Source organism: Hevea brasiliensis, chromosome 4, assembly GCF_030052815.1.
Source record: "Hevea brasiliensis isolate MT/VB/25A 57/8 chromosome 4, ASM3005281v1, whole genome shotgun sequence".
Taxonomy (NCBI): Eukaryota; Viridiplantae; Streptophyta; class Magnoliopsida; order Malpighiales; family Euphorbiaceae; genus Hevea; species Hevea brasiliensis.
In genome coordinates, this window is record NC_079496.1 from 28,132,366 (window position 1) to 28,204,454 (window position 72,089).

The window sequence follows — 72,089 nt, forward strand, 5'->3', positions numbered from 1 at the left end:
TAAATTAACATCATAAAAAATGTAATGAAAATGGGAAAAGAAAAAAAAAAGAAAAATAAATAATATTTATTACCTAAGCATGATGTCATAATGACATCATTAAATATTTTAACCAATTAAATTAGAACAACTATGTATAAAGGGATAAGAAAGAAATTGAAAGGAGACAAAATTTGACCAAGACTCATCTTCTTCCTCTCATTCCTCCCATGGCCGAAACACCCTCAAGTTTTTCTTCCTCCATTTTTGTTTAATTGCGCTTGATATCTCCCCAAATCTCATCATAAAACCCTAGACTCCCTTCATTAAAAATCATCCCCACATTATAAGAAAGGTTTTGGCTGCCAAGAAGTAAAGAAATTTCAAAGTTTACACAAGTCCAAGCAGTGTCCACAAGAGGTTAGTGCACTAAATTACACTTCTTCCTTTCCTAAGCATGAAAAGCATGCTAAATCAGGTTGAATTGACATGAAACCAAAAGGAAAATTGAACCTAGTGGAAACCAAAATTTCGACAGCCTTGGGATTAGGGGGAATTTGATGATTTTGACTATTTTAAAATTGTTAATAATGGTATGTGATGAGGATACTTAAGTTAGATGGTCAATCACATGTGTATTACATGAATTAGAATATGTTGAGTTAGGGTTTGACCTAACAATTAGGGCTTTTGTGAAATTGCTTGAAATTGACCAAATTGAGATTGATTGTTGCTATTTAGAAGTGTCATGTATGCCAAATTGTAGTTTGGGAGTGTGGAGGAAATGAAATTGGGAGTGCCTTTCTTTTGCAGGTTGTGGGACTCATTGAGTCTAGTATGGTTTTTACCCTATAACTGAATTTGTGTGGCTCCAATTAGTATGAGGCCAATTGAAGGTGAAACTAGACCCAAAATACTCCATTTTTCATAAAGAAACTATGCCCAAATTCTGCCTACAAATTGACCAAATTATTGTTTCAATTGGGCTGGCCATACACTAAACCCAGAAAAATGACCAAATGAATATTACACATTCATTTGGTCATAACTCTCTCTAGACAGGTCCAAATGATATGAAATTTATACCATTGGAAAGCTTAGACATAGGACCACAAATTTCATGAAGAACATAGAGAATAGAAATACCTCTAACCCAACCAAATTGCTAGCCCAATTTAGGTCACAAAACTGTCTAGAATCAATCTGCCCAGAATTTGTTGGACATAGGCTTACCCGACCAGTTTTGGCAAAAAGGCCATAACTTGGTCTACAAAATTCCAAATGCAATGAAACCAGTGGCAACATTTTCAGACATAAATCTACAATATTGGTATTTTGACCAAAACTCAGAAACCAAGGGAACTAGGTCAATTGGCTAGGTTAAGTTAGTATGTAAATTTTGGAAATTGCCTAAGTGACCACTTGACCCCAGAACAGTTTTTATAGCATATCTCCCACTAGAAAACTCTAATTGGGATGAACCAAATTGTTCTGGAAACCTGAGAAACAGGGCTCCAATTTTGATTCAGAAACTTGCCTCAAATTTTGAGTGCAAGAACCCTAAAATGGGAGTCAAAGTCACTGACCTAAACCTAGAACCCTAAAGACACAGGGCACATGAGTCCAGACAAATTATTGGACTATAAATCATCCTATATAACTTTAAAAAAATTGTAATTATTAAATCTGAGTAATCCTAAGACATAGGGTAACAATTTCTATGGAGAACATTAGGCTTAAAAGTGGCTATAATATATCTAATTAATTAGATAAAGATGGACTCCAGAATCTGCCTGAATCTGGACTCAGAAGGAGACCATGAACCAGTTATGCTTATTTGACCATAACTTAAGTTATAAAACTCCAAATGACATGATTCAAAAAGAAAAATAAAGACAAGACATATTAAAACAACTTCCTTGAAGGAAGTGTAGCCAAACAGTAGCCCCATCTTAACCAATTTGCTAGATGAATTTAGGACACCAAATCTGGACCTTGAGAAAGGTTTATAAAATGACTTGGCATATGACATGGAATGAACTAAAATAATTTGTTAAACATAAGAATAACATGAATAGGCATGTAGTGGCATGAAAATGCTATGGAAACACAATTAGTACATACTATGAAATTATAAATACTTAATAATTCTATTTTGCCCAAAGTACACCTAGACTTATTTATATAGCATGGATTGATTGGTATACTAATTAGGGACTACAGATTATACTACTGCCCACATGAATGATTATTGACAGACAACATATATCTGAGATGGTTATTCTACTAGCTTTATGCCTGCCCATTGGCCACAGTGCCTATTATCATTACTAGCTTTATGCCTGCCTGCTGGCCTAGTGCTTGACATGATCGTGGTATACTTGATAGACATACAGACGTCTAACTAGTATACTCCCATGTATCTAGTCTTTATAGTCTGTCATAGGTTACTTGGGCACAGATATGTGTAATACACTTTAAATTTAAATAAGTACATGAAGAGAGGACGAATATGGGTATAATAAGATTGAATATGTAATTTATGAATAAAAAGATCCCGATAAATTGTTTGCTCCCAAAGTTTTATAAATATGTAATTACTTCAAAATTTAGTAAAATTTTATATGGAATAATTATTTCAATTATTATTTTTTTTTAATTATTGCACCACTAAGCAGAAATACTTAGCGCGATGGATTATTTTTTCGCGTGGGTACAGGAGACCACCACCAGCAGCAGTAGTAGCAGTAGAGCACAGATAGAGAGTGATCAGATCTGCTAGAGTGTCAGTCACCTCATTAGTCATTTTGGTAGGGCTCATGTATATATATATGTTAGATGTTGTATTTTGATTATTGTATATAAGTAAATGTTGTAAATTATTTTTGGAACATGTAATTAAATTTTTTGATTGTATTTAATTTGTACATTATTGTATGTAAATATTATATCAATGAAGTGAAATTTATTTCTTGAAAATTGATGTAAGCAATGAGAAATGATGTGATGAATGGATATATGAAATGGATATAAATTGTTTTTATTAAGTAAATAAGGAAACCCGCCATGCACTAATAAAATAGAGGATACTTTGTTTGGGTCTCTATAAAAATGAAATGAAAAAAAAAATTCTATACGTAAGATAATATAATTAAATAGATATTAAATTAATATTGTACACGACAAGACATGATAGGGTGCTCCGACACTTAATGTAGCACACCTTGCTCGACTACACTGTAGACAGGTGAGGGGTATTACAGATGCAATTATTGATCATGAGACGAGCCACGTCTATAAATAGCAGACATCTTTCAAAACATGCAAAAACTCTTCCAACACAACAACTCGTCTTTTATTTTTTAGTCATGTAACTATTATAGCTTTAATTCTGCCTTGCTAGCCTTTGGGCTCCTACAGCGATCATAGATAGTGCGTGCGTGTGATTTATATATATTAACATATCTTGGTAAATTTATCATGGTTTTATTAAGAGATATGTCTTTGTCCCTGAACCATGTGTGTGTGTCTACTTTTAAAAAAAAAAAAATCTTAAAGTCAAAAGGGATGAACCGGTATGTGTGAGTGTGACCCAACTCACATAAATTTCCTAGTGAGGCTGAGCCTTCGGGCTCCCACATTGATTGGAGATAGTGTGTGTGTATGGTTTATATGAGTTAATATGTCTTGCCATGGTTTTACCAAAAGGCATGTCCTATCCCTGAACCACGTATGTATCTACCTTTGAAAAAAAAAAAATTCAGCCTTGCACTTTAAGATTCAGCTTTCAATTTCTAATTTTATATCTATTGCAACTTTCAATTCCAACATGACGATCTTTGAATTTCAAATTTTAATTTACAATTTCCTACACTTTAAGATCTAGCAATCAATTCAAATTCAATTTCAATTTCAATTTATTACTCATGTAATTATTTCAATTTCAGCAATTACGTTCTTTCAATTTTAAAGTTCAATTTACAATTTCCTGCACTTTAACATTTGATAATCAGTTTTCAATTTTAGTTCAGCACCTTGCAAATATTTCAATTCCAATTTAAGATTTAGCACTGCCTTTCCATTTTCAAAGATCAATTTCAAGCCCTTAGTTCATAATGCCAGCAATCTTTTCAATTTACAGTTCAAATTAACATTATTTTTCATACTTAGGTTTCGTTTGTTTCATAAAAAATAATTTGTATATAGAAAATATTTTTTATATAAGAAAAATTTTTCGTTGCTTGGTTGTAATATTAAATTAATAATATATATTTATTTCATGTATATATAAGTGTGTTCACATTTTAATAAAATTATCAAGTTTAGAAAATGAAAAATAACTTGATTTTCCCTTTGATTATGAAAATATTCTCCATTAATCAATTTTTTTCCCTTTGACTACTAAAAATAACTTGATTTTCCCTTTGACTATGAAAATATCACAGAATCTTAATCTTCAATTATTGCTTCCTTTTACAATTTCATTGCAAATATTTCCATTTACATTTTAGTTTAGCACTATTTTTCAACTTTCAATCAAGCTTTTAGTAAATATTTTCCAGCAATCCTTAACAATTTAAATTTCATTTACTTTTCCTGCTCAAACGTCTTCCTAGTTTTCAACTTTCCAAGTTCCTAAACTGATATTATAGAGTTCTTGATGAAGCACAATTTAGTGAAGTCAAAAGACCCAAAAGAAATTCAGTTCTTTATTTCTCGCTATAGAGTTATCTTAAATGAGAGAACACATGCGTATAGAGTTTTTCAGTAATAGAAATAGATCATTATCAAAACCATAATAATTTTAATATGATCTTTATTTTCATATAAATTTTATAAATGCACACTTCACAGACGATGTGGGATCTTAAAGCGTCAATTCACAGAACCCATGCAGAGGCAACACACATATTGTATCCACTCAGACTGTTTATATCTTTTTATCTCAAATGAGAGAACACACACAAAAAAATTCATCAACTTTTGACTCTCTCAAAAATCAATTTAGTGTGGGGATAGTAAATAATAATAATAATAATAATAACGTATTAAAAACGTGACAAACGATTAGCCTCTGCGTAAAAGCTATCAAAAATGACGCCAATCAATTTCATGATTGTCGCACTTAATTTTAATTTGGAATCTAATAATTATGCCTTTATGCTTTCTTACCTCAGCATATCCCAAAAAAAAAAAAGGCATCCTTTCATTTCTTTATGAAATTCCAAAAGTAAAAAAATTAAAAAAAATTTAATTACATTTTAATATTTAATTATTATATAACAAAAACTCCTTAAGCACTCAAAATCTTGTATTTCTCATTTATGATAACATAAATAAGTGTTATCAATTTTGCAACAGTTGAAAGGTTTCTTTGATATTAACTTCAAGTCAAAAGTGCTTTTTAGAAAAATTATTAAACTTTAAGATAATGTTGAAAAAAACAAAGTTTAAAAATTATTTTAATTTTGATATTATTATAATTAAATTATGTTAAATTTAATTTTAAATTTAATTTTAATAATTTTTAACTAATATGCTTAAAAAAACAAATTTCTCAATATTAATTTTAATGGTAATATCAAATAAATCTTATATTTTATAATGAATTTCAAATGTTATATTAGATTTTACTTGATAAAATCAACTTATATATAATGATTTTATTATAAATATTGAGTGAATTGTACGTGATTTTTACTATAATTAATATGATTTCACGATATAATTTTTCTTTTTTATTGAAAGCTCCCCTAAAGCTAAAGGTATACTCATACCAATTACCAAATATAAGAAATAATAAATAATAAAATATAGCTGACTAAGCCCTGTTACATGATACTCTTCAAAAAGATAATAACTTATTAATTCCTATAAATCTTTTCATTTCATAAGTTCTATTTTTTTTTATTATTTGATCATTATTTTTATTATTATTTCCTTTTAAACACTTTTAATCAACTTTTTATTAATCTATTTTCTCCACGTTATTTTAAATCTCAATTTTTTCCTTTTATTTATTTAACACTAATTTAGTATATTTTCATATAGCCAAAGTGTTTGATTCCCTACATTGGATATTATCAAATTGTTAATCGACATTTTCTCATTTTATCTTCAATATTTGTTGTATGCAATCTTTGAAAGATGTAGTCATTCCTAATTTTATTTGTTATCTTAATATTCATCTTAACGTCTGCATCTCTATCATACTTATCTTGTGGATATATTGTATCTTTGATGCTCAACATTCACTTCCATACAACATAGTTGGCCTAACCACACTACACAATATAGTCAGCCTAACCATAGTTCTATAGAACTTATCTTACACATAGTCAAGGATCTTACAATCACATAATACACTCGTTGCACTTCATTTTTCATGCATATCTATTACTCCATTCTTTTAGAAGATAGAATCTAAATACTTCAATTGGATGCTTTTTAGCACCAAAACTCCATCCAAGCAAACCATTTCTCCTTTCATTCTTTGAGAGTTAAACTCGTAACGCATATATTCCACCTCACTTCTACTTAGCCGAAAATCCTTACTCTCAAGAGTCTTTCTCCACAACTTTAACTTTTGATTAACTCATTCTTTAGTTTTATTGCACTAAGATAACATCATCTACAAATAGCATATATCATTAAGGGTATGCGGTTCTAGTTAATTTCGGAGTCTGCCTAGGAACCGAAACAGAACTGAAATTTTAGTACAGTTCTAATTCGATTATTCATTGTTTTAGGTATGGTTCAATAGGGTTCTTAGTTCTTCAGTTATGGTTCAGTTCGGTATGGTTTCGATTCTTGAAACAATTTTACGTAATTATTTTCTTAAAAAAAATAATAATTGAATTAGCATTTGAGTTTTGAATTGAGTTATTAATACATAATATATCATATAATATATATTTTTAGCTATTTCTAAATATATAATCTTTAACTATAAAGTGCATATAATATTTAGGATTAAGTATATTATATAATATAATAGTATAAGTATATCATATAATATACATTTCAACTATTTATTAATTATGTAGTATTTAACTATAAGATACCAATATAATTATTAATTAATATGTATAATATAATAATACATTTATAATTAAGAATTATAAGATAATTTAATGTATTTATAACTAAAATTATTAAGAAAATATAGAGAAATGAAATATAATATTAAGTTGTATTTAATTCATAATTAAATATACATATATAAATATCTATAATTATATTAAAAGTATATAATATATCTAAAAAAATAGAAAAACACATGTATAAATTTGGTTCTCGGTTCGATTCTAATTCAGTTTTGGTATAGTTCTAGTTTGGTTCTTAGTAAAGAATCAGAATTAAACCAAAGTATCAAAATAACTTTTGTTCAGTACGGTTCTTATCGGTTAGGTACAGTTTTTTTTATTCGGTTTGGGATTTCCAAGAATCGTGTACAACCCTATATACCATGAGACATCATCTTAGATATGATCGGTTAACTCATCTATAACTAAGTTAAACAGTTAAAGACTCAAAGCCAATACCTCATGTAAGCCCACCGGTATGGAAAACTCATCCATATCCCTTCCCATTGTTCATACGCTTATAACCCCCTCATACATGTTCTTAATGACATTTATATATTGGAGATTGACTCCTTTCTTCTCTAGTACCCACCCAAAAACTTCTCTTGGTACTCTATCATATGTCTCTTCATAGTCAATGAATACCATGTGGAGATTCTTCTTCCTTTCCCTATAAATTTCCATTAATCTTCCCAATAGAAAGATAGGCTCTATTGTAAATGTACTAGGCATAAAACCAAACTAGTTCTCTCATACCTTAGTAGTATTCCCAAGTTTGTATTCAATCACTCTTTCTTATAGCTTCTATTACAGATTTACTAAGTTTGTGTTCAACCACTCATTAGTTTAATACTCAGTAGTTTGTACAAATTTGGATGTCTCCTTTATTCTTAAAGATAGGAAACAATGTGTCCTTCCTTCACACATTTGGCATCTTTCTAAACTTTATTATGCCATTGAATAGCTTTGTTAGCCAAACTACTTTAACATACCCAAGGCACTTCCATACTTCTATACGAATACCATCTGGGCCATAAGCTCTGCCTATCTTTATATTCTTCAAGGCCACTTTAACTTCAACGAGCCTGATTATACAAGTGTAGTTAAGGTTCTTTTCTATCAAAAAAACATCAAAGTTTGTACAATTGTCCTTATGACTTGCATTGAATAGCTGATCAAAGTAGCATTTCCATCTTTCTTTGATCCCATTTATCTGCCAACAAAACATATTGATTATCATCTTTAATGTACTTGACCTTATTTAGATCTCTACTCCTATTTTCCTTCAATCATGCTAGCTTGTACATCTATTTCTCTCCCTCTTGTGTCCTTAACTTTTAGTACAAATTGGCTAGCAATTTACCACAAGCATCGCTAATCGCTTTCTTAGTTTCTCTCCTTGCCAACTTGTATTTCTCGAAGGCATCCCTATGATTTGTCATGGGTAACTTTCTATACCATTCTATTTTCATCTTAATAACCTTTTGAACCTCCTCACTCCACCACCATTAATAGTCTTATGGATGCGATCCTCTAGATATGCCCAATATGTTCATTACTTCTTTCTTAATACATCTCATCATTGACCTGTTAGGAAGCATTAATAGCACAACAAATTTGAGCAGAAAAAATTAATCCCAAAATCAACTTTAATTAACTTATGGAATAGTGATATTTAAAATTTTTTTATCTAGCAAATTACCTCAAATTTGCTTAAGGAATTTGCTAACCATCAAGCCGGGTTGTAGCAAACCATTAGCCTCCAGATGTCCAGCCTTTGATGGTATCTGCATAGACTGATTATGAGAAAATTCTCCAAAACCCTCTCAGAGAAGAAATGATTCTATATGCTAGCTCAAAAGTGAAAATGAAGCTTCCTTTTATAGCAGCAACTTTTAATAATTAAAAATTTAACTACTTAAATTTATTAATTATAAATTGAACCCTATAGGAATTAAAAATCACATTATTAATTCCTAAAATTCTTGAAATTTTAAATTAAGTCCATACTTAATTATTAGGATATTAAGCAATATAAATAAAATTTATACTTTAGTCCATAAGCCTCTAGAATTATTATAGTTTATTTTAATCAAGTCCAACTTGATAACACAATTTAATTCCTTACTTACAGTCTTTATGAGTGTGACCCATTAGGTTCTTAATATATTAGCAACAAATAAAATTAACAAATAAAATTAAATAAAATTAACACTTTAATTTTATCATCAATTCATAATTGATTAATTATATTTGTAGATCTTCATTGACATCTAGCAATGTGTAATTACCACTTAAGTATTAGAACTTGTCAAAGTGGTTTGACTAACCTTTTTATAATCAGTCTGTTAGTGTAATTAATATCCTTTCATCATAATATTGTGATTCATACATTGATGCATGGAATATTTCTACTATGTATAAATCATTTCTATCATTCTAGTGTGATTGATTAATTAAATAAGATCTCAATCTTATTTTACCTTGTGCAAGGAATTAACAATCCCCACTAGCTGAGAACAATTGAAATATTTTTCCTAATTACCTAGGGTGATGAATTCTTTCTAGGCATATAAATATCTTCATATAGTTCATATTATATCCAACAGCTGCTACATTTGTTATCCTTATTGTCATGACCCAAATTATGGGCCGGACCGGCACTAGGACTTGGGTCGGCACTAGCCCCTAAAGCCTGTAGTAAGCCTAACTATTCATTAGCCCATCCTTGAAACCCATATACAAGCCCACTTTCAAGAAATTAACTAGACAAAGTCCGGCCATAAATTGGACCATCCAACGGGGAGTTTTTAGCTCACCCGACCTATGATCACAATATACATATATATGGGGAGCTCAGCTCTCCCTCACAATCATCAACAACTTAATATAAGATCAAATGGGAGTCTAACTCCCTCATCCAACATGGTCATCCATCCACTCATTCCACATACATAGATTAATAAGTTTACAATTCCTAAATAATTAATCTTACAATCCCAATCTAAGTAAAATAATTATACATATGCGGAGATCTAGAATTCAAATTTAATAATACAAAATACAGAAATAACAGCTAGTAAACCTGCGCGGTAGGAAGCATGTAACACCCTCACTTTAGCTAGTCTGTGCATTCAACTGTTCCAGTGATTATTATCGGTCCGGACAGTTGGAATGTCTAGAACTATATGTGAACTAGAGTGAAGAGTCATAAATAACCCAAATAATGATAAAGAAAAATTAAGGAAAAATTTTAGAAATAAAATACAATGAAGTTAAATGAGTCGGTGCCCCGGTGATGGGTGACCCTAATGGAAAGTTGCGGTGAAAACAGCTAGTAACCCTAAACCAGAGGGGAATCCCATAAAATAATTTCTGGGACGTCAGAGAAGAGTTACGAAGCCCTAGGTAGCATTAGAATGCTGAGAAAAGGTTAGGAGAATTTTTAAGATCGGTACAGACAGTTTTGGCTCCTTAAGTCAAATCGAGGGCATTTTGGTCATTTCATCTTCAGAGACAATTTTTGAACAACTTATCCAACTAAGTAAATATATTATATAACATAAAATGCGAATAAATATTGAAGAAAAATTTATTAAAAATATGTAAAAGAGAAAAGAAAGAAAGACAAAATAAAATGAAATTAAAAACTCAATTATTACATCATGATGATGCAATAAAAAGTGGTTAGCCAATTAGAACTCAACAAGCACACATTAAAACATTTAAAAGAGGATAAAATTGAATAAAAATATGTTGTCTTCCTCCCTCATTTTCAGCCAGCTGATACCATCTCTTAAAATCCTCCATTAAAATACTTCTTCCAAGCTTGATTTCCACCCAAAAACCACCATAAAACCCCTTCCTATCTTTACTAAAATTAATCCTTACCACTAGAGCAAGCTTAAGGCAGAAATTTGAAGAAGAAATTGAGAAGAAATACAAGCTCAAGTTAGCTCATCAAAAGGTTAGTGCTATATCTCCCCATTTTTCTCTTTAAATTTGAAGTTAGGTGTATGGATTTAGTTAGAAATTTATAAAATTAAAAGAACATATCCATGTATGGACCTACTAAAATTTTTGGCAGCCTTAGTGATGGAAGTGTTAATGAGTTTTGAATGAATTTAAGTTGTATATGGGTGGTCTTGAACATGAGTATAAGACTTAAACATCATTAAGTATGAAGAATTGATGTATGTGCATGAATGGATATTTGAGAATTTAGGTTTGAGGCATGAAGTTAGGGTTTTGTTCATGTGTTGTGGAATTGGAGTCCTAATAGTCAATTAGTGACCATTTGGCTATATTTGATGAGGAATTGAAGTGATTTATTCCAATGGAATTGAGGTTAGGTATGCTACCTTAGGTGACCTGCAGGGTTGGATGTGAGTCCAGCAAGTTTGGGCAGCTGTAACTTGAGTGGTGTAAGTTCAATTGGTGCAAAGCCAATTGAACATGAAAATAGACACATAATGGCACAACTTTGATGAAGAAACCTTGCCTAGAAAACAAACTTAGAATACCCTAAAAATTGACCAAATCCGGGTAACCAACTTGCTGGTCCTAGAAATTGACCAAATGAACAGTATTTGTTCAAATGGTCATAACTCAGTGTAGAAATGTCCAATTGACCTGAATTTTATATAAATAGAAAGCTTAGACATTTAGAACAACTTTTATAAAAAAATATAACTCCAAATTTTGACCAGAACTTAATGGAATTGTCCACCAAAGTCAAGACACCAAATGTGGCAGAACCAATTCTGCCCAGAAATTCTGGGTACAGGTTAATTCGGCCAGTTATGGTAAAATGGCCAGAACTTGAGCTACAAAACTCCAAATGGAGTGATTCAAAAAGGAAATTAAAGAAGACACATAAAGGAACAATTTTGATGAAGAAAATTTTGTCAAATTTCCACTGTAACAATGACCAATGGAACAGTAAACTTAAGGTATGAAATCTGAAAATTTTGAATAACATAAAATAAGCTTTGAAATGGTATTGGCAATCAATGCCAACAAAAATAAAATGCAAAATGTGGTATCTTGGTGAACTTAGGCTTAACAAATCTATTATGAATTAAAAAGTCAACTTTTGTATAGGAATGACCAAGTAAATGGTAACAACCAAAATTAATGGAGTGAAAGGTACCTCACTTAAATGATTTAATGAATGTTTAAATTATGTAAATGTGAAGATGAGGTTTGTATTCTCATCACAAATAAAACTTAAGAGACATTGTTAACATTTTTTGAAATGTGATTTGAAAATTAATATAAATGAAAATGTTAACCTAGGGACATGTAAAATGATGTAATAGATTAGATAAGGAATTAGAAATGAAAAATAGATGATATAATTGATAAATTGTGAATTATATAAATGATATTCATGAATATGTGCATTAGATGAAAATGAGTCTAGATATTGTACTTTCACTAGGAATTAAAGTTTAGAATGTTACAATAAATATATATAATGAAATATATAATGAAATAATTGTTATAAATTGTAATCATATGAATGACATAATGAATGAATAAATGAATCATGTTAATGTATGAATGAGACATTAGTTCTCATTATTGTAGAAAGGAAAAGTACTCTGAGTACAATGGTATATGAGAACCATTGTTGTGAATTGTGATTGACACAAATGATATAATGAATAAATATATGAATTATGATGAAGGTAAAATTTATGTAGAAATGTATTTTAAAAATTTATACTTCTATTAGGAATAGAATTAAAATGTTATAAATTATAATTGAAATTTGTCATGAAATAATAAAGTCATAAAACATAATATATTAACATTTAATGGTACTAATGAGCCCATGTATTGCCTAGACACGTGTGTCAGATTAAATAGATTGGCATGCCAATAGGGTATTGTTTTAGCAGTACTGCGTAAGGCTTTATGCCTGTATTCATGGCTTTATGCCCGCACTCATGGCTTTTATACCCGATTACTTGTTATCATGGCTTTTAGCCATACTGATATGTTATCATGACTTTTTAGCCATACTGACTGCATACGTGGTTGACGTACTGAGCTTACACGTCCCATGGTATGACGGCTCGAGACACTGCAGTGTCCAGTGTCAATGACCCATTATCCAGTTTAGTCAGTTTGTCATAGGTTACTTGGGCAGTGAAATTTATTGAAATAAGTTAAAAATATTAGAAATTAAATAAATAAGTAAGAAGACTTAAAATAAATTAGATTAGTTATTTAGCTGAAAGAATTGAAATGAACTGGACTGATGTTAAAAATTTACCTATTATGAAATGACTCTGAGAGCCTTAGTTATTATGAAATAATCAAAGATAACCTAGAAAGTATTGAATTAAACGATGCAAAAGATTAGTAATAGAATTATAATTTAAATAAATGTTACAATGAACTATGTTTTATTTTCATCTATATTTTGTATATTATTTTCTTTGTTATATTATTGCACCACTAAGTAGAAATACTTAGCGCGATAGATTATTTTCTTCGCGCATGTATTGAAGTTAAAATCCAGTGGACAATTGACTGGAATTTTTGGAGTTCTGATCTACAGAGTGTTCAAGGTTGTCACCTCCTCAGCAATGCATATAGATAGGGCTCACATTAGTCATTTTATGTATTTTGTATGTAAAAATATTTCGTAAGTTGTAATGTAAACTAAGAATTTATAAGTAATATTTATGTGATGTAAATTAATAAATTGATTAATTCATATGTAATTAATTTATATATCATGTAAATTATGAAATTATGTAAATTAATGAAATTTGAAAATTTTACTTATGTGATTTGAGCATGAATGAGATTGTATGGATTTGAAGACAGATTTGAAATATATAGATGATGCATGAAATGATGAGATTATTATTGTAAATATATTATTGAAAATTTTAAGCACGTAAATAGTAAAATACGTCAACTGGTAATAAAACAGGAGAAACTCTGCTGGTATCTCCTTAGAAAAATAATTGATATTAAAATATAATGAGAACAAATTATTAAAAGAATAAAGTAAGATAAGATAGGGTGCTCCGGTACCGAGTGTGACATACCTTGCTTGGCTACACTGTAGTCGAGTGAGGGGTGCTGCAAAGAAGATTAAATATAAGAATAAGCTCTCCTGTAACCTGGAAAAATGGGTGAATAGGAGTAAGCGTTCGACTCATAGAGTAAGATATTGATTACTTATAATTTCTATAACTATCTATGTCTAATGCATCATAAGAGTGAAATGCATTATCTTTACATATTTCAAGCAAATCAAGTCACAATCATATCAAAGGAAATCTGGAGCACTCACACACCAATGTATTACATCCATACTCACACATATATATATATGGGAGCTAATCCCCTATACATCTCTCTTAGTTTCCAACTTCTACCAGTGAGATCAACTCAAAGCCGAACTTTCTCTTAATAGCCAAATGCGAGGGCCAGCGAGATCAACTCAAAGCCTTGCCTACCCTGACTTATTTATAATAAGGATCGGGTCTCAAGCTCTAGCCACGTCTACCCATCCTATCTGTATCCACATGCACACCACATACACACCTACTCACACACACAGCTCCAGATCACCATAAAATAACAATCACAGTAATATCATCAAGAACAAATGCAATATAAAGCATGCTTAATATTTATTACATACATATATGTATAAGTGATGCATGAACATGCTTTGAATATAATAATATTAAAATTATAAATAAAATCAATATATATTCACTAATTAACCATTGATCACTAAGGTGGCTGGGCGGAGGAGGAAGGCTGGCCAGACTCACCTAAACATTGTATCAAAAATTTTATCAATATTTATTCAAACAAAACTTCAAAAAGTCAAAAGACAAATCCTAAGTTTTGTCAAAATTCCAGCAAAATTTTCCTTATACGTAGGACCTACTCAGCTTGCAAAATGATTTAAATAACACTTCTAATACATAAATCCCACATCCACATCTTATCATCATCATATGGTCCCTTCTGGGCCCTCCAAAACAGTCAATACTCATAATTTTAAAAAATTATATTTTAGTCCCTATAACTATCATTTTTTTATAAATCATTCAAATGAGATATAAAATTTCTAAAATTCTGCCTTGCGATCCTTAACAATATTATGAAGCTAATACAAAAGGATTTATAATTTTCTAGCTATCCACGAATATTTTATAGATTTTTATTCTAAATTCGGCACTAGGTAATTGAAGAAACTTAGGGTTCGGGGTTATCTATGTCAATTTTGACGCTTGAAACATGTCCGGGGTGTCTGAAAATGGTGGGGTAGACTATAACTTTGACTTGAATTGAAAGTTGTTCTGACAGCCTATCTGTCCAGCTTGAAAATACAAACTAGAGCAACGATCTAATTTTAATAAAACGAAAATACCTACATGAAGCTCATAACACCAGGAGTTATAATAAAATTGTTAGAAAACTAAATAAGCTCATTTGGAGCTTGGAAAAATACTGCAAAGTTTGAGAGTCCCACCGAAATTTTAGTATCGAAAAATTTTGAGATTTATATGGTTGTGAAGCTCCCATCCAGTAGAGCATGCTGGTATTGTCAGAATTTTTGTAGGGTTCCCCGTTTGGGAGAAATTTAGCTCAAAATTTGAAATGGGCTAAAAATTTTTGGGCAAAAGTTGAACAATCTGCTCGATGAAAATTTATGTTTTTGATGCCTATGAAAAGCTCTTGACGTGTAGATAAGTTTTGAGACAATACCAAATCTAATTGGTGGCCGGATCAATTGGATTTTGGAAAGGAAGATGAAGCGACGCGCCGCGCAAAAAGGGAGTTTTGGGCACATTTTTCGGTGTTCTAGGGCGGCAACCGGTGAGGGGGAGGCGTGGGGGTGGTGCGCCGGCCACTAGGGATAGGAGGAGAGGTGGTCAGCCAGCCGGAGGAGGTGGGAGGAGAGAGAATCGAAGGGGAGAAGGAGAGGTGTTGCGCGAGGAAAGGGAGGGGGAAAGAAAAAGGAAAGGGACTAGTTCGATTTGGCTCATCTGATCCGGTCCTGTTCAATTTGGATAGTCTGATTTGAGATACTCGAATTTGAATTTTTACTCTATCCTATAACAAAAAACGAGGCCCAAAAAAATCAAAAAAATTTCAGAAAACTCGAAAAAATTTTTGGAATCCAAATATATTTTTATTTTTGCCACGTGGTCTTTAAATTAATCTTTATAAATCAATGAAATTTATTAGTTTAAGAAAATCGAACCCAAATTTTAAAAACCAGGAAATCTCAAATAAATTTTCAAAATTTTAATACAATAAAATATTAATATTTTCATATAAAAATAATTATTTAAAAATTAGGGGTGTTACACTTATATAGAATGATATGTGAGCAGTATCAAAATATAGTAATTCCTATATAAGATAACTTAGTGTCTCAAGTCTAAGGATCACTTGCACGACTGTCACGCGAGTCTTTCCATAAACACAGGTAAAAATCCATATGGAATCCTTGTGTGAGTGAGTTCAGTGAACTTGTCACCACAAGTACCTACACGTTGGTTCTAGATATCTCATATATCTCAGCTTAATGAGAACTATCACTTCCTTTCATAAAGGAAATAATGCAACTTGTACTGGTCACAATAGTTATATCAATGTTTAGTCTCGATATAACATTGATTATGAATATTTTTAGAACAATGCTATAATTCAGTCAAAATCTCATAATTATATCCACATTATAATTTCTATTACTATGCATATGTCCTATGGACTTTATCTTTATTAGTTAATATTAATTAAAATTAACATGAACATTAAAGATAAAGTAGCATTTATTAATAGCAAAATATATATATATATATATATACACACAGACATATAATTAAGTGATCACACTTGTAATTAATACATTGGCTACAGTGCACATACATTAACACGACCTCCATGCAGTATCAATGTTATCATCTAAATTTCATACACCTTTTTATCAAAAGTTTCTCATTATAAATTTGATTTGGGTCTTTTAAGTTTCACCATCAAATTCTAGGTTGCATAAATCTCTTTTTCATGTTCACTTCGCTCTTTAACTTCACATCTAAAACAACTGCCTGTCCTAAGTAGTTAGAGCATTACGAGGGATAGTTTGCAAATTCTTACATAGAGTTTTAGCTTCACTAGGAATAACTTTGCAATTCTTACATAGAGTTTTGTCCCTCTTCTAATGAGGAAGAAGTGTATTTGGGACTCTTGAAGGTAATTAAGTGTGATTCCCTTTTTTTTTTCTTTTGAAAAGGGTGTTTGCCAAAACTAGATCATAAGCCAAAGAAAAATTTAGAATGATTTTCCTTTCCTCATTCCTACTCCTATATCCAAACCCTCCATTTATGTATCTATTCAAAACCATTGTTGCTATTATCAACAAGTGGAAGTGATGGAAAAAAAAGAATATCTTTTATGTATCCACCCGGTTTGTCAATTTTTTTAGAAATGATACAAATAAAGATATTTTTATTTACAACAAAAAAACTCTCCTCTAATGAATTGTGTAATCATTAGAATCATAAGAATGAACGAAAAAAGAACCATTGAAACCTCTCTCAACAAAAAACTTGTAATCATTATGATTTTTTTTTTTTTAAACAAAGCATCCATATCTTTTCAAAACTTGATTTTAGCTTCCTCATCTAGACTTAATTTAAAAACTAAAATAAAAACAAAATTAAACTGTAAAATCTAGTGTTAATTTATTTTTTTTAATTTAAATCAAATAATGCTCAACAAATCCGTTTAATTAAGAATAATCTCATATAATAAAAATATTTTAAGGGAATTAACAAATTGATTATGGTTATATACATAGTTAGAATTAATAAAAAAAAGATAGCATATATAACCACTATTTGCGATTATGAGAAATGCATATGGGATATAAGCTTCGCTTGGATAAATCATATATAATAAAAAAAGTGAATTAAATTTTCACAAAATTAAACTATTTTTTTGAGGAAATTTTATTTCATTTAAAATATATTCTTTTTTAAATTAAAAAAACTGAATTATTTCTAAAAATGAAAATTAATAATAAATAAATAAATTAAATTAAATTCTTATAAATTTGTAGTTTCCAAAGGCTGTAAATTTACAGATTCAACTACGATTTCTACAAATCTACTCTCCACATATGGCTTATGCATAGGATTAGGATGATCAAAACAAAAAAGGCTGGGGGGCCAAACAATAAGCATTATTAAACTAATCTGATGCTTAAATTGACTAGTTTTGTAAAAAAAAAAAACTAAAGAATTTTATTTTTCAAAAGTAAATGCAGTACTATAGAAATCAATTTTCTCAAATGATATTATATTTTAAAATTTTTAAATTACAGTTGTATTATTTTAGTGTAGAAATTGGGTATATAAAATTTAAGTAAATTATAAGGTAAATTGCAAAATCCTTCTAATATTGGGAAAAAAAAAAATCTCCACTTATAAATCAAGGCCTGATTTGGTTTACCAAAATTGACCTAGAAATGGGAATGATTCTCTCTGTGGGTATTTGGAAATTCCTTTTTTTTTTTTTATTCTCATTTCCATAAACTAAGGAATCTGATTTTCATAACTGAGGGAATAATTATTCTCCTTTTTCAACTTGGGAATAAAAAATATAGAAATATAAATGATTATCTTATTAAAGGTTAAATGCTCAATTTTATCCATGTATTTATTAGGATGTTTTAGTTTTTATATTTTCATATTATTAATTAAAATAAAAATATAGAAATAATATTTTTATATTTCAAATAATTAATTAAAAATAAAAATAAAAATAAAAATAAAAATTATAATTACAAATATAATAATTAAAATAATTAGAGTAATGAAAATATTTTTATATTTCAAATAAATAATTATAATTATAATAATTAAAATAATCTTAATAATTAAAAAATTAATTATAATAAAGATAAAGATAAAAATAAAATAATTATAATAATAATTAAATATAAAACTATTATTTTTATATTTTCATATAATCGATTAAAATGAAAGTTTTGAATATAATTAACTTTAATTGTTCAAAGTAAAAAGATAAAATATATTATTTTTATTTTTACTTATAATTAAAAAAAATTAAAAATTATAATTATAATTAATTCAAATTAAAAAAACATTATTTTTATATTATTTATAATAATTAAAATTAAAAACTAAAAATATAAAAATATAAAAAAAAATTAAGTTAATTTTCATTAAGTACAAAATAAGTTTGACTCTAATTGTATAGTTTATATATGTAAATCAAACACCTTAAAAAAAATTTAATTCTAATTCCACAATAAACCAAATATAAATAAAAATTTATCATTTCATTTATCATTCTATTTTCGATTTCTTTTAATTTTGATTTCAATATTAATTATAATTTTAATGTGGAACCAAAGGAGAATGATTCTTGACTTTTATATTCTAATCTGTTTTAAATTAAAATATAGATGAAAACTTATTTTTATGCATAAATTTATAATCTCAAATTTGTATCATTAGTATAAAATATAATTACATTAAAATAATGAATCATATTCATTAATTCACGGTCTAAATATATTTGATACTACAGAAATAAATCTTTAATACTAAAAAAAAAAAGCTAAATTGAGAGAGAATAGTAATGGGAGAATGGATCATGCAATCACCACAAGTACAAACACTTCCACCATGTAGGTCTGGTTGTGGTCCAGGCCGAATTGTGAATTGGATCAAAATTGCTCAAGTCATCTGGGATCAGATCGAGTTAACGGTTCATTGAATTGATCCGGACCAGGACCGGCTACTAGGGAGACCAATTCCAAACCCTTCTTTCAACTTGAATTGCTGGCCTACCAAAAAAAAAAAAACATGGCAAGCAGAGGAAGGATGGCATGGCGTTATCTAGGGTGGCAAACGAACCAAATTGTTCGTGAGGTACTCAAGGCTCGACTCGATAAAAATTTAGCTCAGTTCTACTCATTTAGAAAATGAGCTAAATCTAAGCTTAATTTTTAGACTGATTGAATAAATAAGTTGTGTTTGAGCTTAATAATATTCGACTTGTTAATGCTCATAAATTAGCTTATTTATAAACTAAAAACAAGTTTATTATTAAAAATATTTATGTTAATTATTATATTTTATTTTATTATAAATATTTATTATTTTATTTAGAAATATTTCGAAAGTAATATACAGCGTAAGTGTAAAATTATGATATAATTCATAAAATATATTTATTAAATATAATTATTTATAATTTAAATTTAATTTTTTTTATGAAAATTAAGTTTTTTTTTATATAAAAACTAATCAAAATTATATAGTTTGAACTTTATAATCTTAAATATAAAACTCACTTTATAAATGAGTCAAATTATTTAAGACCTAATTTAATAAAAAATTCGATTTGACTGGACTCTTTTAAGACTATTTTTTTAAGTAAATCAAATTTAAATTTATAAATATTCAATTTAAATTCTAAAAAAAATTAAGTTCAAATTAAAAAAACATTCTAACGAATCAAATCTGAACTTTTTAAAGCTCGGTTGAACTTAATTTATTTGCACCCAGCGTTAGCTCCCACGACGAGGCAAACCTGTCTGGCAAGGCCAATGGTCCAAAATTGGATCGCTGGCCTCGCTGCAACCGCCATATGTATATATTTGTAAAATGATCATTTTGCACTTTCCAACAATAAAAAATGGCTAGATTTTTAAGGCATTTTGAAAAAAATGGGAGAACATTCATCGAATGTTACTTTAAAAATTTTAAATTATAATAATATTAAAAATATATAATTTTATTTAATACCATTATTAAAATTATTATTAAAAAATATTTTTAATATATTAATTAAGTTAATATTAAAATTAATTTAAAATTAAATTTTATATACATTTGATGAAAAATATTTTTCTAAAAAAATATCTTTTTATGTCTCTCTATTATTTAGAATAAAAAGCAAAAATTTTAGGAAAATAATTTTTCCAATTAAGGGAGATCATTTTTTCTATTACAAGAAAATGCTCTTTAAATTTAGAAAAATAATTTCTTATTAATCCTCACTTAACTATCATTTGTCAATTATTTTTTGTTGTAAGCCCACTTAGATTTTTATCATCAAAACTAGTGTTTTTTTTTTTCTTTTTCCCTTGATTTTTATAATAAATTTAACTAATTTTCAATGTCATATCAAACAATAGAAAATAATCTATTAATTAAACTTAATTTTAAAAAAATAAAATTACCTTTTTAATTTTTCAACCTCAATCACAATTTTGGGAGTGAGGCCATGCCCCCCAACCCTCTTGAAGATTTTTAAAGTGTATATATATTATTTTTAAATAATTTTTTTAATTTTAATTATTAATCTTCTCTAAATAATTTTTATTGTTTAATTATGATATAGAAATTGTGAAATATTTAAATTTTTTATTTTTATTATATATACAATAAATTTTTATAACATTAACACAATCAATTTTTTTTAGTTTAATTATACTTTATTATAATATTTGTTTAATACATAATATTTAAAATATATAAATGATGAGTCTAATTAGTTTTTTAAATTAATTTTATATTAACATTAACCTAGCGATAGAGTTAAAAATTTTATTTAGTTGAGTCACTTATTTAATTAGTCAATTTAAGTGTGTATATATATATATATATATATATATATATATATATATATATATTAAAATGATTATTCAAATGAACAGCATATTTTTTTTTCTTATCTATGCTATTTAAATATCTCAAACTTTTATATATAATTTAAAATATCAAAATCAAAATTTTATAAATAAATTATATATGTTTTTTAAAAAATAAATTACATAATTACTTTATTTTTTATATGTATTAATTTAAAATATAAATTAACCATTTTTTATTAATTTCAATAAAAAATTATTAAAATTTTTTATATATATTATAAATTTTTTTACAAAATTAGTGTATCAAATTATCGCATTTAAGAGTATATAGCTCCACCATTATGTCAACTCTTTCAAGAAAAATTTTCTGACTTCATACGTATATAACTCTAAAGCCTGTCATTTATATATATATATATATATATATATATATATATATATATATATATATTAATTAAGTTAATATTAAAAATTAATTTAAAATTAAATTTTATGTACACTCAATTTATTAGATGGAAAATATTTTTATAAAAGACATCTTTTATGTCTCTCTATTGTTTAGAGTAAAAAGTAAAAAAATTTTGGGAATATCAATTTTCCTGTAAAAAAAAATCATTTTTTCAGTTATAGAAAAATACTATTCAAATTTAAGAAAATAATTTCCTATTTTAAGATTTTAAAATTATATATTTTTTTCCATCTTCACTTGACTATAATTTGTCAATTTTTTTTTTCGTAAGCTCACTTAGATTTTAATCATCAAAACTAGTGTTTTTTTTTTTTTAATTTCTTTGTCACTTAATTTTTATAATAAAATTTAACTAATTTTTAATATCATGTCAAACAATAGAAAACAATCTATTAGTTGAGCTTAATCTAAATATATATATATTAAATAATTTTTTAATTTTAATTACTAGTTTTCTCTAAATAATTTTTATTGTTTTATTATGATATAAATATTATGAAATATTTAACTTTTTTATTTTTATTATATATTCAATAAATTTTTATAATATTAAGACAATCAATTTTTTTTTGTTTACATGTGTATATATGTAATTAAAATGATGATTCACATTAAGAGCATATTTCTTCTTATTTATGTTATCTAATAAAATTTAAACATAAAATATTTTTTTAATATCTCAAACTTTTATATACAATTTAAAATATTAAAATCAAAATTTTATAAATAAATTATATAATTACTTGAATTTTTTATATATATATATTAATTTAAAATACAAAATTGACCCTTTTTATATTAATTCTAATAAAAATTTATTAAAATTATTAATAATATTTTATAAAATTAATATATCATATTATCATATTTAAGAGTATGTAGCTCCATCATTATATCGACTCTAAAGCCTGTCGAGGTACAGAAAAAAAGAGAGGAGAGCCTCGAATCTGACCTGATCAGGTTTCGGAAAGCGGCTTTTGCCGCTAAGCTTTTGTGATCAATGGAGTTGAGTGGGGCATCTAAAAGAAACAAAACGCGAAAGCTTACTTTAAAAATTAAAACCATCATTAACAGTGTGTAGTTTTTTTTTTTAATAAATAATAATAATAATAATAATAATAATAATAATAATAAGAATAATAATAATAATAAAAGTTGGTGGACATACGGTACAAATGCAATATGTATTATCAATTAAATGTCAAAAATATCTGTCCCAGTGTCACGTGCTCATCTCAGCCACAGTAACGTGACCTCCAGCAAATCTCACATGCTGCTTTGTTGATCCGTCTTCGATTTCTTCATTTTCTTTGTTTTTTCCTTAACTTTGACAAATATTATAGTATATTATAATGTGTGTACCATCTTTTTTTTTAATATTTTCATTTAAATATACATTCTTTTCTTAAATACTAAGAAAAATTGTAAAAATTTCAAATATATTTTATTATTTATTTCACTAAATAAAATATACATATAATATACATTAATTCTATATAAATTTTATAATAAATGTTTAATTTATAATTATTACTCAATTTTTATTTTCACTTGCCCATATCTACATTTATCACCATGGTTGACTTAAATTTTTTAATCTTTTTATCTATATAAAATAAATATTTAATTTAATAAAAATATATAAATATTTAGAAATAAAGTGATAGTAATTAAAAAAAAAACCCTATAATTATGCCAATTTTCATAAATTGAGACAAGGTAAAAGGACTTCAACATAATAAAGTAGATATTATGACTTTGTTTGTTTTACGTTTTTAATGATTGAGAAACTTGAAAAATAAGTAAATAAAAATTATTTTTCATAGTTAAAATAAAATTAATTTATATTTAAAATAATTTATTTTTTTAAAGAAAAAAACATTTTTTAAATTAATTCTCTTTCCGTATAATATATAATAAACAAAAAAATACTAAAAAATATTTTTTTACATAAAAAATGATTTATCTAAAATAAAGAGAAATAGATATTATTGAAATACTAGAATTTCATCTGTGAATATCATATTCATTTTGTAAATATGTTGCACTTTGTATATTTAATATCCAATTATGTAAAATTTATTTATATATTTAAAATAAATAATATGATTTAGTTTAATTAGCATCTTTATATTGTTAAAGTATGTTTATTGAAAAGTAATAGATTTTAATTTTTTTTTATAGTTATATTTTTAAAATAACAATTATAAAAGGTTGATTAATTTTTATTAAAAAACTTTACTCGGAAATTATTTATTTTTTTTTAAAATTAAATTAAATTTTTTTTAATTTTCATTTTTAGAATAAAAAATTGAGTTGTTTAATTTTAAAAGTTTTTGTTTTTTAAAAATAGAAACAAGTGGCAATTAGATTAATTTTTTTTTTATTGCAAATGATTTATTCTAAAAAAATCTATAATACGTTTAGTACAACGTAATTAAAATTATAATGTAATTGTAATTATATTATATATTTAATTATATTATTTAATAATACAAAAAATATTTAATATAATGGAATAATAATTATATAATATAAATTAATTATATTTAAAGTAATATAATTATTATTATATATAAAAATAAATATAATTATTATTATTTATTTTAAATTTTTTTATTTCTCGTTAATATTACTATCATTATTACCTGGCTATTTTTATTACTATAACCATTACTCCTTTTTTATTGCTACTATTACTATCACCGTCATTATTATTACCATTACCACTAATTTAAATATTATTATTACCGCTTAGTTGTTGTCACTACTTCTACTACCATCAGGCCTCACCTCATTATCACACTTTATTTTGATTACCACTTAATTATTATTAATATTGTCACTATATCACAATCATTAATACTCAAATATTAATTATTATAATAATTATTATTATAAATAAATTAAAATTATTATATTATATTTTTTATATTTTAATTTTATAATAATAATAATAATGATAACCATATTATTATAATTTTGATTACCATACATGATTAATTTACTAATAACTCAATGAAAATTAATTTTGACACCATTTTTGTTAGTTGTGACGCTCCAAAGTTAGCATGCAAATGTAATGCCGTCCTCTAACTGTTACAACTATGTGGAAATAAAATAATATTGGCAAATAAATAAATAAGTAAATAAAGAGATCACAGTATCAGTTCTCACTGCCTCTGCCTTCTTTATATTTATCGCTTCGCCTTCAAAGCTTAAACTTCGGTTCCGATCTTTGAGCTTTCATTCGCTCCTCAGGTAGTCTCTCTCTCTCTCTCTCTCTCTCTCTCTCTCTCTCTCTCTCTCTCTTTTATCTCTAAGAATCTCTATGATTTTTTTCTTTGTGTTTTCCGCTACTAGAATCTCTGCTTTTCTTTCTGTTTTTTAATTTTGTAAAATTTTTGAGATTTCTGTTTGAATGCTGAGAAAATCTACCAGTTTAGTAAGTTATTGAAAGTGCTTTGCTGTTTTTCTTTGGTCCTTTCTCTGGCGGCATTTTTTCTCTGCCGCCAGAACTTCAAGTGCTATAGTGCATTAGCGGCGAAATAAGGTTTTATTTATTTATTTATTTTTTGAGTTAATCTGTTTGGTTGCTGAGAAATGTATGATAAATTCCAATTTTCTTAGTTGTATAGAGGCATTGTTTTTGTCCTTGCTTTGCAGTAGTCTTGTCACAGGGTTTTAGTGGGTTTTTTTTTTTTCCTTTAAATTTAGTATTTACTTTGAGAAAAAGAAAGTTTTGAATAAAATTTGATCGGATCTATATTTTTGTTCATTTTCTTACATATTTGGCATTTGCATGTTGATATATTGAGCAGAGATTTCTTTATTTGCTTGAATTTATTATTCTGCTCAGAATTAGTTTCCAGTTTCAGCTGATGCATGGTGGATCTGACTGCTAGTGCTATTTAATTTATTGAGCCCAACAATTTAAATAAAATGGTAGCTTTGATTTTGGGAACTTTTGTTATTATTTAATTTTTTAAAGTTAATTTACGAGAATGGTTTTTATTTTCTGAAAGAACTTTTTTCTTTTCTTGTTCTTTGCTTTTTTGGGTTATAATTTCTGTAACTCCATAAAATAAAGTGAAGTTCAGTGCGGATCTGGCATGGTAGGTAGCAATGTCCCTCTTGTACCAAGATTTTATGTTGCATTGTTTGCTCTGCATAGCTTTTTTTTTTTTTTTTTTTTTTTTTTGTAGTTTGTTTTCTTTCTATAAATCCATCTGGTTGTTTTCACCTAATATGAATGGGGAAAGTAAGCAAATAAAGTTGATATCTATTTCTTCTGTTTGTGCCTTTAACCTTTAAAAGAAAATTATACTTTCGTCCGGCAAGAAACTTTAATGTTACTTGACATGCTTTCAACTTTGTGAGGCTTGTTCTTGAATTTATATTATTCTTTTATTTTAACTTAAACAACTATGGATGATTGATCGATCATGAAAAAAGAAAATAACCTTAAACAACTAATGATGCCTTTTTTCTTCTTGCTTCTCTAGATTAATAGGTGATTGATCATGAAAAAAAACCTGTGATCTCTATTTTGTCTGATGCATTAAGTAAACATAGAATGATTTGTATGTTTTCATTACATTATATTGTATTTGGGTAGCATTGGCGTGTACCTCAGGGTTTTCACTATGCTCAAATTTACTTCATTTTGCTTTATGATTCTTATTAACCTTTGGAGTTTATTCATTTATTTTTGGTAGGATTGAAGTCCTTTTTGTTTGCTTGTTTGCTTATTTGCTTTACTTAAGTAGTATAGTCAGGTTCTTTTTGGTTTCTTGTTGATTACCTGTTGCTCTGGTAGTAAAGGTTTTAGATGACTTATTTCTTTACCAACTGCTTTTGCTTTCTCATATGGCTGAAGATTTCAAACTCATTTTTTGTTTCTGCTGGATGCAGAATCATATGATTCCTGATACATCATAAGAACTTTCTTTGTTTCATGATACTTTTCAATTTACCTTTTCATTAGCTACTTGTATATTGAGTTTTATTAACTCCACTCAGTGTTGGAACTTTTTGTGAAATGTGAATAAAATATTTAGCACCTTTCTCTGGTCTGTGCTCATCCAAAGGAGTATATACTGTTTGTAAGGAATCAACTTTATCATCAGTACATGTGTAACTTATTATTTATCCAATGCACATGTGCTGCTGTTGGCATTAAAGCAGTTCTTAATATTTGGGTGTGTTAAATACTTTGTTTTCCACTTTTCTTTTTGATTGTTGAGAAAAGGGTTCATACTTTGATAGGAACTAGCAGAGCATATTTTGTTTAGTGCTGAGTCCTCTAATGGAGGAAATTTTGGCTTTGAATGGAAATATGGGCTTTAAGTTTTGGCTGTGTGAACTTGTATAGATGCAGTTGGAACCATTGTCATTGTTGGCCTATTAAAAGTTACCTTCCTGTAAGTCAAAACTTATCTAGAACCCATGAAGCTTCTAACCTGTGTGTTGAGTATTTGAAAACATGTTTCATTCCTTCTATTGGCATATTGAATATACTGGTTTATTTATACCATCTTGCTTTATGCTTTACATGATCTGGGGAAGTCTCCTTGTCTAAGTTTTACAATTAAGTTTGCTATTCTTTTGTTCTTGATAAGTTTTCCACTTTGTGGATTTTGGAATCTCTGGAACCAAGTACTGAATTTAAGCAATTTTGTCATTTTCTATATAGTTAAGAGGGGTATTCGCTAAAGCACAATGTCAGATCTTGAGGCTCCCTTGCGTCCAAAGAGGAAAAGGGTGCTTGTGGACTATTTGGTTCAGTTCCGATGGATTTTGGTTATTTTTGTTGTCCTTCCAATCTCCTTTACAATTTACTTTCTCATTTATCTTGGAGATGTTAAGTCTGGGATGAAATCCTACAAGCGACGCCAGAAGGAACATGAAGAAAATGTTCAGAAAGTTGTGAAACGCCTCAAGCAGAGGAACCCATCAAAGGATGGTCTTGTATGCACTGCCCGTAAACCCTGGATTGCTGTTGGAATGCGGAATGTTGACTATAAGAGGGCTCGGCATTTTGAAGTTGATTTATCAGCATTTCGCAATATTCTTGAAATTGATAAAGAAAGAATGATTGCAAGAGTTGAGCCACTTGTAAACATGGGGCAGATTTCTAGGGAAACTGTCCCAATGAATCTTGCCCTTGCAGTGGTTGCTGAGCTTGATGATCTTACTGTTGGTGGGCTCATCAATGGTTATGGGATTGAAGGAAGCTCTCATATATATGGCTTGTTCTCTGATACTGTTGTAGCTTATGAAATCGTTCTGGCAGATGGTAACGTTGTCAGAGCTACCAAGGACAATGAATATTCTGATCTTTTTTATGCCATCCCTTGGTCTCAAGGGACACTTGGCCTTCTTGTTGCTGCTGAGGTAAAACTTATACCCATTAAAGAATACATGAAGGTCACATACAAACCTGTTGTGGGTACTCTCAAAGATCTAGCCCAGGCTTATATGGACTCATTTGCACCTAGAGATCTTGATCAGGATAACCCAGTGAAGGTTCCAGACTTTGTAGAAGGCATGATTTATTGTCGTACTGAAGGTGTGATGATGACAGGGAGATATGCCTCAAAAGAAGAAGCCAAGAACAAGGGCAATGTAATTAACAGTGTTGGTTGGTGGTATAAACCTTGGTTCTACCAGCATGCACAGACAGCCTTAAAGAAAGGAGAGTTCATAGAGTACATCCCAACCAGGGAATATTACCACAGGCACACGAGGTGTTTGTACTGGGAGGGAAAACTTATACTTCCATTTGCTGATCAATGGTGGTTTAGATTTCTGTTGGGCTGGATGATGCCTCCCAAGGTTTCTTTGCTCAAGGCTACCCAAGGTGAAGCAATCAGAAACTACTACCATGAGATGCATGTCATTCAGGATATGCTTGTTCCTCTTTACAAGGTTGGAGATGCCCTAGAGTGGGTTGACCGTGAGATGGAGGTAACCCTGCTCTATCATACTGGTTATTATTTTCTTCTTGATATTTTTAGTAAGATTAAACAATTAATTACCTCTGTTTAACGTTCTACCTAGATAAAATTGGTTTAAATGTGAAGTGAACTGCCTAACATTCTGGCATAGTTTAGTGTGGAGGTTGGGAACAAAGCACAGAAATATGATGATATGATTATCAATAGGTGTTTTACCATTATGCTTGTTTAGTGGCAGATCTTAACCCAGGCAAAGGTTCAATGAATATTGATAATATTTGTTGTACCTCGGAAAGGTTTGAAAGCCATTTCATGTTATTTGAACCCCATGATGATGCAACGGTGTTTACATGAGATTTAAGGGTCAAAATATTAATATACTGAATGTTGTTTCTAGATATACCCCATTTGGCTCTGTCCACACAGACTATTCAAGTTGCCTGTCAAAACTATGGTGTATCCTGAGCCAGGATTTGAGCATCAGCTCAAACAGGGTGACACACCCTATGCTCAAATGTATACAGATGTTGGAGTTTATTATACACCAGAACCTGTATTCAGAGGTGAGGTGTTTGATGGTCCTGAGGCAGTTCGTAGAATGGAGAACTGGTTGATTGAGAATCATGGCTTTCAGCCGCAGTATGCAGTTTCTGAGCTGAGTGAGAAGAATTTCTGGAGAATGTTTGATGCTGGACTCTATGAGCAATGCCGGAGGAGATATGGAGCTGTGGGAACCTTCATGAGTGTCTACTACAAGTGCAAGAAAGGAAGGAAGACTGAGAAGGAGGTGCAAGAAGCTGAGCAAGCCCACCTTGAGACTGCTTATGCAGAGGCTGATTAACCAATGGATTGAGCATGAAGTGAATTTGGTATGGTTTGGTGGGATTTCTTTCGCTGCTTTTTTCTTTTAATCACTTTCTGACTTTGCCTGTGAGTTTTCCATATGTAGCTGAAATGCTTTAGTTGATGCTTTATTTTCTTGTCTTGGATTTTTAACGGATTGGATGAGATTATGGATGATTTTAATGTTTTAAACAGTTCATGGTCCGGATGCGTCCTCTCTCTCACCATGTTGATTTTTCACCCTTAAATCCACAATGGATGGTTGAGATTTTTCATTTTAAATTTTTAGGAATGTTGATTATCCAATGAAAATGAAATCTCAACCATGTAATTTAAAATTAATGCTTCATATCTCAATTCAGTTGGTCTCTTCTTGGACAGAAGTCTTGGACATTATTATTATGCATAGGCATTATTAGGTAATAATTATGCATGGCGACTTAATTTTATTTTACGAGTGTTTAATTAAATTTTAATTTTTTTTAATAAAATTCATTGAAATTTATTGTAATCTTATAAAAATTATTGTGATAGAAAATGAAAGATTTTTTATCCGATTAGTAATTATTGATAGAGAAGGAATGGAAAAAGAAAATGGGTTGAAGTTATATATATATGTGTGTGTGTGTGTGTGTGATATATATATATATGTGTGTGTGTGTGTGTGTGTGTGTAAAATAATAAAATAAGATAATTATATTTATAAAAAAGTTGATAAAAAATAAATTTTATAAAAGAAATTAAAATTTTGTGATTTTATGAAAACGCTTGGATGATCATGTGTGATATTCACTTGACGTAATTGGTCCAATTGATTTTGGAGTATTACAATTAATATTAGAATTACTATGAACTAAAAAAATTGTTGTGCAAAATTGATGGGTATGTGAGAAAAGAGCTATTCATAACTAGAGGATGAAATTGTCTTTATATATTTTAAGTATTTAGATATAGTAACTTTAACGAAAGAAAAATATATATATTAAATTTTAAATTTATATTTTAAATTTATAATTTATTTTTAATGAATAAATTTATATTATATAATGATAAATTAAAATTAAAAAAAAAAAAATAATCTCCATGGAAAACCTGCTCCACCCCTGGAAAGGTTTCTACTTCCACTCTAATTTTTTGCTGTAATTTACCTCATTACCATCTCTACCGATAAACTACGACATTAGCATACACAATATCAGCGTGAGTTCCAGTAGAGGGATATGAGTTAGATAAATGATTTACAGTCTTAGATGATTCCTACATTACTGGTATATCATATAGATAAATTATTTATTATATTTTTAGGTTCATCTATCAACATAATTTGAATTAATTTTTTTGAGTCATGGATTAGAAAATGCATTTATACAATCCTAGTTCACTATTTTGGGCTTCACCCAGGAACTTGGAACTGCTCTTAAGTTACATTTGTTTTATAGAAAATATTTTATATATAGAAAATATTTTATGTGAAAATTAATTTAAAAAAAAATATTTTTTAATATTTGATTACACTGTTAAACTAATGGTATATATAATGTATTTATATCATGTATGTATAAATATTTTTATTTTAATAAAATTATCAAAATTTAGAAAATCACTTAATATTAATGTTTTTATCTTTAGTAATTGAACCGATAAATTTATAATTGCACCAAACAAGGTAGTGACCTGGTCAACCCGATGTTTAAACTAGTGAATCAGTATGATCTAATTGACTGACCAGTTTAGTTATTCAATAGAGTTATTTTTTCAAAATATTGATATAAAAATTGAACTCAAAACCTAATAAAAAAATCCTTAAAATTAAAATCAATCGAGTTAGCTTGATAGTTAGCTTTTTTTTTTCTTTTCAAGATATTTATTTTTTTAATATATATTTAATATTTTACAAATATTAAAAAGAGGATGATATATTTATATAAATTTTTATGCATTATATTACTTAATATTTTTATATAAAATTTAAAAACATTAATAATACTTATTAAATATAATTTAATAAATGTTAAAGTTTCATTTAAATAATTAAAATTTAATTAATTATATTTATTTATTTGTTTATATTAATAGTTGTTATATTTAATTAATTTTTAATTAAATTATATATTTAATTAATTTTTAATGACCCACTAATTAAATTATTGACTCATTGATTGAATTACTGACATCCTTTGCTGGGTCAACTTTCGTGCCGAATTTAATAATACTGTAATTTTTCTTAATTTTTACTTTGATTAGAAAAATATTTTCTATTAACTCATTTTTTTGAGTGCTTCAAACAATAAAAAATATAAAAAAATATTTTCTAAGAAAATGTTTTATGCAAAACAAACACAGCTCAAGTCATTGAACATATTTATGTGCTTATCTTTAGTTTGTAATTTAAATTTTGAAATCATCAAATATTAAGCAAAAATTATGCATTTATTAAAAACTAGTCACATGGTCTCTAAATCAGAACTCTTCTCTCTCTCTCACAAAAAAAAAAAAAAAAAACTACTAAATCCCGTTTATAGTCTAGGAGAGGTACCTTTTAGCTGTCGACCTCCCCCTCCTCTCCACCTTTTCTTTTATCCATGTTTCTTCTATTTTTCTTTTTTACTTTTGAGGAAATTACAAAAAGTAATATATGGTTTCATTAATTTTTAACTTAGGGTCTGTAATTTATTTCATGAATAAATGGCACCTGAGTTTTCACACCATCATAAAGAAGACAACTTTTTGTCAAATGCTGCTGACATGAAATAAAATAATAATATTTAATAAATCTAAATGATTTAAAAATGAATAAAAATTAAGAGGGAAAAACAAAAACTTTAACCCCTTCAATAGTACAGACGCAACTATGAAAGCAACGTGAAACAACTTGGTTTTATCGTCTTGATAGTCTTCATCATCAAACATGGCTGGAATCTCCATTCTTGCTATCAAAACGTGTCCAAGAGATGGTCCTCAACGATGAAGAATGACAGCCACCTTATATATGTAGAGATGATTGCACATATGAAGATCTTTCTGTTCTGTCATCTCTGTAAAAACTTCGATCAACTCTTTACTCCTGGGGTTGCTTACAGGTCTCAACTCTAAACTCCTTTGCATTATGATGATCTTTGCATTATTTATGGCAATGAAGTGCCAGTTGGAAGATCAAGTAATTTGGGCGTAAAAATGGAGATTGACACGGACGTGGGGCTCGAAGGAATTAATGGAGATGCAAATCTGACTGAAGAATCCGAGACATGTGATTATAGGAAAAAATGGAAACTTTTAATGTTGTCAAGCTCAGTGGCTTCTAGGAAAGTCAAAGACAGAAGATGGAGAATCCAAAAGCACTTGGTCGGAAGCTGCACTTGGTGAAAACAACGGGAAGTAGAGAGGCAAAAATAACATATGTCAATCAAAGTCATTGTTGATGCACTTCAAGTTATACTAGATATGGACGATGAACTCTTCTTGGAAGCCTATCAACTTCTAGAACATAAGAAAAAGGCCAAGGTATTTGCGGGAATGGATGTAAATCAGTGGAGGAAATGGTTATTTAGAAAGCTCCATAGATAGCATCTACCTAACTTGTTAATGTGGTATATTATCATTATACAATTCAAAGTTTTGTTTGTAAAATAGGCCAAATGTCAAAGCAATGTAGTTTATTTCAACCAAAAAAAAAAATCCTTTGATTTTTTTGGTTTATATATATATATATATATAAGGCTCATGCTTGTGGTTTTTTACTTGAAAATAGCGTTAGGGAGATAAACAAAGATTCTCTATATGTATTCACAAATCAAATTAGAATGCCAAGCATATTAGCTTCAATGGTAATAGGTCTGCTTCAATGAAGAGCCTCTCTGAAATGTCAACTTTCGCTAATTGTTTCGCAAGAGCATTCAAAGTAAAGGGGAGAAATGGCACCTGATTGATAAACCCAGCAAGACAATAAGAAAAAGAAAAGAAAAACTAACATATGATAAAAAAGAGTAATAAAATATTAATAGCATTATTGGTATTGACACGATGATAAATGCCTACACTCCATAATATTGCCGCAAATTCAACCAAAGATAATTTCCATGTTCCTGTTTCATTTTCATTAGATGTTAAACTTATAGAATTTACATGCTGTTGATATCTAATATAGTTTTGCAGCCAGTAAGCAACACATCTATCTATAAAATTATAGGAAAGGACCAAACTAGAAATTATCTCACAGGTTTCTAGTGAACTAGGACTACGTTCCTCACCTTCTTTACTTTCTTGCCTTTGTTGGAGAAAGAAGGTGCGGACATATCCCATATCAATATTAGCACATCTAATATTGTTTTTGGTCTTTCCATGTAACTGCAATTATAAAAGTTTAAGTGCAGCATAACATTAGTTAAACTGGTAAAATTGTAATGCAATCTAGACTTAAGCATAAGTTTTCTGCTATTTAACAAGATTCTGACTAATCCAAGACATTAGAATTGAAGAAGAAAGGGAAGAAAGAAAAACAGAGGGAAGAACAGATAAATAGAAGAAGAGAGAAAGAGAGAGAGAGAGCGATGAGCTCTGACATCTTCTCCTTTCAGGGACTTGACTTTCCTCAGCTCTCACATCTTGTGGGACTTGACTTTCCTTAGCTATGATGTGGTTGCAAAGCTAGTGAGATAGCGATACTCATGCTCATGAGAACATGATTAGAAAGAAGGAGGAAGAGGGTGTAAGAGAGAAGACTAGAGAGAAAGGAAAGGGGGACTCATAATTATAATAAAAAATATTTTTTAATTGCATATTTAATGTCACATAAGCATCTGTTAATGGAGAAGAGACTGAAAGTCGTCTTTTGCTATTGGTCTTTTGCTGTTGGTGTGAGATCTTAAGGTATCACTTTATCATGAAGTGAAAATGGTTGAAATAATGTGATACTTTTTTTTTTTTTTTTGTAATTTCCCCTTTTCTTTTATTGTATTGCTTTTAGTCTCTATTTTTTAGAGTTTTAGTACCCCTCTTTCGGATGGGATTTTGAAGGGTCTCTTTATAGCCAATATGCTTTTGTCAATCCAGTAGTTAATCTATGGCTATCCTTGCCTTCTCCGCAATAGAAGGGTGATCTCCTCCCTCTCGCCTATCGGTTGGGTTGTGTATAGTTTGTTTGTTTGTTTTTTATTTTTTATTTTTTTTATTGTAGATATGTGCTTGAAGGTGAGGGAAGTGGTATCAATCTACTTGTGGATGATCCAGAAATGTCTCTAGGGGTCTCCCTTTAGGCGGGTGTCTTCCGAAGTGACGGTTTTGATCTACTTTGGGTTCCATTTCCATGAGGGCTATATGAAAATGAGAAGCTTGAATTTATGCCATACCTCCCAACTTGTCTAACTTTGGCTCCTAGCCTCCTATGTGATAGTTGACTGCTGCATCACTCATCCTTTACTTTTAGGATTAAAGGTTTTATCCGAAAGCTCCTTGGCTGTGGCAGGGATTTGTGCTTACCTTATGTTTTAGTTGAGTTCTCCTATTTGTATGCTTCATTAACATTTATGCAATTTCCCCTCTAGCAGTTCTTTGTTGCATTGGTGTCTGTTGGAGATTTGGGTTTGAGTCTTATACCCATTTTACCTCCAAGGCTCCATGTAGTTAGGTTTTGTGCTATCTATTATGGGCTAGGGTTTAATTTGGTGTAACAAATTTTTTATTAAACTTGGGATCTTATAGTGATGTTTCTTCAACGAAACATTTCTTACTTAAGAACTTGTCAGACGTGAATATACAATTTCAATGAAACATTTCTTACTTAAGAACTTGTCACCCGTGAATATACAATTTGCTTATGGGATAAATTTCATAGGTCGTCATTGAACTTAGGGTATTGTAACAACATTATCTTTAAATTTTAATTTATAACATAAAACTCCTTTGACTTTAATTTGATTAACAATAAACTCCTTTTCACTTATTATTATCGGTATTTACTATTGCGGCAAGTATTTCAAAAAAAAAAAATGTTCTTCTCTCTGTCTCTTTCTTTCCACGATCTCTCATGTCTCTCTCTCCTCTATTCTCTCATCTCTTTATCTTCTTCTCCATTCAAACACAACCAACGCCTACTTCATTCACAAACTAAATCCCAATCAATCTTCTCTACTTACCCTTTTTCTCACCTCTCTCACGCCTTATATCTCATAACCATTAACAAAGAGTCCTTGAATTCTTGCACATTGTCATCTTCCTCTTCTCTGGCATTCTTATGGGCTTCAGCTCCTACCACCAGTATACTTCATGGTTCTCCTATATTATTTGTGTCAAGGCCAATCAATTCATGAGCCTCAAAAAAGCTGGCAATTCAGCACAAGTGGTGGCTGTGGTTCTTCTCCATCTTATTCAAGAGTGTATTGTTGGGTACAAAAAGAAGAGCATGTCCTTGTTGTCATTGTTTGAAAGAGCAACCTCATGTATTTCAAAACAAATTGAAGATTGCCCCAAATGTAACGCCTAACTACTCCATTTTGACAGATATGAAAACGACTCTTCATGAATTGGATTTCTTGTCTTTTGCCCTTAATTAATTTCTATGGTTCTAGTGTGATTAAAGCACTAATTTCTTGTCTTTGGTTTCTTAAGGATACCATTAGAGCCGTTGAGCTAGGATTGTGCAATTGATTTCAAATTTGAATTTTTTTTTTACTTTGAAATTCAAAAATTAGCTAGAGTTTGTTATGGTGGTTCGTGTAAATGTAATTTTAACTTTGAGTTGTTTTGTTATGTTGATTTATGATGAAGTTTGTTTTAATGTGTTGATGTTATTTGGTTGGTTTAGTTTAAGGGCTATTCGGTTTACAATAGAGATTAGGGGAGGGAGGAGAAATTTGGATTTGGTTTTGTGAATGAGGTAAGTGTTGGTTGTTGAATGGAGAAGAAGACAGAGAGATGGGAGGAAGAAAAAAGATAGTAGTGAGAAATGACTGAGAGAGAGAAGAGAAGATTTTTTTTTTTCTACTTTATGCTAGCCAAGTTAATTAAAAGATTAGTGATAATAGGCGAGAAAGAATTTATTGTTAACTAAATCAAAATTTATGAGGTTTTATATTACAAATTAAAGTTTAAGGATAATGCTGTTATAATACCCTAAACTTGGAGACCACCAATGAAATTTATCCTTTGTTTATGCTATTATTGTGCTTGGCATATCAGTGTGTACCAAGTTATATATATATATATATATATATATATATATATATATATATATAAAAGTGGATAAGTTTCTTGTTAGTGCATAAAGGTTGGATGGATAGAAAATGAATTTATTGTCTTCTCAAAGGCCTTACTGTATTTTATAACAAATGTGGTTAGCATTGGAAAAATATGAATATTTAGGCTCTTGTAAATGAAATTTATCACACTTTAATTCTTGAAATGTTAATATTTTAAATTAGGGTGTATCTAATATAAGCTTGAATTCATATGTGAATAATTTTAATAGTTGTTAGATTAAATATTAATATCGATATATTTGTAAAATTAATTAAAGTATATATAAAAGATACATAAATTTAAAGATAAATATTTCATTTAACTGTCATTAAATTCATTTTCATATGAGCTCAAGTTTACAGTAGTCACACCCTTTAAACTAATACTTTTGATGTGGGTGGATTTGAAATATGCTAGAATTTCAATCCTTTAGGTCAAGAAAATTTTGTAAGTTATAACATTTATATGTAGTCTTAAAATTTATAGTTTTAACGTAGAAAACAAATATTTTGGTCATAATTATCAAGTACGTGTCTCATTTAATAATAATTTTTTGTTAATATTTATTCTTTTTGTGTTTTACACTTTCTTCTTTCCAATTAAAATTTCAATATTCATCAAATTGTTTTAGAAATAAATAAATTATTAAATAATATTAAAAAATTTAAATAAAATGGATTTATTATTATTAATTATTTAAAATATTTAAAGATTTACAGTCTAAATTATTAATATAATGTAAAAAAGTAATTAGTTTATTTATTATAAAATTTTTTTTATTAAAAATAAAAATGAATTTAATATACCTTATATCTAATAATTTGATATTAAATAATTTTATAAAAAAAATTCTGTAATAATTATTATGAAATAATTGTTACATTGAATAAAAAAAAAAACTAGCCAAATCTAATGAATCCCACGAAATCACTTTCTTATCCAGACAGATTACAAACCTAATTTCCGGTTAGATTTAACAACAATGATTGAACCATTATATTATTATTTTTTCTATGAAATCTTGTAAATGACACATACCATAAAGAAAGCTATGCAGAAATAGAATAAATTTTATGGATTCAATTTTTATAAATAATAGCAATTGAGATATAAATTACAATTAAAAATAAATCGGCAAAAATAATGAATGCTCTCACTTCACATTCACAGTAAATACCCAACCAAAACCAATATATAAAAATGACACCTAATTCATCAATTTCCAGCCGCCAAAAGAATATTTCTCTACTAAAAACCAACTAGGAGGTAAGAATCCCCATCATGTGAGGGTGGGTTTGCCCTTTGCTTCACCGTCTCAACCTGCAATGAAACAATGTTGCAAATCAAATGAAGATCATGTCAAATCCGCAACTCTTTTCTAAAAACATCATAAAATCATAAAACCATTTTAAATAAAATATTAATTGTTTAATTAAGTTCAAAATGACACTGAAAATTAAGAGCATGAAACTTATAGAGTGATTTCTGCACTTTAAAAGAGTGGGAATATGTCATTACCATTTAAATTCTCGTCCCCTTTTTAAGTTAACCAAATGGGTCCACCATTCCATGCTTGCTGAATTATGGTGTTTCCTCTACTGACAACAAATGCCCAGATAAGGAGAAAGAAGATTTAGGAATTGCTTTCTTAAGCAGGAGTACTAAAACCAACTCTTTGCAAGCTTTTCCATGTCATATCAAGGGTTGAAGAAACTTGAGCCACCCATATTGACAGCAATTAGAACCGATATGCTTGTAAACACAGCAAGCCAGAATATGACTGATCCTGCGATTAACAAGTTGAAATGTGCATTACAAAAAGCATAGTTGAACCAACCCACAAATATAGAACTAATTGATACCTCCAGAACCTTCAGGATTGTTGTTCAGATCTGAAGGAATTGATTCAGTATTAAGACTACGTGATGCTGCAGCTGAGACATCATCCGAAACTTTGTTGCTTCCTGTCTCAGATGCCACGATCCCTTGAAATTCCTCACTGACAATTAAAGCTGCTAGAACGTCCATAAATGACTCTTTATCTGATTCACTATATGACTCCCTTTCAGTTGACATGGAAGTAGCATTTGATTCTTCAGAATCAGACAACTCATCATCTGAAGCATCTGTATCAATGGACTCCACTGCAGTCTTGTCATCATCTTCATCCTCAACATATGCTTTATAAGTTAGTCGAAGTAGTACTTCTCCAGAGGAGCCTTTTCTGAACAGTCCCCAACCTCCTCGTAAAACCACAATCCTGTCTGTTGGTACTGTGTCTTGGAGAGATCCTAGATCAACCTGAAAATATCATTGGATTTTAGAAAACTATACAAGAATGTTGGAAGACATTAACTGCAGAAAACTGCTCAATTGGAATTTCAACTTGCTTATGAAGTAGTCAACACCATTTGCACTCTCAGTGATAAACTTGGAAAGATAAAGAAGGTATCCTAGAACATGGAACTTGAACTGGATTAAAGAAGTGTAACTTATGAGCCAATGCAACGGAAACAAAAGTTACACATATTATGAAATTGTGGAAGTTCAATAGCAATCAACACCACTTTGCACTTCCTACTAAACTCTTGGTATCTAGAAACACCTGATGATATCAATCCATCCTTTAAAGTATGAAGAAATTGAGTTGATAGGCTTAGATGATTGGTGCACAGTTTATTGTCTTCAACCTATGACATAGATTGTTCAAAGTGAGAAAGGATACAAGACAAAGAAGGCAGACGGTGTGTTATGGTTCTGGGAAACTGATCTGGTTATGGGACAATTAACTTGGAAATCAGAGTGCAATGGGTTATGCCTTTAAGATTTCCTCCCCTTATGACCTATTTTCTACTAAAATAAGAACTTGTTGAGAGAGTACTCTTCAATCTCTGAGTTCTACAGAAACTTGACCTCGCTGGAAAATATGATTTATTCAAACTAACTTGGTAACTACCCACAATTTAAGCATCCAGGAAACCAAGGAAACTAACCAAATCTAAGCAACACAGAAAACTAGCCAAAACATAAGCAATACTGGAAAAGGAAATACAAATGACACTTAGGCAAACTGAGTGTATAGGAAACTAACAATTAACTCTGAATTTATAACATGGTGTCTGGAAGTTGGCAGTGAGAAAGTGAAAACTGAAAAGGTCAGGTTTTTGAAAAGTTTGCATAAGTAGTAGCATGTTTAGTTTTTATAGGCGCAGGATGAGTTACCCATAAATGAATAGCAACATGCAGAAAAAAAAAAAAGTAATATTCCCAAAATTACATCATTAGGGATCTGCTTAATTATTTTTCCAGAATTTAAGTACTAGAAGTGTTTACCAAAACCAAATCTGAAAAATAAACAATAAAACGAAAACAGAATCAGAGAAGTGAGTTTTGGTTCTATTCATGATTTACTTAGACTGTTGCACTAACCTAGTTCTAGGCAGAAGGCTTTGTCAAATAAAGCAGTTACTGCCCAGAAGTCTATATATGGAAAGAGGTCAGGTCAACTTATACACATACACACTATTTGTGCATGTCAAACATTCATGTAAGAAAGTTGCCATGAGATAAAAACCCTGCCAAATGCATCTGTACTATATATACATTGAACTGAAAAGCCCCTATGCTACATAGAAATGTGCAATTGAGCCCTCCTTGTTTATTTTGTTCATTATGATATAAAATTTTATTTTTGGTACAAATTAGCCTTTTATGAATAAAAAAAGTGGGAACTATCAACACGTCCAAAAATATTATTATTGTGTTATTTTTAGATTTTCAATTATTAGTCCTTTTATATTATATCAATAATGTAATAATTTTTCTTTTCTAAAGAAAAGGAAAACTTGAATCCACCTCTGTCATCCCCAGCAATGTTCTCTCTTTACCACGTTGAATCACAAACCAGCAAAAAAGAGATTGGGATCCCAGCAACCAGAAAACTGGTTTTTCTTCCTAATGTTTTTACATAGATAAATCGAACACAAAATTGCTCCATTTGACAAACCAAAAACACTTTTTTTTTTCTTTGTCAGCAATTTATAGGATTTTTCATTCTTAGAGAGGTCGGCAACTGACTTGGAAGAGAGTAGTACAACATGACCTAGAAGCATTACAAATTTCCAAATATTTAACTCAAAATCGTTTAAAGTTGAGAAAGAGAATCCATATAGCCGACCCCAAATTTTTGGGATAAAAACTTAGTTGAGTTGAGTTGAGAGAGGTCAATTTGATCCAAAAATAAAAGCTTTGTATCCAATTGAACAAAATAAAACAAGAGGGGCCCAATTGCACTTTGCAGTACAGTGCAGGGGCCTATAGATGCATTTGGCTATTAAACCATGCCAACACATAGGAGATTGGAGAGCTCATGTTAATTCCAGAAAAATCTGTTCAGAGAATAAGATATTTACCTCTCCAGTACCAATAGTGAAATCTGTAAATCCAAGGGAATCTTTCACTTGGATGTATAATTTTTGTTTCCTAGGATCTGTAACAAGCATATGAAAATCCTGCCAAAGTCATAAAAAATGGTTAATTTAATGAAATCTTACTGCTTCAAGTTAAATGCATCCTTGAGGTATACGATTCCAGTAGGAAAGAAATCTTTGTTAATACATGAAACACACTATGCAAAAAACAAACTATAACAAGCTTCACCTGATTCCAAATTGGCTGACCAGGAGGCCCAATGACAGTGGTCTGACTGTTCTTTTTACTATGTATGGTTTGATCTCCCAGGCTTAGAGCAACATATGGATCTGTTTTACCTAATAAACAGGGCATATGAAAGGCAGAAAAGTATAAGAGAACCAAGAGACCATATTCACTGGTGATCAATGTTTTATATGTTCTTTACTTCTGTTATGAAATGGACATTGAGTGTCTGACAATGCTGAAGTCAGGGAAGGGGAAGACAATATATATTGTATGTGTGTCATAAATTTACCACGTCAAAAATGTATCATATCAATGCAAAAGTGCTGAAGTAAAAGAACACTCAAATATTTATGACTCAATTAAAACACGAACACGTAATAGCCCGCATTCTTCCTTCCGAGGGAGAAAGTCAAAGGGAAAAAAACACTCGTCTATGTTTGTTGCACCAATTGGACTCTAGAAATATATACTATTGCCCAACCCAATCCTTTCTTTCTTTTTCTGTCTCTTCACTTCGTATGGGACAAGAATAATAAAACTATACATTAAAAAAAAAAATACTCGATAAAAGAACATAAATAAATATTATATTTCTTAAATATTTCAAACTGAAAGAAATTGATATTTTGGAAATTAATTTATATATTATATATGTAATATTTTGTTTATTTAACATAATATTTATCTATTTTTTGCTATATCAATAATTATTTTGTATAATTAATCTGTCTTGTCCTACATACATCAAGTACAAGATAGGACAACTATTTGATTTGTCTAGCCTTACGTTGTCTTGTCCTATACCTTACATGAAATACGTTCCAAATGTTACTAAATTATCAAAACTAAAAATTACATGAACAAATCTACAAAAATTATTTTTCCTTTGCTACATCAGATAGGCATCATATAATTCAGTTACTATTTACTAGATATGGCAAGCAAAAGTCCTCTTATGAATTGCAACTATGGCATAAGTTTATTTTTCTCCCTAGATGGGTGATAAACTTAAAGAAACATGAGAAAGAAAAGGAAAGAAGTAATTTCTACCATAGAAGACATAGGAAAGTTTCCGAGAATCTACAAGAGTAACTGATAGCTCTCCAACAAAATCATTGTTGCCTTCTTGCATTTCTCCTGATCTGAAATCATTTGCAACAGGGCCAACTGCTTTTCCTTTTTGAAAATCCAAGACAATCTTCTTTGGACGAACAAATAGTCGAGGTAAATCCTCAGTAAGAAGTTTCGTCAAAAACCTAATAAAATGCAGTGAATCATTTTTTTTAAGGAGCAAATCACTCAAAATCTTAGCACAAACTGTACAGAGCATAAACAAATAACCAAAACATCAATCCACATCACTAAATGCTAGGGTCCATAATTTTATCTTAAATTGCCAAGCCAACCCAAATAATAAAAGATTATTTATTAAAAAAAATAAATAAAAAGAAAAAAAAGGGGACAAAATCACAATATGATGCTTAACATACAATATCAAGTAACAAATATGGATTTTATGATGATGCCATCAGTGTCATTACCCACCAAAAAACAAACAAAAGCACATTTGGAATTCATATGGCAACATTCTCTTACAACACCGTAAGGAAATTCCTATAAGAAGAAAAAAGAAATGGGGCAGTGCTGAAAATAGATTGGTGGTTCAATGCAAAACAAGAAATCTCAAAAAAAAAAAAAATTTGAAATGAAAACTATAATTGCAAAATATAAGTGGTTTAATACAAGATAAGAAGTCCCAAAAAAAAACATGTTGATAATGAGAACTACAAATTCTGTTTAATATATTGGATACCAACTAGTTTGGGATTATGGCTTAATTGATTTGAGTATGCTAGATAGCAAGTGGAATGAAGTGTGAAAGGGCAACTATTTGGCATTTTTATATAGGACTTGAGTGTTTCAAAGAAAACACGAAAAATATAGTACTTCATCTACGTTCTAGATAAAACATCTTCAATGTTAAGAATGTCAAGCATCCCAAAAGACAAAAATGAATGCAGTACAATAGCATAACAATCATGTTAACATAAAATTTCTTTTGTGATTCTTTTTATTTGATCATCAACACATACATTCCCTTTCCATGATTTGTATTAGAATTTTGAATTAAAGGGTAGAGGTGAATAATTGGGCTTGAGGCTAGAATTCAAGAAGCATGAAATTTAAGCTTACTTGGGTTTCGACCAACCATTGCTAAAATGTTAGAACTAACCTACTGGTTAGTGGGCCTTTTACCCTTACACCTTTACACATAGTGTTTTATTAGATGTGAGATTCTTAACACTCCCCCTCAAGTGGCAACCGAGATTGGACATCCAGTTGGCACTTGAAACCCTTCCTTTGAAACCAAATTCGGTCTCACTAGGACTAACCATCCAGACGAGCCCAAAACTAAAATGTAGCGGCAACACCGAGAAATAAAATTGCAACCGAGCCTGACTTACTTTGATACCATATTAGAATTTTAAATTGAAGGGTGGAGGCGAATAATTGAGCTGAATGCTAGAATCCATGAAGTATGAAATTTATGCTTACTTGGGCTTGGACTAATAATTGCTAAAAGGTTAGATATAATCTATTAGTTGGTCTTTCACCCTTATATACCCTTTACGCTTGGTGTTCTTTTTAGATGTGGGATTTTTAACAATTTGAAACTATAACCTGCAGTCATGGTCATATTCAAAGAAAATGATCCACACCTAAAGCTCTAGGCAATGGGGTTTCCGTGAGCATGGTTAAAGCCTCTATTTGTGAAACCCCATGGTGGAGAATATCCAACTTTTTGAATGGTCTATAAGCAAATAGGTGAGGGGGTGCATGGGGGCAAGCCCCTCATGGTACAGAACAATATTGTTAGCCCTGGATGGTTCTAATTATGAGGTTTTAATCTTGTAATTAAGAGTTTCTCATATTACTAGTGTAAAGAGGAAAAATCCTACTCTATATAAAAAGGCACCTGTAGTGAACAATTGCAAGACGCTTTGTAGGGACATAGGCAAATTGCCAAATTTCTTAAGTTCTTCATGTATTATTTTCTCTCCTTTTGTGTTTGTTATTCTAATTTCTGCGTGTATGTTATGTGGATTATTTTTCAACAATTTAGCATCTTCATTGGCATTAAGATTAATGTATGACCATTAATGTACAAACTTTCAAAAAGAAATTCCCAAATGTTAGCTTTATAAAGAAATAAATAAAATAAGAATTTGAGCCATCCCACCCTAACAAGGCATTAAAGTCAATGCAAAATCTCAAAGGTTAAAAAAAAAGCCAGTCTCTGAAGTAAGAAAGTGATAGTATTGGACGAAAGCTCCTATGATTAACTGGCATTTAACAAGAGCAAGCATAACTAGGCAGGATGACCCCCTAAAATAGAACTTAAAATGCATAAAATAGACCATTGTTCATTGAATCAATAAGTGTATATTGGCTAGGCCTAATGCATCTTGCATTGCAGTCCAATTTCCCTAACCATAAGTTCGAAAATTTTGGGATAACAAACTGAATTTTCAAATATAGACAGTTTGATCTCTGGTTATTGACTATGAAAGCCTACCAAAAATAAAACTTCATCAAAGAGCAACAAAAATAATGGCCTACATTAACTGAACCAGAATTAATTTTCATTGACACCAGATGCAATTCCCAATACTTTATGCATATATAATGCAAATATCTACTTCCAGTATCAATTTTCTGAAATTGGGAAAAGAACAGATGTGAGGATTCTATGCCTGTAGCAAATACAGAAGGGCACAAGAAGAAATGGGCATTCATACTGGCCTATGCCCAATATTATCCAGAGCTTCAAGCACTGTACAATATAAGACATAGATCAAGTTACGCTATTTAGCCCAATTTTTTATAAACTTCACATTCTTGGTAGACAGATATTGTCTGTGTGGATGTGCTCATCATGAATGCAGAATTCCAGTTCCCTGATTTATACCAATTTTGCATCAATTAATTATCTTATAACCATTGCCCTTTCTTTTTATTATTTTCCAGCTCACTATTTTCACACCACATTTAACAAGGGGAAAAAGACATGAAAAATATAAGAAAAAGCTTAGAAGTTCAGCAAAAACAATGGCCAGGTAAGTTAAGAAACATGGAAAATACACTAGTCTCAGGATGCATAATTCAATAAGAAATGAAAGATGAATCCATCCTTATGACAGTGAAGTAACAATTTAACCATTAAATCACATAACTATAATCCATATTAGGATGGATGAGAAGTGTGTAAATGGCAACTAACATCAGCAAAGGCCATTAACTTAGTATATTTAACAGTTTAATAAATATTGCAGAAAGTTCAAGCTAACATGGATGTTAAGATTTGATAAAACTGTGTTGTAATATAATAAAATGCTGAGACAAGAACAAGTAAAATAGACAAGTGGGGCTTGCACAGCCCCTTAGATTTAATCAAATCAATAATGGAAAAATTACCTTTTAAACCTAAATAGGGAAAAAAAGAAAAAACTAGAAAGAAATAAAGAAATATAGAAACATATAGTGCAACTAATACTGACTTGGTAACAAAAATTCACTTACATTGAGAGAACAGGTATTGCTGGTGTTGCCCAATGCGCACAAAGATGAAAAAAGAAGAAACATATATTAGGATCTCCTATGTCAAATGATTTAGATATGAAAGCAAACACAAACAAATACGCAAAAAAGAATGTCTTTTCATTATGTGCATGGTTCCAATTCTAAAAGCATCTTCATTTTATCAATCATATGATAAATTTATCACAAAAGCAGCTGCCAATTTCTAAAATGAACCATTTAATATGAGAAATCAGCAAATGCAGTCTCCCAAAGCAAGCAAGACTTAGCACAAATCTTCAGTGGATATAACAGGTTTGAAGAAGAATAGAACCATAACTTCAGCACATTCCTTGTTTCCTTTGACAAAGTTCATCAAAAACCAACAAAATGTATAGTGTCTACTAGAAAAGCCTTGTGTCAACTTTAAAATTTTTTCAGCTGACTTATTTTGATTCATCTTTGTCTAATTCCTTTGGACAACCAAACATCTAAGATGTGATAGACTCAACATCTGCTTTGAAACTACATTGCAAAAACAACTGGAGAAGGAATAGATGAGAATTATCTAACAATTTAAGTGAGAAAGAGAGACAGAGAGAGTGTGAGAGAGAGTATAAACCCCTCTCTAGTTTCCAATAAGGGCTCAGTGACTCCGTTGATTGATCATTAGGATATTCTCATCTGGAACCATTAATAGTTAGCATGGTATCCTTGTGCATTTTTGACAATTAATTTAGAATTACATATCTTCCTATCCCAAGGCCAGTAGGAAAGTTGCAAATTACTTGGCGAGGATGCATCATAATCATTAATTCCTTTAATCATGTAACAACTAATATTTATGCAGTTATTTACAAAAAAAGTAGGAAAATTAAACATATTGAAAGCAATACTAACACCAAAAAAAAAAAAAAAAGATATAACTCCTTCATTGATCAACCATGACTTACCCATCAAATTGAACAAGCGGAATGGTGACAGTTCAAATTTGATCTTCGGAAGGGACACAAAAGCCCATGAAACAGCTCCCACCCAAGGCTCGGATGGTATCAACCGCACTTTGACCCACAGTTCACCATCAATGTCAAAATCTCGAACACCAACTGGGACAACAATGGGGATAATTCCAAATTTTAGTGAAAGCATTAGCAGCATGCGAGCACCACCAGTATACCGGAGGCCTATTTGATACCTAAACATATCAAAGAGAAAAGAATCAGTTAAATGCTTTATGGAGTTAGTAATGAATTTTTGAAGTAGAATCTATCTGAAATTCATAATAATAACAATGACAATAAAAAGATGACATATCTCATATTGAAAAGCTTGTTAACTGATGAAATTTTTTATATTTATTTGATTTGTCCAATCCAATACTCCAGCTTTAGCTCAATGTTGATTTATTTAGTAATTGATTAACATTGAAGATATGATTCCATAACTACCTGTGCGTTTGTCTGCAAACTATTCATCAATGCGATCATCATCAAACAATAGTAACATCAATAAGAGTACAAACGATTAATGAGCTCTACAAAACTAAATTCATAGCATATCATATCAAAGAACCATCTAGGTAGTGAAGTAGAAATCATAGCATTATGAGTACATCTTCAGGCACTAAATAAGCAGAAATTCCAAGCAGAACAGTGCTGAAACTTCCACGACTTCATAAGAAAATTAGTGAAAGCAGATAAAGAGGTAACTTACTGCAAATCGTTGACACGGCGTGATGTTCTGCGCTCAACGTTCCTGACAGACAATGGCTCGTCTCCCAAGGAGAATTGCCTAATTTCAACTCTCTCCACATAATCAGGCTTCTTCAGATCATCAATGACAGGCTGCAACAACCCAAAAATCCAATTCTCAATCCCGGGTCTATACACCTTCCACAATTTGCCTAACACCATATTCACCCACTCCACCGACTCCTTCCTCTGCAAATCCTTCTCCAAGAATAACGAAAAACTTGTGGGAACTTGCGGCCACGGCCCACGCTGCTCGCCTCCGCCGACCATCTTGGCCATCTTCCTAGAAGTCCATAGCTTATCAAAAACTACCCCAACAAAGAAGAAAAAGACAAATAACCCAAAAATATTTCGATTAATTGGAGGAGATGGAATTGGGTGTATGACTCCCAATTGAGTTCTTAACTTGTCTAGCATAGGATCTTCTTGGAAACCAGTGAAATTTGAGCCCATTTGGATAGACGACGAAGATGATGAGGAAGCTGATTCATCCGAAATCTCATGTTCGGTCTCCAATTCATTAACAATTTGTTTGAGAAGAAGGGTTCGCGCTCGTGTATGAAGCCTGGTTGAATTACCAGTGCCATTAGTGGGAAATACACAAGCACGGAAAGAGAACTTGTGAAGCTTTTTCCTCCTCCGTTTGGATAAAGGGATTGAAGGGTAAATGAGGTTTGAATTTTTACAAGGACAGAGAATCTGTGAGAAATCAAAAGAAGAAGAAGAAGAAGAAAGAATGGAGTTCATATTGATGGAAAGAAGTGATGAAGAGACATTGAAATGAGAAGGAAGAAAGTTGCAGAGAAAATTGGAAATTGTGGAGGAGATTGTAAAAGCAAAAGGAAGGAAAGAAAGGGAACGAAGAACATGATTCATGTGTTGTGGCTGACGTGGATAACGAAATCAAAATCCTCTCTTCCTTCTAGATTTGGAATTAAGCGCACGTGGGTCGGAGCCAACGCGCTTCCCATAAACTTGCACATGTACTTGTAAGCTCAGACGATAAGCCTGGGGCGCGTTCGGTAATTTTAATTGTTGTGTGTATTTTTTCAAACTGGTCGAAATCTCGCAACGCGCGATTAATTATTGAAATTATATTGATAAATTAATTAATAAATATTTTAATGAGAAAGCAAGTTTTATTGTTTTAATAAATTTATATTATTAAATTTGAATTTCAAAATTTCAAGTGAGTTAGACATAGAAGATGTTGACATTTTTATTAAATAGAAAATAGATATTTTAAAGAATAAATGTATTTTTTGGAAAAAATTTAGATTTATGAGATAGTATAAAATAATAAAAAGTGATACAATAAAAAAAATTGTGATTTAAATTAGTTTAACCATACAATAAATCAATGGAAGGAAAGTGACAGTGAAAAATAGTTTACTTCAAAGTAATTTTTATAAGATAAAAAATTTATTTTGACTCTTAAATTATTAGTTAAAAATTATTTAAATTCTTAAATTTTCTTTGGATCTAAATAAGCCCTTAAAATTTAAAAAATAGATCAAATAAGTTAAAATTAACAGTATCACCTAATGCAGTAAAAAAAAATAATAAAGTTAATTATTTTTTAAGTAAAATATTAATTTTATATTTAAAAATATATAAAAGAATTTTAAAAATATTTATTTATTTCAAAAAATAAAAATTAATTCCAAACATTTGCAGAAACGATCAAAACAATGAAATTTAGCAGCCAATTCAATATCCACATACTTGAATAGAATTTTTTTCTCAGTATTGTTCGAAAAAAAATATTGTATGTAAAAGTTAAGCTAACAAGAAAATGAACACAATCAGGAAGACGAATTGTCAATTGCTTTAATTATTAAAAGAAATGCAAATTGAGTTTGTTTCTAAACAACAATTGCATTTTTTATGAGTGAATTAAAATGCATTTCAACAAAGAGAATGGGAAAAAAGATAGAGCAATCGTAAACAGCTACTTATTAAATCTCTATAATAAAAAAAAAACCCAATTTACTCTCTCTGCTTCTCTCTTCTCTCAGACCTTCCATCAAACAGATTATGGGTATCACAATGTAAAACAACTAATATCAATTAAAAACATGAAAATCCCAATTAACTGTCAATTGGGCATCTAACAAGAAATTCATAACCTTTACCATCAATTTTTATATCTTGGCATTAGGTATGATAGATGCAAAGGTGGAGGAGGTAGAGGCTACGGCCATAGTTGTGGAACAATGGGTGGCCTTGGTTGTGGCTTAAGATACTTGGCTACCCTCCTCCCTGAAACACCCAACTACCCATCTCTTTTTGTTCTTTGGCCAAACCCACTACCAACAACATAACAAGCGAACCAGCAACCCCCAACGATTTTGACGCACTTCATATACTCGGGTCAACTATAAAGTAGCAGCAACAACAGAAGAAGAAGAAGAAGAAGAAAAAGAAGAAGAAGCAGCAAAAGAAAATAAGAATGTAGAAGAAAAGAACAATACAGAAGAAAAGAACAATGTAAAAGAAGTTAAAATGAATTAATTTTTCTTTTATTAATTTCTTTTAATTTAAAAATAAATAAAAGATTTTAAAATAATATTATATTATTTTTTTTATTATCTTTAACGGTAAATTAATTGTCACATGTGGTCATGTGACAAAGTTGAACTTAATTGGATTAAAATTAAGTTATATAAGATTTATTTTATCTAATTTTAAGGTTGGAGGGCTTATTTAGATCCAAAAAAAAGTTTAAGTATTTAATTAACTTTTGACTAATAATTTAAGGGTCAAAATGGGTCAAAATAGGCTTTTTACCTTTTTATAAGACCTTTTTATTATCTTTCTAATTTTTATTATTTTGTATAAAATAAACAATAACACATCATATAGAAGATAAGTAAGGAAATCATTAATAAGAGATATTTTCTATAGTTTATTGTGATTAGAGATAATTTTAAAATTATAAATTATTTATAATTTTTATACATTAGTATGCATAGTGATTTTTAAGCATCTCATATTCCTTAGAACGGTGGTTATTCTTTTTAGGTATTTTAAATGGCAATCGTAACTTCTATAAATTTTTATTAATTTTATTAGTGTAATTAAAATATTGATATGGGAAAGTTTCTTCTCTTTTTTTGTCTGTGACTTTTTGTGTAATTAAAATTTTTTTTTCTTAATTTTCTTTGGTAATGATCTTTTATGTATTTTTTATTGATATTAAATGTAATATTAAATATTATTTATTAAATTAGATAAGTCATAAATGCAATTGAGATTGTGTAAAGTAAATGATTCTTTCCCTTTTCCATGTGTCTTTGACTTCTTCTTCTGCTTTTTTAATTGGGTTTGTCTCAATTAAATCAGGCTTTATATATTATATATTTTTTCTTGCATTCTTTACGGTAACTTTCCCTTTGCTCTGAAATTGAAACGTTCACAGAATATTTACTTCTTAATTTTATTTTTTTTCCATTTATTTTAGGATTTGTTTTTCAATTTATTTATTTATCTATTCTTGTTAATACACCTACTTCGAAACAAATAAAAATTGACTTCTTCTCTTCATACATGATATATTGCAATTCATTTCTAGAACTGAATTTTTGAGATACATTCCTTACATTTTGGAAACAAAAGCTTGTTAACTGATGAACTTTTTGATATTTATTTGACTTGTCCAATCCAATACTCCAGCTTTTGCTCAACGTTTGATTTATTTAGTAATTGATTAACATTGAAGATATGATTCCATAACTACCTGTGGGTTTGTGTGCAGACTATTCATCAGTACAATCATCATCAAACAATAGTAACGTCAATCAAAGTACAAATGATTAATGAGCTACACAAAACTAAATTCATAGCATGTCATATCAAAGAACCATCTAGGTAGTGAAGTAGAAATCATAGCATTATGAGTACATCTTCATGTTGTAATAGTTATAATAGTTGTGAAAAGAGTAGGAGATAGAATTATACTAGTAGAAAATTAGTACTAAAAGGAGAAACAATAAATGTAGTTAGTACTTATGCCCCTTAAATAGGACTAGATAATGAGAGTAAATAAAGGTTTTAAAAAGATATGGATGATCCAATGCAAAGCATACCGAATGAAGAGAATGTTTTCATTGGTGGAGATTTGAATGAACATGTAGGAAGTGATAGGTAATGTTATTAGAATATTCATGGAAGTTTTGGTTTTGACAGCCGAAATGAAGAGGGAAAAATCATCCTGAATTTTTCTATGGCATACAACCTAATACTAGCAAATACCTACTTTATAAAAAGAGAGTCACATTTAGTGACTTTCAAAAGTGGACAACATAGAAGCCAAATTAACTTTCTCTTAACCAGGAAGACAAATGGAGCTCTATGCAAGGATTGTAAGGTCATTCCGGGAGAGGCTTTAATAAGTCAATATCGGTTAGTGGTATTGAATATCAAGTTTAGGAACAATTCAAGTAAGGTTAGAAGAAATAGTGTAGCTCGAACAAAGTGGTGAGAATTCAAAGGATTAAAACAAGTGAAGTTTAAAAATAAGCTTCTCGAGTCTGAAGCATGGAAGTTGGATGTGGAGGCCAATGACATGTGGATATAGATGGCATCAAAGATTAAAGAAGTAGTTAGAAAAGTACTTGAAGAATATAGAGGACATGAACCACCCTTAAAAGAGAGATGGTGGCGGAATGACGAAGTACAAAAGGCAGTGAAGAGAAAGAGGGAATAGTATAAGAAATTACCTAAGTGTGATAATAATGAGGCATATAAACAGTAGAAGATAACAAAGAAAGAGGTAAAAAAGGCAGTTAGTAAAGCAAGAGCGCTGGCTTTTGAAAAGTTATATGAGAAACTTAGAACTAAAGAAGGGGAGAAAGATATTTATAGATTAGAGAAGAGAAAAGAAATGTCAAGATCTCAATCAAGTTAGGTGCATTAAGGATAAAGAAGGAAAAGTGTTGGTGAAAGATGAGGACATTAAAGAAAGATGGAGAAATTATTTCAATGATCTCTTTAATAATAGTCAAAATGGTAATAGCGTGAATATAGGCTACAGAGTAATAGAAAAGAATGTGAATTATACTAGAAGGATTAGATCTTTAGAAGTCAATGAAGTACTTAAGAGAATAAAAGTGGGTAAGGCCTATGGACCTGATGGAATACCAATTGAAGTGTGAAAGTATTTGGGAGATATGAGAGTAGCATGGTTAACTAAATTATTTAATAAAATTCTAAACTCAAAGAAAATACCTGATGAATGGAGGAGGAGTATTTTAGTACCTATTTTTAAAAATAAGAGAGACATACAGAGTTGCTCAAACTATAGGGGAATTAAACTCATGAGCCATATTATGAAGTTATGGGAGAGAGTTGTGGAACATCGACTATGTCATGACACTTCTATCTCTCCTAATCAATTTGGCTTTATGCCCCGATCATTCAACTATAGAAGCGATCTTTCTTATTAGAAACTTAATAGAGAAATATAGAGATGTGAAGAAAGATCTACACATGGTTTTTATCGATTTCTAGAAGGCTTATGATAGTGTTCCAAAAGATGTCTTATGGAGAGTGTTAGAACAAAAGAGGATTCTATTAGGTACATACAAGTGTTGAAAGATATGTATGAAGGAGCAACTACTATTGTGTGCATAGTGGGAGGGGACACAAGAGATTTTCCTATCTCAGTTGGATTACACCAAGGTTTAGCTATAAGCCCTTACCTTTTTACATTAGTTTTAGATGAATTGACGAAACATATACAAGAGAGTATCCCTTGGTGCATGATATTTGCGGATGAAATAGTTTTAATAGATGAGACGCAAGAAGGAGTCAATAGAAAGCTAGAGCTTTGGAGAAGTACTCTAGAGTCAAAGGGCTTTAAGTTAAGTAGAATGAAGACAAAATACATGCATTGCAAGTTCAGTGAAGGCCGAATTGGTGATAGAGAAGGAGTTAGTTTGGATGGAGTGATACTGTCCCAAAGTAATCACTTTAAATATCTCGGCTCTATCCTTCAAGTAAATGAGCATTTGAGGAGGATGTTAGTCATAGGATTAAAGCCAGATAATTGAAGTGGAGACGTGCCACAGGAGTTTTATGTGATCGCAAGATTTCCAATAAGTTAAAAGGAAAATTTTACCGTACAGATATACAACCGGTCATGTTATATAGTAGTGAGTGTTGGGCACTGAAGGAGTCGTATGTGTCTAAGATAAGAGTTGCAGAGATGAGAATGCTAAGGTGGATGAGTGGCTATATTAGACTAGATAAAGTCCGTAATGAGAGTATTAGAGACAAGGTAGGAGTGGTGCCAATTAAGAATAAGTTGAGAGAAGAGAGATTGAGGTGGTTTGGTCATATGAAGCGTAGACATACAGAGGCTCCAGTTAGACAAGTAAAGCACATTAGGTTAGAGGATAGAAAGAAAAGAGAGGGTAGACCTAAACTGACTTGGAGGAGAGTAGTACAAAATGACCTAGAAGCATTACACATTTCCGAGGATTTAACCCAAAATCGTTTAGAGTGGAGAAAGAGAATCCATATAGCCGACCCCAAATTTTTAGGATAAAGGCTTAGTTGAGTTGAATTGATTATGAATACATCTTCAGGCACTAAATAAGTAGAAATTCCAAGCAAAACAGTGCTGAAACTTCCACCACTTCATAAGAAAATTAGTGAAAGCAGATAAAGAGGTAACTTACTGCCAATCGTTGACACGACGTGATGTTATGCGCTCAACGTTCTTGATGGACAATGGCTCTTCTCCCAAGGAGAATTGCTTAATTTCAACTCTCTCCACATAATCAGGCTTCTTTAAATCATCAATGATAGGCTACAACAACCCAATAATCCAATTCTCAATCCCGGGTTTGTACACCTTCCATAATTTGCCTAACACCATATTCACCCACTCCACCGACTCCTTCCTTTGCAAATCCTTCTCCAAGAATAACGAAAACTTGTGGGAACTTGTTGCCACGGCCCATGCTGCTCACCTCCGCCGACCATCTTAGCCATCTTCCTAGAAGTCCATAGCTTATCAAAAACTACCCTAACAAAGAAGAAAAAAACAAATAACCCAAAAATATTTTGATTAATCAGAGGAGATGGAATTAGGTGTATGACTTCCAATTGAGTTCTTAATTTATCTAGCATAGGATCTTCTTGGAAACCAGTGAAATTTGAGCCCATTTGGACAGATGACGAAGATGATGAGGAAGCTAATTCATCCAAAATCTCATGTTGGGTCTCCAATTCATTAACAATTTGTTTGAGAAGAAGGGTTCGCTGTTTGCTGGTTTTACAACCCCGCAAGTGCACGGATCACTAACAAGTAATAGAGTGATAAGTAGAGTATCGTTCCCATGAGGATTTTTTGTTTAGCAAGTACCAATCTACACAGCAATTTTGGCTGTCTAGGCTTTCGAATGTTTAGGAAGTGAAGTTGTTAACTTTAAACACTAGAATGGTGAACTTAAAATGAAGTAATCTATTTTTGAAACAATTCTGGAGTTAAGATTTCACACTTGAATCTTATTAGGGATGTTATCTCGTTTATTTACTGAATTGAGGATCATTTTCCTTGATGGAAATTAGCCCTAAGTTATCCGAAATCCTCTCTCAAGGCATCTAGGATGTATGTTAACTAATTCAAACCCTACTTTCGTGGCGATCAAATTAATTAAAATCCCTTAAGACCTTTGACTAATTTTTAGGTTCCATAAAGATATAAGCCTATGTCTAGGTCAGAATTTCTAGGTTCAAGATCTTGACTTTTTAATGTTGATCTTCACTTTTCAGTCCTTTAATCAACATCTACAATAATGTCTAAGTGGGTACCATCACATAGCATGCATTAGGATCACAAGAAATTAAATCAAGAAACGAATCTCAAATCCAGTAAATAAAACCTAATATTCATCCATAATAATAATTACAAGCATTACTCTCCTAAATCCAGAATAAGGAAACTACTCACTCATGGTGAGTTCAGCAAACATCATGATAAAAAGTAAAGACAGTAAAAATAAACCATGTAACGAAATAAAGCAATAGAAGTCTATCTAGGGAGATGAAACGAAGGAACCGAAGATAGTTGCAGCTTTGATCTTGTGGAGCTTCAGCTGGAAAACTTCTTTTGGTACTGATACAGAGCACGACAGCAGCAGCCTTCATCAACACTCCCGACGACCATCCCTCTTTTTTTTTCTCTCCTTTTTTTTTCCTCCTCCCTTTCTCTTGATGTTTTCTTTTCTATTTATATTGATTGCTCTAGGGTTAGGTTGCTTTGAGTCCAAAGGGCGTTAGGAGTCTCGTTTTTATCCAAAAATAGGAGGGAAATTTGAGTTATAAAACTGGCTGCATCATAGTACACGACTCATGTGTCATTACACAGGTCCCATAAAGTAGGGCCGTGTAACTTGCTAGAGGAGAATCGCGTGGTCTTATTTTGGCACAGAAAGTTACATGGGTCTGTGCTAATTACACGGGCCTGATTACACGGGTTTTGTACTATTGTTCTCATAAGTTTCTTCAAACTTGCGCTCGGCAGAGACTTATACGGGTCCCTGCAGATTACACAGGTCTGATTACACAGGTCTGATTACACAACCCATGTACTTGTGTTTCTTATCGATTCTCTTGGCATTCTTTTGGTAGAGATTTACACAGGTCTGGGGCTTGGTTTACAAGAGTCGTGTACTTTGTATCAGCAGCAATTCTCTATCTCTTGACTCCTCCAAGCTTTTCTTATACTCCTATACTTCTGTAGCTTCACCCAAACACCTGAAATGATGCAGAAAACATGGGATTAAGGGCTTTATAATAGAAATTACTAAAACTATTGAAATCAACTATTATGCATGAAAATGCTTGCCTAAATGCTATGAAATAGTATGCAAATGTGCTTAAAAACATATATACAATTCAAGTGTATCAAATACCCCCAAACTCAAACTTTTGCTTATCCTCAAGCAGAGCAAAATTCTGTTTTAAAACACATTTCCAGGGATACTTAGGAATACAACCATCAATTTAATAAGCATAGAATTGTACTCCTCAAACCTTCATACCAATTTCCCTCTTTCAAGGCATAAGGGTTCTAATAGCTGCCTGTTTGGAACTTCACCTTGTTTCATGGTGTTTCGACTAATTATTCCTCTATACAAGACCATTAATAAGCCACAAACAACCTGATTTATTGGGATAGAATTAAGAAACACTAACTCCCCCAAATCTACCTCTTTCTTGAGTAATTGAGATGAAGTATTTAAATTCCAACTCCATAGGCATATCTCAATTTTCTATCTCCACTAATGTAGCATGTGCTTTTTCAAAAGATCAAAAGGTCTTTAAAAGGGTTGTAATGGGGCTAGAGGGATAAACTTGGTTGCCAATGAAAAGGGTTTTTTTTTTTTTTTTTTAGGGAATGCAAATATGAGGATGGCATGTATGCATAAAATCCAAGTATACTGAGTTGGTTTCTACATATTTTGCATGGAGAGGAAAGGCTTTTGGCTTTTTATATTGCCAAGCATGCTTCCATGATACTTATCTTGGGATTTCTTTTCTTTTTCCTTTTCGTCCTCTCCCCCAAACTCATTGCTTTTGCTAGGTTGGAAAGACAAATTTTTCTTTGGTTTTAATTGCACATTCGAATTCTTTCTTCAGTTTCACATCCTCTCTTCATTTTCTTTATGCATTTTGCTTCCTCAAAAGAGTATGGCAGGTGTTTAGGTTAGGGGCTAAGTAAATAACATGGGTAAGTAATAAATTTTAAGGGATGAACATAGGCTTCAAGTTGGCTATAAGGGATATACATTTTAATTAGGGGTGGCTAAGGCTTAGTGAGGCTATATCAAAGAATGCCTTAATCATTTCTTCATCAAGCATATGCTAGGATTTCGCCTTGATAGGTCCAAGAGATATGTTCTAGAGCTAGTGAGGCAATTTTTAAGTTTACTTGTGTTTCAAAAATTATTCTCCTAATTTTACAAGTTAAATGTGATAAATTAATAGTTATGAAGAGGTTTAACTAGTCCAGTTCCATTAAAGAGATTAGTTTCTTCACAAACAATCATGTTAAAATCCCTTTTTGCCTATCTAGATACGTTCATTTCTTTATCCCGTGGAGTCCAATTATTAGCTTACTAAAAATTTGGTTATAGTGCTAAGTTTTATAATTTGAAATCCAAAAATTTTTAAAAATTCTCGAAAATTTTGATACACAAGAATAATGTAGCTAAATTTAAACAATGTAATAATGTTTATGTAATGATATGCAAGTGCAAATGTATCCCCTCCAAACTCAAACTAGACATTGTCCTCAGTGTTAACATAATGTGCAAAATCAGAGTAAACGTACAAAAATTTTAAGGAAGCATATTATTTATTAAGCATGGAAAATTTTTGAATATAAAGCAAATAAAAGAGACCTATGGTTGCAAGTTAGGACTAGGGCATGTAAGATATTACAATAAAGATCCTATCCTATAGTCCTAGCTCTAAAAGGCCTCTGATGATGATGATGGTGATGCTGGTGATCCTTGCTCCTCTTTCTCCTCATCCTCTTCATCTAGTTTGTCCATTAGCATGTCTAGCTTATTGTGTGCTTCTTGGAGGCTGTCCTCGATAGCTCACATCCTACCGTATATTGTGGTCTCCATGTGTTGCAGGTATGCGAGGATTGAATCTGTCTGTAACACCCTAGGCAAATCCCACATCGACAAAACACGGGAAAGATGCTGGGTTCATAAGATGGAGGTTCCTAACCACTATTGACGCGTTTTAAAACCGTGAGGGCTTCGGCTCAGAGCGGACAATATCACTACTGGGCCGGGCCATTACATTTGTGGTATCAGAGCCGCTCCGCGTGCAACCTTGAACGATGGTGGGGCAAACCTCAGCGAGGATGCTGAGTCCCATAAGGGGGGTGGATTGTAACACCCTAGGCAAATCCCACATCGGCAAAACACGGGAGAGATGCTGGGTTCATAAGTTGATGGTTCATAACCCCTAATGACGCGTTTTAAAACCGTGAGGGTTTCTGCCCAGAGCGGACAATATCACTAGTGGGTCGGGCCATACCATTGGTATCAAATGTAATGGCCCGACCCACTAGTGATATTGTCCGCTCTAGGCCGAAACCCTCACGGTTTTAAAACGCGTCATTAGGGGTTATGAACCATTAACTTATGAACCCAGCATCTCTCCCGTGTTTTGCCGATGTGGGATTTGCCTAGGGTGTTACAATCCACCCCCCTTATGGGACTCAGCGTCCTCGCTGATGTTTGCCCCACCATCGTTCAAGGTTGCACGCGGAGCGGCTCTGATACCACAAATGTAATGGCCCGGCCCACTAATGATATTGTCCGCTCTGGGCCGAAGCCCTCACAGTTTTAAAACGCGTCACTAGGGGTTATGAATCACCAACTTATAAACCCAGCATCTCTCCCGTGTTTTGTTGATGTGGGATTTGCCTAGGGTGTTACACTGTCGGTGGTGGTGTGTATGGGGGCACTCGAATAGGGGACTCTTCGAACATCTGCCCTTGCCCTTCTTCTTGAGGCTGTGAAGTCTCACCAGGTCCTTCTCTTGCCTCGTCTCTTCGAGGGATGGTGTTTCCTTTGTCATCCACCAAGTAACATTTGTTGCCCACCTTCTTACATATCCCCATGGATATGTAGATAGTTTGATCAATTCTCAATGTTCCAGTAACAAAGCGCAGTTTGTGATGTCTTGGAACGAAGCCAAAGTGGAGGGAAATGGTTGTGACAAGGTCTCCAAGCACAATGTGCCTGGTAGACTGATGGCAAAGGCATCAGAGATGGTTGCACAAGAAGAAGCTAGTGCTGCACCACTGTCCAGTGACCATACACCACAAAAAGAAAAGCTCGTTGGCGTTAACAACGCTAAGGATATTGCCACGGCCCATGATGGTGTGGGTGGCAAACCGATGCATGTATCGCAGTGTTGGACTAGTGATGCCCGTGAATTTAGATTTGCTGGAGTTGTACGGCTCTGTGTTCAGTGCAATGGAATCCCAAAAGTTGATGTTGTTGTACAGCATGAGGTTCCTTAGGATCTCTTAGTGTCTGGCACTGTCAAAGCTGAAGATGGCGTTGAATTCGTCCATGTTCATTACCCGGTCTACACCAAGTAGGCAAACTCAATTCTGCCCCTATCCTCCCTATCGGTGGGCAATAAGTTGGCCTTGAAGCTACCAAAAAATTCTAGCGTTGTGTCTTTGTAGGCCAGAAATTGAAGTTGGGCGAACCTTGTCCACCCAATGTTGTCAAGTAGCCCATTGATTTCCTCTTGTAACCCGATTTACTCCAAAAATGGAAAATCCATGTATTTGGTGGGGGATATTTTTCGAGCATGAAGTCGGGTGCATATTGCTTTATGGGCATCATCTCGAAATCCCCAAGGAATAGAGATTTGGGGTTGTGGAGCAGGTTGTGGTTGTGGCTGTGGTTGCGGTGGAGGGGGGGCTTGTTGAGATGGTTGGGAAGTGGCTACCCTCGTTCTTGGGCATTAGGTTGGAGGCTGGGGTGGAGAAGGTGAGGATTCTCCTCTTTGCCTTGAAAAATAGTCGATCCTTCTTGCAGACCTCTACGCAGGAGCCATGGATGAGTTTTTGGGGAGGAGAAAAATAGGATTTTTGGTGAAAGGAGATGAGATTTGAGAGGTTTTTATAGGCTAGGAAGGGAGGAGATGAAGGCTTTTGTGTTTATAAAGGGTTTTAATGCTAGGGGTGCATTTAAAGAGCCGTTAGGACTCTTTGTTTTTTTTTCAAATCTTTTTCAAATGAAAAGTTTTATCATCATAACACATGAAATGGATGTAAAGTTGAGTAATAGAGCTACTTACCTGGTTTTCTCCAAATTCCCTTTTGTGGTTTTGACTTGGTGATTCCTTCCCTCTCTTGATCTCTAGTCCCCTTTCCAAGAAATTCCTACAAAGTGAAATGCTAATGAGTATAAAAAAAAAAAATTCAATACGGAAAAGAAAAAGAAAAGGAAAGTTTTGAAAAATTTTGGGTTGCCTCCCAAAAAGTGCTTGTTTATAGTCTTTAGCTGGACTTTGCTTGTTTATGGTCTGTCAGTAGGAGGATCGAGAGTGCAATTGACTCTCGCTTCTATGGGTTCTTCCTGAAAGTAAGGCTTCAGCCTCTACCCATTGACCTTGAATGCGTCTGAAGTTTTGCTCCATACCTCTACTGCTCCGTGTGGGAAGACTTGGGTGACCTTGAAAGGTTCGGACCATCTTGATTTCAGCTTCCCTGGAAAGAGTTTCAATCGAGAGTTGAATAAGAGGACAAAATCTTCTTCTTTTATCTCTTTCCTTGCTATGCGCCTATCATGCCATCTTTTGGTTTTTTCCTTGAAGATTTTGGCATTTTCGTATGCATCCTGTCGGATTTCTTCCAATTCATTCAGTTGTAGTAGCCTTTTCTCACCAGTAGCTTTGAGGTCAAAATTTAGGATCTTAATTGCCCAATAAGCTTTATGCTCAAGTTCAACAGGGAGATGACATGATTTTTCATAAACTAGATGGAAGAGTTTTGTGCCAATTGGGGTTTTATATGCAGTGCGGTATGCCCAAAGTGCATCATCTAACTTTATGCACCAGTCCTTCCTGAATCTGTTTACTGTTTTCTCCAAAATCTGTTTCAGTTCCCTGTTTGATATTTCTACTTGACAGCTAGTTTGAGGATGGCAAGGTGTGGCCACCTTATGAGTCACTCCATACTTTTTTAGTAGTGTTTCGAATTGTTAATTGCAGAGGTGACTTCCTCCATCACTGATTATTGCTCGCAGTGTGCCAAATCTTGTGAAGATGTTTTTCTTAAAGAACCTTGTGACAAGTCTAGCATCATTGGTTGGTATCACAATTGCTTCTACCCATTTTGATACATAATCGACTCCAACCAGAATATACTTGTTTCCACGGAAAGATGGAAATGGGCCCATGAAGTCTATTTCCCATACATCGAACAATTCTATCTTGAGTATACCATGCAGTGGCATTTCATTCCTTCTTGAACTGTTACCTGTTCTTTGGCATTAATCACAACCTAGCACAAAGGATCTTACATCCTTAAATAGATGTGGCCAGTAAAACCCTACTTGCAAAATTTTTGCTGTGGTTTTTGTGGTGCCGAAATGTCCTCCATATAGTGATGAATGGCAGTGATAAATGACACTTTCCATATCTTCATCTGGTATGCATCTTCTTATCAGCCCATCATGACATCTCTTGTATAGTAGAGGTTCCTACCATAAGTAATATCTTACATCATGTAGGAATTTCTTCCTTTGCTGATAAGTCATGTTTGGAGGTAGTATCCTGCATACAATAAAATTAACAAAATCAGCGTACCATGGAGCTTTGGAGAATGCAAGTAATTATTCGTCAGGAAATGAATCATTAATTGGTAGATCTTCGAAGTCCTCCATGTATTCCAATTTTAGTCTGGAAAGATGGTCAGCTACTACATTTTTGGATCCCTTTTTGTCCTTTATTTCAAGGTCAAATTCTTGCAGGAGTAAAATCCATCGAATCAGCCTTGGTTTTGCTTCCTTCTTGTTCAAGAGGTACCGGATTGTAGCTGTGAATACAATGATTTTTGTCCCAATGAGGTAAGATCTGAACTTGTCCATTAGAAACACCACTGCTAGGAATTCCTTTTTATGGTGGCATAATTGATTTGCGCATCATCTAATGTCTTGCTAGCATAATAAATAGCATGGAGTTTTTTATCCTTTCTTTGCTCGAGCACTACTCTAACTGCAAAGTTACTCGCGTCGCACATAACCTCGAATGGTAGCTCCCAATTTGGTGGCTGCATTATTGGTGCTGATATCAGGGCTTCTTTTATCCTGTTAAAGGAAACAAGGCAATTTTCATCAAAATTAAAGGGAACATCTTGGCTTAATAAGTTAGTAAGTGGCTTAGCTATTTTGGAAAAGTCCTTGATAAATCTTCTATAGAATCCTGCATGTCCCAAAAAGCTTCGCACTCCCTTGACTGATGTTGGTGGTGGCATATTTTTAATGATCTCAATTTTTGCCTTATCTACTTCAATTCCTCTTTCTGATATTAAATGTCCCAGAACTATGCCTTCCCTTACCATAAAGTGGCATTTTTCCCAATTTAGGACCAGGTTTGATTCTTCACATCTTTGCAACACCTTAGATAAATTAGCTAGGCAATTATCAAAAGTAGTTCCATAGACAGAAAAATCATCCATAAAAACTTCCATGATATCTTCAATATAATCAGAAAAGATAGCCATCATACATCTTTGAAAGGTAGCAGGGGCATTAGAAAAGACCAAAAGGCATTCTCCTATATGCAAATGTTCCATAGGGACAAGTGAATGTTGTCTTTTCTTAGTCTTCTGGGTGAATAGGAATTTGAAAGAATCCCGAATACCCATATAGATAACAGAAATAGGAGTGTTTTGCCAATCTTTCTAACATTTGGTTAATGAAGGGGAGAGGAAAATGGTCTTTTCTGGTGGCACTGTTCAATTTTCTATAGTCTATGCACATTCGCCAACCAGTGACTACTCTAGTAGGGATTAGTTCATTGCTTGCATTTTGAATAACAGTTGTCCCACCTTTCTTAGGAATTACATGTACTGGACTAACCCATTTACTATCAGAGATTAGGTATATGATACCTGCATCTAGTAGTTTTAAAATTTCTTTTTTGACTACCTCTTTTATGTTTGGGTTAAGTCTTCTTTGGTGTTCGATTGTGGGTTTACTGTTTTCTTCCATGGGTATCCTATACATGCAAATCGAAGGATTGATTCCTTTCAGGTCTTCTATCTTATATCCTATGGCTTTGCTATGGATCCTAAGTTCTCTTAATAATTTTTCCTCTTCTAGACAGGATATTTAGAATTTGAGTCCAGAAATGTATACCTTAGTGAGGACGGGAGAGGTTTAAGCTCTACCTGTTTGGCATTTTCCTAGAGCTTACCTTTGGTTTGTTCCTCTTTCAACTCCTCCATCTCGAAAGCTTTAGCTAATGGTAGGGGTGGATGAGATGCTAACTGTTGTGCACAGGCTGCTATTTCTGTATTTTCATCATTCACTGTGTGGCTATGCACAATACATGCTTCAAGAGGATCTTTAGGATGTGTCTCATGAAATTCCTTTTCAATTTGTTCGTCAATTATGTCAACCTTGAAGCATTCATTAGGTTCAAATTTGTGTTTCATTGTGTCGAACAAGTTGAACTCCACTTCTTCTTCTCCTACCTTGAGAGTTAGTCGCCCATTTTTGACGTTTATGATAGCTCCGGCAATTGCCAAGAATGGTCTTCCTAAGATGATAGGAATTTTAACATCTTCTTCCATCTCAAGGACAACAAAGTCTATTGGAATGAAGAATTTGCCCACCTTGATAGGAATGTTCTCTAGTATTCCTACAGGATATTTAATAGATCTATCAGCCAATTGCAATGAGATTGTTGCGGGTTTCAGTTCCCCAATCTCCAGCTTTTTGCATATTGATAGAGGCATTAAACTGATGCTTGCCCCGAGATCACAGAGCCTTGTCTATTTTCTTGTCACCAATGAGGCAAGGTATGGAGAAGCTTCCTGGATCCTTCAACTTTGGAGGTAGTTTGTTTTGTAGAATGGCACTGCATTCCTCTGTTAGAGCTACTGTTCCATAGTCTTTTAGCTTCCTTTTCTTCGACAGAATTTCCTTAAGAAATTTGGCATATGATGGCATCTGAGAAAGTGCTTCAGTAAAGGGGATGTTGATGTAAAGTTTCTATAAAACTTCCAAAAACTTCCCAAACTGTTTGTCCAATTTGGCTTTTTGAAATCTCTGAGGAAAAGGTAGGGGAGGCTGGTATGGCTCTTGTAATTTCTTTGTCTTCTTCACTTCCTCTTCATGATCTTTCTTAGCTTCTTCCTCCTTTTTCTCTGCTTGGTCTTTAGATTTTTCTATGGCTCCCTCTATCGGTTCTACCTCTGGTTGTGCCAGAGTTCTCCCACTCCTCAGTGCAACTAACTTACAATGCTCCCTTGGGTTCATTTCTGGTTGGCTAGGCAGTTTGCTAGCAGCCTTACTTGAAGAGCTTGCTTGCTGAGCGATCTGATTCTCTAGCATCTTGTTGTGAGTAGCAAGTTGGTCCACTCTGAAAGTAAGTTATTTAATCAATTCAGTTTGTTGTTGTTGAGCTGCTAGGAATCCTTTCATCATGATTTCCATAGTCATCTTCAATTCAGGTTGTTGGTGCTGGAGAGGTAGTTGTGGCTGTGCAAAGTTTTGACCTCTATTCTGAAATCCATGGGGTACTGGTGGTTTGTACCCTTGTTGCTTGTTTATTGGCTGGTTCTGCTGATTAGACCATAAGAAATTTGGGTGCTTCCTCCATTCAGGGTTGTAAGTATTTGAATATAGATTGTTTGACTGCCTCTAATTGAAGTTTCCTCCATTATTCACATAGTTCATCTATTCTGAGGAGGGTTCATTGAAATTGCTATATTCTGAACTCATGTATCCTCCTCCATAGATGTCTTCATGTTGACTGTTTGTACTAACTGCGTTGGCTTGCATCTTTTCGAGTTTCCTTGTGAGTTGATCAAATTGAGCATTTATCCTGCTTATGGCGTCTACTTCTAGTACCCCTGCAGTTTTTCTTGCATTTCCTTTTTCATTTGACCACTCATAATTGTGGTATGCCACCCTTTCTAGAAGTTCAAGTGCTTGTGGCACTGTTTTTTCCATTAGATAACCTTCTGCAGCTGAATCAACTATGCTTCTTGTAGAGGGTGGTAACCCATTATAGAAGTTTTGCACTAATAGCCAATCTTCTATGCCATGGTGTGGACATTCTCTTTGTAGGTCTTTATATCTTTCCCATGCATCATAGAGTGATTCTCCCTCCTTTTGTCTGAAGGTGTTGAGCTCAAGCTTTAGTTTTGCAGTCTTTGCAGGTGGAAAATACCTTGTTAGAAAACCTTGAGAGAGATTCTCCCAAGTAGTGAACGTTCCAGCTGGTTGAGAAAGTAACCACTTCCTTGCTCTGTCCCGAAGGGAGAATGGGAATGCTCTAAGTCTTATTGCTTGATCAGATACTCCATTTATCTTGAACATAGGGCAAGAAAGCACTGGAGGTGATAGTGTGGGTCTTCAGTGGGTGAACCTGCAAACTGGGTTTATTGAATCATTTGGAGCCATGCTGGTTTTAATTTAAAGTTGTTGGCTTCCATTGTGGGTCTAGTGACACTGGGCTGAAATCCTTGGATAGATAGAGCTCCATAATCTCTCAAGAGTCTTGGTCTGTCGTTATTATCGCCTATGGTTGGAAATTCAGGATCTCCTTGACTGTGCTCTTGATGTTTTGTTTCTCTCCTGATGGCTTTCAGAGTTCTGTCTATCTCCGGATCATAGTCCAAAATTTCTTTTTCTGGCCTTATTATGGTCATATACTAGATTGAGCACTTGAGAGAAAAAAAGGAAAAATATAACCAGTAAAATAAAACTAAATAATAATATAATTGCCTAAATTAGCTAAATTCCCTATCGCTTGATATTACTAAAGACAAAGCAATCCCCGGCAATGGCGCTAAAAACTTGTTTGCTGGTTTTACAACCCTGCAAGTGCACGAATTGCTTACAAGTAATAAAGTGATAAGTAGAGTATCGTTTCCACGAGGATTTTTTGTTTAGCAAGTACCAATCTACACAACAATTTTGATTGTCTAGGCTTTCGAATGTTTAGGGAGTGAAGTTGTTAACTTTAAACACTAGAATGGTAAACTTAAAATGAAGTAATCTATTTTTGGAACAATTCTGGAGTTAAGATTTCACACTTGAATCTTATTAGGGATGTTATCTCGTTTATTTACTGAATTGAGGATCGTTTTCCTTGATGGAAATTAGCCTTAAGTTATCCTAAATCCTCTCTCAAGGCATCTAAGGTGTATTTTAACTAATTCAAATCCTACTTTTGTGGCGATCAAATTAATTAAAATCCCTTAAGACCTTTGACCAATTTTTAGGTTCCACAAAAGTATCAGCCTATGTCTAGATCAGAATTCCTAGGTTTAAGATCTTGACTTTCTAATGTTGATCTTCACCTTTCAGTCCTTCAATCAATATCTACAATCATATCTAAGTGGGTACCATCACATAGCATGCATTAGGATCACAAGAAATTAAATCAAGAAACGAATCTCAAATCCAGTAAATAAAACCTAATATTCATCCATAATAATAATTACAAGCATTATTCTCCTAAATCCAGAATAAGGAAACTACTCACTCATGGTGAGTTCAGCAAACATCATGATAAAAAGTAAAGACAGTAAAAAAGAAAACCATGTAAAGAAATAAAGCAATAAAAGTCTGTCTAGGGAGATGAAATGAAGGAATCGAAGATAGTTGTAGCTTTGATCATGTGGAGTTTCAGTTGGAAAACTTCTTTTGGTACTGATGCAGAGCATGACAGCAGCAGCCTTCAGCAACACTCTCGACGACCGTCCCTCTTTTTTTTTTTTTTTTCTCTCCTTTTTTTTTTCTCCTCCCTTTCTCTTAATGTTTTCTTTTCTATTTATATTGGTTGCTCTAGGGTTAGGTTGCTTTGAGTCCAAAGGGCCTTAGGAGTCTCGTTTTTATCAGAAAAGAGGAGGGAAATTTGAGTTATAAAACTGGCTGCAGTATAGTACACGGCCCGTGTGTCATTACACAGGTCCCGCAAAGTAGGGCCATGTAACTTGCTGGAGGAGAATCGCATGGTCTTGTTTTGGCACAGAAAGTTACATAGGTCTGTGCTAATTACATGGGCCTGATTACATAGGTCGTGTACTGTTGTTCTCATAAGTTTCTTCAAACTTGCGCTCGGCAGAGACTTATACGGGTCCCTGCAGATTACACGGGTCTAATTACATGACCCGTGTACTTGTGTTTCTCATCGATTATCTTGGCTTTCTTCTGGAAGAGATTTACACAGGTCTGGGGCTTAGTTTACACGACCCGTGTACTTTGTATCAGCAACAATTCTCTGTCTCTTAACTCCTCCAAGCTTTTCTTGCACTCCTATACTTCTGTAGCTTCACCCAAACACCTGAAATGATGCAGAAAACATGGAATTAAGGGCTTTATAATAGAAATTACTAAAACTATTGAAATCAACTATTATGCATAAAAATGCTTGCTTAAATGCTATGAAATACTATGCAAATGTGCTTAAAAATATATATACAATTCAAGTGTATCATTCACGCTCGTGTATGAAGCCTGGTTGAATTACTAGTGCCATTAGTGGGAAATACGCAAGCATAGAAGAGAACTTGTGAAGCTTTTTCCTCCTCTGTTTGGATAAAGTGATTGAAGGGTAAATGAGGTTTGAATTTTTACAAGGACAGAGAATTTGTGAGAAATCAAAAGAAGAAGAAAAAGAAAGAATGGAGTTCATATTGATGGAGAGAAGTGATGAAGAGACATTAAAATGAGAAGGAAGAAAGTTGCAGAGAAAATTGGAAATTGTGGAGGAGATTGTAAAAGCAAAAGGAAAGAAAGAAAAGGAAGGAGAACATGATTCATGAGTTGTGGCTGACGTGGATAACGAAATCAAAATTTTTTCTTCCATTTTGGTTTTTTAGATTTGGAATAAGTGCACGTGGGTCGGAGCCGATGCACTTCCCAAAACTTGCAGATGCGCTTATAAGCTCAGACAATAAGCTCAGGGCGCGTTTGGTAATTTGAATTGTTGTGTCAACACGCGATTGATTATTGAAATTATATTGATAAATTAATTAATAAATTTTAATGAGAAAGCAAGTTTTATTTTTTTAATAAATTTATAGTGAATTAGACATAGAAGATGTAGACATTTTTATTAAATAGAAAATAGATATTTTTAATGATAATGTATTTTTTTCAAAAAAGTTTAGATTTATGAGAGAGCATAAAATAATAAAAAGTGATACGATAAAAGAAATTGTGATTTAAATTAGTTTAACAATACAATAAATCAATGGAAGGAAAGTGATACTGTAGAATAGTTTGCCGTAAAGTAATTTTTATAATATACAAATTTTATTTTGACTCTTAAATTATTAGTCAAAAGTTAATTAAATTCTTAAATTTTCTTTAGATTTAAATAAGCCCTTAAACTTTAAAAAATAGGTCAAATAAGTCAAAATTAATAGTATCACTTAACACAGTAAAAAAAAAAGTAAAGTTAACTATTTTTTAAATAAAATTTTAATTTTATATTTACAAAAATAAAAATATATAAAAAAATTTTAAAAATATTTATTTATTTCAAAAAATAAAAATTAATTCCAAGCATTTGTAGAAAACAACCAAAACTATGAAATTTATCAGCTAATTCAATATCTACATATTTGAATAGAATTTTTTCTACTATAGTTTGAAAGAAATATTGTATACAAAAGTTAAGCTGAAAAGAAAATAGATGCAATCAAGAATGAAGAATTGTCATATTGCTTTAATTATTAAAAGAAATGGAAATTGAGTTTGTTGTTGCAAAACAAACGTATGTTTTTAATCAGTGAATTAATATGCATTTCAACAAAGAGAATAAGAAAAAGGATAGAGCAATCGTAAACAGCTACTGATTAAATCTCTATAATAAAAAAAAAACCCCCAATTTACTTTCTCTGCTTCTCTTAGACCTCCCATTAAAAAGATTTTAGGCATCACAATGTAAAACAACCAATATCAATTAAAGACATGAAAATCCCAATTAATTGTTGATTCATCACAATCCAAGTTTCTAACAAGAAATTCATGACCTTTACCATCAATTTCTCGCAAGAAAATTGCACCATAAGGTGCAAAATTAGTAATTAAAATTTTTCAATCCCTAGGGTTTCATGCAATATATAATTTTTTTTTTATCCTATTGCAAAACCACATACTTTAGTCACAACATATTGTAACTCAATTGCTAATAATCCTACTTGCCATTAGGAAACTTAATCCTTAAAATTAATAAGATTAAAGTTAATGAATTTACCTATAAGGTGCAGAATCAAATCCAACACCTAAATCGGGTAGGGTAGATTACCAAAGGTTGATCCTCTAGCTTGTCGACACAAGCAAGGTGACCAAAGTTTCCTTGAATGAACCAAACTCATGTGCTTCCTTTTAAGGTGGCCAAAGTTTGCATAAAAGGAATTCAGGGTTTTCTTGGTTTGATTTTATGGAAGTGTAGATGAACTCTTTCTCTACCTTTAATTCAAGAGTAACAACTTCTAATATCTCTTGAATCAAGCATAAAGGGAAGAAGAAAGTTTGGCTTGGGAGAGAGAAGATGGTTCGGCCAGCATAAGGAGGAAGAAGAAGGAATAATTCCTTTTTCTTTTCTTCCTCTTAAATATTTTAATTTCCTAATTATAATTAACTTTACAAGTGTCCACATTTAATTCCATAATTAAATGTGTTTTCTAATTATTATTAGTCCACTTGTCAAGTTAAGATAGTTAAAAAATTAAAATTTTAATTAATTAGTTTATGGAAAAATACTAATTAATCAACACTTTCTCTCTCCTTTGACTAAAGTCAAATTAACCAAATTAATTTCTTTCCTTATGAATCATTAATCAAGTTTATATTTAAACAATTTAAATATTAACTCGAATATTTCTATTAATAAATTTAGTTTCAAGTCATGTTAGAGACTTTGCAATCTAATTGCAAACTAAAAAAAATATTAATTTGATTAATTAACTAAACCATTTAATCAATTAATAAAATTAATTTTGCTTTGGTCATATTATTCTTATATGTGTGACTTACTAGGTTTATTACTCATTGGCAATGAGAATAATATTAACTTTTTACTATTATTAGGACTAATTTATACCTAAAATGAAAATTCCTTTTTATTTTTAGTTCTCATAAATCATGGTTGACACCTAGCATAGTGTACCATGATTACCCAATTAGTTGTGAATTAATCCTTAACTCATAAACCTTGATCATAAATACCAAGGACTAAAATCTCTCCATTACAAAATCCCGATTCTAGTTAGAGTCATGATTTATATCAAACTCTTATTGCTTAGAATCATATGTCTTCATTTTAATTCTAATTCTTGATTAATAGGACTTTTCAATCAGAAACTCTTTTCTAACTAAATCTATCTGTTCTAGCCAATAACTTGACTTATCAAGAATAATTTAAATGGACATAGGATTTTCTCCCTATTTACTTAGAGTAATGAATCCCAACTTGACAAAACACCTATCTCCATATATAGCTAGTCAGAACCAACAATATCCATATACTCATATCTAGTATAAATATGAAAGTAGTATCAAATTCAAACCACCTATATACAAGATAACTGTGTTATTTTAGGTCAAGGGATTATATGCACTATTATGATCTAGGTGATTATGTATTGACAAGAGTAAGCTCCATGTACATATCATCTTACATCATTGGTTTAGCCTACTTATCTTATAAGTGCCCACTTTGTTTGTTATATGACATGAGACTCACCATTTCATGTTATTAGTATCACATACTAATCGATGGGAACAAAAAAATATGACAGTTTATATGGATAAATCTTATCCTCTGAAGTATCCAAAATTGCAAATAATAATTTATAGTACTTGTACCAGAATGTTTCGTCACTCATATTCTTAACACCTTAAAAATGAAATATCTAACAAGTTACTAAAGGATATTTTCAATTAAATTTAAACCAATTTAAAGTTAAGAGAAAAAGATATATGCCATTAAAAGGAATAAATATTTACAAGATATAATTTCAACATATGCTGTAAGGCATACTTCTAACAATCTCCTATTTGCACCAGAGCCAATCATTAGAAAATTTTAGACCCATCTTCTCAA

At 31.5% G+C, this 72,089-nt stretch overlaps 2 protein-coding genes and 1 non-coding gene across 4 annotated transcripts; 2 read left to right on the forward strand and 1 right to left on the reverse strand.

The window, feature by feature from the left end:
* Nucleotides 1–25,318: 25,318 nt before the first annotated feature.
* Nucleotides 25,319–30,222, forward strand: LOC110649201 (delta(24)-sterol reductase). The gene is made up of 3 exons (XM_021803683.2): nucleotides 25,319–25,477; nucleotides 27,912–29,185; nucleotides 29,573–30,222. Exons 2-3 carry the CDS (start codon nucleotides 27,938–27,940, stop codon nucleotides 30,014–30,016), a joined length of 1,692 nt encoding a protein of 563 aa, XP_021659375.1. The 5' UTR covers nucleotides 25,319–25,477; nucleotides 27,912–27,937; the 3' UTR covers nucleotides 30,017–30,222.
* Nucleotides 30,223–38,311: 8,089 nt separating this feature from the next.
* On the reverse strand, nucleotides 38,312–49,325 carry LOC110649200 (tricalbin-3). Of its 2 annotated transcripts, XR_009148246.1 has the most exons (9): nucleotides 48,202–49,325; nucleotides 47,442–47,683; nucleotides 46,492–46,510; nucleotides 42,961–43,166; nucleotides 41,911–42,020; nucleotides 41,664–41,762; nucleotides 39,114–39,552; nucleotides 38,770–39,037; nucleotides 38,312–38,571 (listed from the first exon to the last, which is right to left on the reverse strand). XR_009148246.1 is itself a non-coding variant. In XM_058145671.1 (8 exons), exons 1-8 carry the CDS (start codon nucleotides 49,113–49,115, stop codon nucleotides 38,949–38,951), a joined length of 2,118 nt encoding a protein of 705 aa, XP_058001654.1. In that variant the 5' UTR covers nucleotides 49,116–49,325; the 3' UTR covers nucleotides 38,312–38,948. The 2 variants fall into 2 exon arrangements, 1 of the variants encoding a protein (XP_058001654.1); XM_058145671.1 differs by having other exon boundaries at nucleotides 38,312–39,037.
* Nucleotides 49,326–66,065: 16,740 nt separating this feature from the next.
* Nucleotides 66,066–66,172, forward strand: LOC131179720 (small nucleolar RNA R71). Its single transcript, XR_009148607.1, has one exon. It is a non-coding gene; the product is annotated as a small nucleolar RNA R71 (small nucleolar RNA).
* The last annotated feature ends 5,917 nt before the right edge of the window (nucleotides 66,173–72,089 follow it).

Bases quoted from the DNA above. Each gene is read 5' to 3' on its own strand.
- LOC110649201 (XM_021803683.2), top strand. From the start codon at position 27,938: ATGTCAGATCTTGAGGCTCCCTTGCGTCCAAAGAGGAAAAGGGTGCTT. The intron at 29,186-29,572 runs GTAACCCTGCTC...TGTTGTTTCTAG, and splicing joins GGGTTGACCGTGAGATGGAG to ATATACCCCATTTGGCTCTG.
- LOC110649200 (XM_058145671.1), bottom strand. From the start codon at position 49,115: ATGAATCATGTTCTTCGTTCCCTTTCTTTCCTTCCTTTTGCTTTTACA. The intron at 47,684-48,201 runs GTAAGTTACCTC...TGATATGTTTAG, and splicing joins CGCCGTGTCAACGATTTGCA to GTATCAAATAGGCCTCCGGT. The intron at 39,038-39,113 runs GTATCAATTAGT...TGTTAATCGCAG, and splicing joins CAATCCTGAAGGTTCTGGAG to GATCAGTCATATTCTGGCTT.